This window comes from Coffea eugenioides, chromosome 7 (genome assembly GCF_003713205.1).
Source record: "Coffea eugenioides isolate CCC68of chromosome 7, Ceug_1.0, whole genome shotgun sequence".
NCBI classification, from domain to species: Eukaryota; Viridiplantae; Streptophyta; class Magnoliopsida; order Gentianales; family Rubiaceae; genus Coffea; species Coffea eugenioides.
In genome coordinates this window covers 5,147,041-5,219,129 of record NC_040041.1, presented here as the reverse complement: position 1 = coordinate 5,219,129, position 72,089 = coordinate 5,147,041, and the positions used below count along the sequence as shown (strand labels likewise).

The following is a 72,089-nucleotide window of genomic DNA, read 5'->3' as shown; positions in this document are numbered from 1 at the left end:
TTCAAAATAACAAGTCCCAATTCGAGCTAAGCCATTCGGCTAGCTAAAACTAGGGTTCTCTATCACTGGTGCAGTTGTACAATTTGGCCATAACTCAGTCAATTCAACTTGGAAATGGGTGTGGTTGGTAGCGTTGGAAACTACATTCATAAGGCTACATTTCATCAGAAGAAATTGTTTTGAAATTCAGTTCATAGCTAGCACAAATTCAAGCAACAAGTCCCAGCACATCATTGACTCTCTAGCACAGGAGTGAAACAGGATAGGTAAATTTGAAAAACTGGTATGGCTCACTGAAGTTGAAATAGGGGATGAATTTTATACCGTTAGAAAACTAGAAGTGTCTAGTTTCAAATGCCACAAACAGCACTCGATTTTGACGTCGGACTAAGGAGTTATGATTGTTCAAAGTTCGCTGCCAGAGTACCTCTGTACACGTTTTCCAGGTTTGAACATGTTTCGAAAATGCAACTTTTACCCAACCAAATCAAGTGATTTTTGGTGAAAACTTTCCACACAACCTATATCTCATATCTACATCAAAATCAAGACAATTTGATAACAAAAAATCGCACCAAGTGCTCTGTAAAAACAGGACAGAATTCGCCCCTTTCTCATGCAAGCTTTCCTTTGATTTTCTTTCCGCTTTTTCAACTTATATCCACTAGTTTAACACATAATCAACATAAATAACACCCAAAATCATCATATCAGTCCAACATGTCCATTGTGGGATTTCATAGAGGCCACTCAAGTGATTTTCAACCAACCAAAGTTACCCAAATGAAGCTACAAGCTTCCAAGTCCAATCTAACTCACTAACATCAAGTTTCAAAGGTTGGATGATTTACTACCTCTTGGGTGTTGAAACTCAAAATTTCAGTTACCTAGAAGCTCCAAGAAATCGTGGAAATGATGCTCTCTTCCTAGTCCAAGTGAATCTCCAAGTGATTTGCAAGTTGGATGCAAAATTTGAGGTGATTTGGAGTAGGATTTGAGGTAGAAATGAAATGAAAATGGGGAGAGCTCTTTTCTTCTTCTTTGAACTAAGTTTTGGCCAGCAAGAATGGTGAGGAAAGAGAGGGAGATCTGATAACTAAAGCTTCCCTTGGAAGCTTGGAAACTTGGGGCCAAAGTTTGGGAAAAGTCAACTCTCAATAGTGTGCGTACGCGCGCGTTTCGTGCCCGCTTCCTCTCTGGTTTGTTTCACTTGTGAACTAAACCTCTAATGTACTTCCTTTAACACTATTATTATCCACTCTTAGTAGTTTAACAATAATTTCTAAAATCCCTCAATTAATCGTGCGTGCGAAAACGCGAACTTCCGACTTGTGCGCGATAAAGTGAAATTTCTAAACAATTCTTGTAACGATGATATAACTAACTAATATTAGGGTAAATAATCATGAAAATAACTATTTTAGAAATAAAAACATAAGTCCTCATAGGAGTCTAGTATTAATTCCTCAAATCTCCAATTAATTTGTACCAGCGCGTCTTTCGGAAAACTTTCGACGCACGCACGGTATAAGCTTACTTTTAACTCACTCACATCTAATCTCTCAATTAACTTTTCTTAATCTACTATTGATCATTCTTAATTCTCCAAGACTAATGTACTCTCGGATCGAACATAGCCTTGAAAAACATGTAATCCTTATTTCTCGCTAAACGAGCTCTAGAAAAATTAATTTTACTAACGAGACGTTTGTTAAAAATATAATTGAGACATTATTCCATATAAATAAGTTTAAAATGATTGAAATAAATTATTTAGAGAAAACGGGTGAGTAAATAATTAATTAAGCCAGAAAAATAAAATATAAAATTTTGGGTCCTCACATACAATCCATCTACTGAGTCATGACCAACACACAGTGCCACAAGACTTGGCTTTCTAACTCACAAACGAAGGAGCAGATTTGGTTTTAGCAAAAGCCCAGCAAACAAGCAAAGCACCAGATTTCAGTTTAGCAGGTTTGGTTCCATTTGGGATTGAGATGAACAAACAAAAAGGGTTGAAGATTACCTGTTTCTCTGCCTTGGGGATTGAATCCTCAGCCAGAACCCGCAAGAAAGTACTCCATAGAAATCGAAAGAGACCCACTGCAGACTTTGATGAAGAAATGCGGCTTTGGATTTCCTGAGCTCTTGGTTTCCTCTCTATCTCTCTTGCCTTTTCTTGCTCTCCTTCTCTTGAATCTCACTCGATCTCCCTATTTCTCTCTGGTTTTCTTGTTTTTCCTCTAGTCCCCTTGTTACCATAGCTTTCCTTAGTCTCCCTTTCTCCCTTTCTTTTTTTTTTTAGTTTTTTTTGCCTTCACTCTTTTCTCCCTTAGTTTTTCTTTTTTTTTTTCCTTTCCTTTTCCCTCTTGCCCGTAACCTAGCTCCCGCAACCCCCCTTTTCCTTCTCCTCCTGGTTCCAGATTCTTCCCCAAAGCTCTCCCCCTTCTAGTTTCTCCTTTTCCTCTCTTCCGTTTTGCTCCCCGAAGAACTCCCTCAATTTTTCCCCCAACTTTTTCTCTTTTTCCCCTAGTCTTTTTCTTGCTTTTTTTGTTTCTTTCTTCTTCACCTCCTCCGAAGCCTCTCCTTGGTTTTTTTTTTTTTTTTTTGTTTTTCCTCCCAAAAATCCCCTCAATCAACAAGTGTCATCCTACTCATCAAATAATAGGGACATTTGTCTAAATTCTATCCATCACACCTAGCCATCTTGCATGGCCTCTACTTGGCTACTAACCCCCTAATACACTTGTCTAATTATCCCCTATTACACTTGTCTTCTTATTTTATTTATTTATTATACATTTTCCAAAAACAATTTAGGTAAACTAAAAACAAAATGTTAATTCCTAATTGCAAATGCATTGCACAATTTTCATTTATCTTAAAAAAAATTGAATCTAAAATGATTAAAGACAAATTTTGAATTTTTGTGACAATTTTTCCCTTTTTTAGAAATGTAATGCAAAAATACCTTAAACATGAAAATGATAAATCTAATTTACAAAAATAAACAAAATGAACATCAACTATCATTTAATCAATTAAAATAAAATAAAATAAAATAAAATAAGAATAAAGGTAAAATTGAATAAAATAAATGAAATTTTGGTATCTACAGGTTGTCTAGGGTATTCAAGTTTCCTTTAGTGGAGGTATATAAGCTGAAATTTGGCCAAAGCTCGTACACTTTAAAAAGCGAAAGTAGCGACCATTATAAATACGTTTTTCTCGTCTTTTAGACCAAGTTGCGAACTTAAAAGTTTTAATCACTTCCTTATCAAAACCAAAAGAGCAAGCAAGAGTTTTCTAGGGTTTGATAAGCAAAATGAATACTATTTAAATGAGTTTCATTTACTTGATTTTCTTTAAGAGAAAGTCCTATAGTTTGAACCCTAATTGATTTTAAACCGTTAAATGGCACTTTATCGCAGATTTGGACTCCAACTAGCAAGTTGCACCTGAACGTGGTTGTCGCGCCCCATTTTTGAAATGAAAAATAAAATTAACGAGTTTATAAAAAATGGATTTTTGATTAATTTTGAGTGAAAATAAGGTTTTGATCTTTAGAAAGTAAGAAAACGGGCCTAAATGGGACCAAAAAAGTGTGATGATTTTGACCCAAAAAATAATAGTTTAAAAAGGGTTTTTAATGCAAAATAGGAGTCGCCACTTGGTATTGAGTTAAGGTGTACCAAGTGACCTAAAATGAATTTTTTTAAAAGAAAAACATAGAGAAAACCCTTTTTAAACGACTCAAAGTCTGCGAAAATCAAGAGAAAAGGGGTCGGGAGTCACATTTGAAGAAAGGGAAGACAAGGATAAAATCCAAGGCACCCTTCCAACCTAGCCAAGGCTAATTGCGTGATTTAGTCATAAATTTTCTTATTTTAACCTAAGAATTTATCACATTTGGATGTCACTATATGGATGCAAAACCTAGACCTAATGTATCGTGGGTCAATATGTGAGGACACGAAAATTTTCTGATTTATCGAATATTACAAGTTTACTTAAATATTTATTTACTCATTTTCTCCAAATTATTTATTTTGACAATTTAAAATTCATTTATATGGAACGACACCTCTTTCATATTTTAAAGCGTTTTGTTGGAAAATTCACTTTTAAAAAATATTCGTTTAGTTCGGAACAACGAGTGCACGTCTTTCGAGACTATACTTGAATCGGGAGTGTATTAATATTGGAGAGATAAGAATGATCAATGGTAGATTAAGAAAGATTAATTGAGAAATTAATACTCGACTCATGTGAGGACTCGCAAAAATTTACCTATTTTAAACTCCTATTACTAGCTCATTTAGTTATTTATTTGGCCAATTGCCTTGAATAATATTTTCTAACCTTATTAGACCTAAATACATGGAATTTTAGTTTCATTATATTTTTAAAGTGACTTGTTTCAAAAATTAATTTTTGGAAGCTCGTTTAGTGAAAATAGTGAAAACGTGTTTTGAAATTTTAACCGATTGAGAGTACAATGAGTTTGGAAAATTGGAGACTTATACAATGGTCCTAAAATAGGTAATCTTATGTTTAAGTACTCAAGTGATAGTTATTAGTATTATCGTTATAAGAAATTCTTGAAGGTTTCGCTTTATCGCGCTTAATTTGAAAATAAACGTTTTCACACGCGCGATTTAACTGAGAGACTTTAGACCCTCATTTTGGGGCAATTAAGAGTGAATAATATTTATATGAATATAAGTGTATTGGAGGTTTAGTGCACTAGTGAAATAAACTCGAGAGAGGAATCGAGCACAAAACGTGCGCGTACACGTGCGAAGGAGAGTTGACTTTTGCACCAACTTGGGCCACACATTAAAGCTTCTCAAGGAAGCTTCATTTGATCAATACACTCTCTCTCCTAGTCTCTCTTGGCCGGCCATCAAGCTGCAAAAATAACCCAAGAGCTCTTCAATTTTTCCATCTCCAAATCTTGCACAAATCATCAACCAAATCAAACCAAAATTGAACTACACCTAGTTGAACACTTGGAGATTGTATCTAGCTAAAAAGAAAGGGGGAGCTTTTCATGGTTTTCTTGGAGCAAGGAGGGACCAAAAATTTCTATTTTGCACTCCAAGTGAAGTAGGTAACGATCAAACCTTGAAAACTTGGTTTATGGAAGTTCTAGTGCTCATATATACTTATGCATGTTAGTGGGTAGCATTATTTTGAGGAAAATTTGGTTGTGTGGGCTCTATGAACTCCCACCTTGGATATATGGACTGATTTGTGGAGTTTTGATGGTAATAATGTTTATTTAGTGCTTAAACTAGTGGATTAATGTTGGGTTGTTGATAGAAACTCAAGGATGGTGCAATGACCAAAAGTGACCATTTTGCCCCTGCTTTGTTCGAGCACTTTGGTACGAAATTTTGAGGTTCTAATGGCTTGTCTATGTTTTTTACATGTTATATTGAGTGTGTAAAAAGTTTCATTGAAAAATAACTTGATTTGGTCACCCAAATGTTGGAATTTCGGAAGCTTAGAAATCTGGAATTGGTTCCCGTCACTGCCCAGGCAGTCATCTTGTTTTGGCTATAACTCATCGCTCCGATGTTGGAATCGAGTGCCGTTTGCGGAACTGGAAACTAGACATTTCCATATTTCCTTTGGTATAAAATGCATGTCCTGGTTCCACTTGAGCAAGCCAAACCATTCGTTTGAAATTCGCTGTCCTGTTTCATTGCTTCCTGGAAGGCAGCACATGAGCTATAACTTGATGCTCACGAATGAGCTGGTTATGGACAGATTTTGAAAATGGTTTCTTCTGAGAAAATATATCCTTATGAGTCTATTTTCCAACACCACCAACCATGCTCAATTCTGAGTTGAATTGAGTGATTTATGATCAAAATTCGAATCTGGTCTTGTGAAGGAATACCATGCATTTGGACAGATTTGAAACTAACAATGATTTGGGACTTGTTATCCGAAGCTTCTTAGTGTAAATCACCTATCAAATGTACCTTGGACATATTTAAGACATTAAATACTGGAATGGACCATGTTTAAGATGTTTCTTGACCAAATGTTTGGAAACGGCAAAACGGAAGTTCAAAGGCAGCTTAGCTTAGAATTTCTTGTGATTTCAACGGTTTCGTTAACCAACTTTCCGTACATATTTCTCTATGAAAATTGGCAGAGGAATATTCCCTATATGGTAGTATTATACTGCTAAATTTGGTGCCATTCTGAGTCCGTTTCACTGCTCAACTAAACTTCCAAAATTCATGATTCGAGTTTGGAAAACCCTTGATTAACAAGGAAACTTTAGTAACTTTGGGCTGTCATATCTTGGTGCTCAAAACTTCAAATCTTGTTTTGTTTGTTTTATTTTAAACTTGGATTGCAACTCTAATAGATTTCCAAATTTCAGAGGTTAGTTCAAATCAAGTGAATTTTACCGAATTTTCAAAGTTGGCCAAAAACCAACCTAAACCTGTCTCAAGTGCCCCAAAACAGCAACTTTGAGCTAAATTTTGAATACTTTTCGTTTGGAATCATGGAAAAGTGTATTCTAGGAACTTTTAGTACTTTGGAAGGAGTTTCCAACGGTACCAAGTTTTTTAATTTTGGACTTGTAACGAGTAAGATACGATTTTTCAAAGATCTCATATCAAAATCAAAATTTCCAAAACTTAAGGGAAATAGAGTTGTTCGAATTCTCCTTTTTCCTCGATATCACTTGAACGTTTTACCCTTGATTTCGAAGGCGAAAACTCGATTTCTCTTGTACTTTTGAAACCCCACTTTTGGGCCTCAATTTATGAATAAATTAGGCTCACTTCCGAGAAATTTTCTCGAATTGTACAAGCGTACACTCATGCGTGATAATTGGGGTCTATAAATGATAATTCACTATTAATTTGCTCAGGCTCGCACGAGGACCTTCAAGAGGATCCTACGGTGGACACCTGAACTTCAAGTGACATTTTTTCTTTGTTGACTTGGTGAGTGTCAAGTGCATGATTACTTGGACTCCTATGAATTGATACATGCTTACTTGATATCCATGACTTGAGATTTTGAAAATGGAGTCGAGTGTGTACTTTATCGCACTCGTTCTCACTTGAAACAAATAACTTGCTTGACAAGAAATAAATGACCTGCTAGACATGACATGAATGCTTGAATGTATCAAATGCTTGCTTGACATGAAATAGTATGCTATGGCTGCATACGTCGCTGGAGTGAATCTCCTCGACACACACATGTACATGGGGGACGCCCAAATCTCACTGGCTAACCTTGGACTTGAGCCGGCATGGGCTTGGTCGGGCTCCTTGGCGAACCATGAGAAAACAAAAGCTTGATCTATTAAGAGATCTTGCTTGGCATACTCGAGCAGTATCGCTTCAAACAAATGACAGACGGGTCCGATACAGGGGTATGTAAGGTGAAAGGTGACATGATAAGTGAAATTATACGGACTAAACCTACCCGATTGACTGTGTGTCAACTCGTGGAGGTTCGTGATCGTGCAAGTGGAAAATAGCTCCTGAGAGCTCCTATATCCTTGAATTGTTTCTGTTTACTTTTCTCGCTCGAATTGTTATTTATTGCAATATTATTGCTCTACTTGTTAAATTGGGATTGTTACTTGAACAACGTGATTGCATGTGTGTTCTTGGCCTCACGAGCGTTTTGCTCACCCTGTAGATTTGTTTTCCTTAACAGGACTGACATGGAATGAACTTGGAGAAACCCCTTTTGATGCACTTTTGGCTAAGGGTTTCTAATGTATTTTGGGCTGGACCTCTTATTAGTTGTACTTTTGGGAACCTAATGTATGATTTAGATGTTTGATGTACCTGGATGTTGTATATTTTGGGTATTGATGTAACTTTTGGGAATTCGATGTAAGGGTTGGATAATCGTTATATATGTTGTTAAGTTTGAAAGTTTTCCGCACTTTCTTACTTATCTAGTGTTGTTGAATAGTATTGTGCTAAACTTGAACGGATATTGCTTTGAGTCCTGGCGAGAGTTGGGCAGACGTCCCGCGGATACCCTCTGGTTCGCCTTAGGGAGAAGTGGGGGCGTCACACAATATGTCTCTTCGAATTTTAGTTGGTGCAAATCACATTAATTGCGATGCCCAAAAGTGATTATTTGAAGAGGTCACGAATGTGCAAAATATGAGACTCAAAGGAAAGTAAAAGAAAATAATGATATACGAATATACATGACCTAAAGAAATGCATCATAATGGGTGCGGGGAACTATGATTCGTGAATAGATTTTCCTTTTTATAGAGGAGAAACGAGCGTGCTAAGGGTTTAAAGGCCATACTCGTCCATATCCCATATTTAAAGGGTTTTTTCTCCTATCTAATCAAGCAAATGATCTGGCCCAGTTCTAATTTTTTTAAATGAAATGCAAGTCTAATATCATGTCTCACACATAGGGGTAGGGAATATACATATAGGGGAAATATGGGATAAGGGATATATAAATAAGGGAAATGTCATGCAAAATGAAAAAACCCTAAAAAGTAGAAAAGATGCATGAAAATGTAGTGATTGCCACACAAACATGATCTAGCGTGTGGATGGTCCCTAAGGGTCTAGCGTTCGACTAGCCCATGTCTATAAGTTCTCACTAGCATTGGACTGGTAAGAAATCAGAAAAGAGGGTCACAACTAGCATTGGACTAGTGTAGAATCGAAAACAGTGCCACTACTAGCTTTGGACTAGTGTGATGATGTCATGCATTTATCATAATCAAATAAAACATATAAACCATAATAAAGCAAATAAACACCTAAATCACATAAAACACATAGCATATAAGTATGATATCTAGATGCAAGGCCCTAAAAAAGCAAGTAACACGTAAACACACAAGCATGCAAAACACAAAAGCAAATAAAGCAAATTCACAACTTTCATAGCTTCTATTGATATGAACCTGTCCTTAAAATCCATGGATGGATTGTGTACCCAGCAACCTGATTTGCTTGCTCTGTTTTCTTCAAATTCATGTATGAAATAAAAAAATTATTTCTTGTTTAAAAAAAATAATAAAGACCTAACTATTACATTTGGGGGTCCTAACTACAATCTAAGGGGGAAAAGAATGAAATGAAATGAAATAATAACCTAACTATTACAATTTGGCATTTAAATGCCTCTCAAATAACCAAAATTAAAATAAATATACAAAATTAAAATAAATAAAGTGAATAAAAAATAAATGAAATAATAAAAACATTCAAACAAGCATGCAATTTCACACATAAAATCACATAGGATCAAGTAAAATCAAAATAAAGGAGTAGAATGTACCTCCCTTGAATTGGTGACCTAAAGAAATGAAATTTTTCTTATTTACCCTCCAAAACAAAGAAAAGGGTCAAGGCATCACTTTAATTAACAAATGATCACAAGAAATGGAAATAAACAGGAAATTGAATCAATCAAAGCATAGACCCAATTGAAAGAATTGAAGAAGTTTTAGTGGTCAAATCACTAATATACAAATATTAGGGTTTAAATTAAAATAAAATAAAATTAAGGGCTTAAGGTGAAGTCTACTAGAATTAAATACTAAAATTCGCAAAATAAATGAAAACCCATTTGCTATAATTAAACAACAAAATTACCCAAAAATTTACTAAAATCCAAATCAAAACTATAAATCTATCAAAATTATTAAACCTTCAAATATCATCCTAAAATTTACACATAATCTGTCCAAAAATCATATTAAAGTATACCAAAGAAAAATGACATTTTGAAGGGATGACATTGATTAATTTTCCCAATTTTCTGGGCCATAGTGAAATGAGGGAAAACTTGAGGGGTTAAAATGAAATTTCTAGAAAGTTATGCATGCAAAGCATCGAAGCAAGCTTTCTCCTGCAACATTCCTTCACAATTTTCTGCAACTTTGCAAGCTTCTCTAACAAAAATCACCTGCAGACTCAAACGAAAAAAATCTTATACATTTATCAACCCAATTACCACAAGAACTTCATCCCATTTTGATTAGCATAATCTAAACAAAGTCTTGAGAGCCTCAAAAAGAAGAATCTTATAGCAACAGGAAAAAAAAAATGAAAACCCATTTCTTGCGGCTTAAAGATGAAGACCTCAATGGTCAACATTCATTTACCCAAACCACAGAATCATTCATTTACCCAACCATCCCAATCCTCTGCTAAAATTCAGGTCACAAAACAACTCGTTCACAGCCTCATAAACCATCAAAATCCAAGAAAAATAGTTCGTGCGAGGAAAAAATATCACATGATAATTCTAAACTTCATGACAGATTCTAAGCACTTGATGAGGACACTATTGTTATCTATAGACCATGAGAAACATGAATTAGCGTGGGAGGAATCTGAAAAATAATCACCTGAACTGCTGGGCTAACGCAAGACTTTCTGCGGAGTTTTTAAAACGCAGACAAGACCGATGCTGCGAAGGTGAGGCTGCTCTTTTGCGGCCAAATTTGATTGTCTTCCAGATGTTATTTCGCAAAAGTTTCTGAACGAAAGTTGATATTCTCCTTCTGTAGATATCCCAGATGCCTAAACCATCCAAAAAGAGGTCGATTCAGCTGAGAAATTCGTATCTAAATATCACGAAAAACCAGCCTGAACCCAGAAATTTCCCAGCAAGAAATTTCCTTCCCTCGCTGATTTCCTTCTGTTTTTTCTTCCTTTTTTCCTCTGATTTTCCCCAGAACCTTTCTCAGATTCCCCCTTCCTTCTTTTCCTTCCCCTTTTCCTCTTTTCTTCTTCCTTTTTCTTTCGTACGAAACCCTCATTTCCTGTTTCTTTTTCTTGTCTTTCTTTTGTTTCCTTGCCTGCAGCCTCTCCTCCCAATCTCCTCTCCCTCTCGGCTTTCTTTCTTTCCCAAGCTCTCCTCCCTCAGAAACCCTCTTTTCCCTTTTCTTGTTCCTCAGCCGCCAAACTCCCTTGTTTCTTCCTCAACCCCTAGCTTCTTTTCTTCTTTCTTTTTTTTGCTTCCTTTCTTTCTTCCTCAGCCCGTAGCTTCCCTTTTTCCTCAGCCCCCTCTCTTTTCCTTTCTGTTTTCCAGCCGCCCCCTCTCAATCTCTCATCCCTCTCTCAGTTTTTTTCTCTTCCTTGTTTCCTCTCTACTCCCGTAGCGTTCCCTTTGGTTTTCCTCCCTTGTTTTTTCTTTCTTTGCTGCCCGAACCGTCTTCTCCCAATCTCTCTTGCTCTCCCCTTTCTTTTCTCTCTTTTCTTCCCTTGTTTTTCTTTTCCCCCGCGAAGCTCCCTCGATTTTCTCTCTTTGCATTCTCTTTTTCCAGTTTTTCCTTCTCCAGCCCGTAGCCCTTTTTCTTTTTCTTGCTTGGTTCCTCCTCCTGGTTCCCGTAGCTTTTCTTGCTTAGTTTCATTCCTTTTCCACTGCCAGCTCTCTCCTTTTCCATTTTCTTTTGTTTGTTTTTTTTTCAAATTTTCCTAGGCTCAACACTTGTCTTACCACCTACCCCCTCCCTTTACATGTGTTGTACTAAAATTCAAGACACTTGTCTAATGCTCCCCTAACACACTTGTCTACCATGCATGCCCTCCACCTATCTTCTTATTTTTATTTATTTATTATATTTTTGTTTTTTCAAAATCAATTTAGGTAAACAAAAATGTTAATTCCTAATTGCAAATGCATTGCAAAATTTTCATTTATTTTAAAGAAATTGAATCTAATAGGATTAAACAAATTTTTTGTGAAAATTTTCCTTTTCAGAAATTTAATACCAAAATATCTTAAAAATAAAAATGATGAACCTAATTTATAAAAATAAGAAAAAATAAACACTAACTATCATTTAATCAATTAAAATAAAATAAAATAAAATAAAACAAGAATAATAAATAAAAAAATAGAGCTAAAATTGAATTAAATAAATGAAAATTTAGTGTCTACAGCTTGCCCCTCTTTATCTGAGTTTCGAAGAAATTTGAGACAAAGACGTAGACACCAAATAAAGGTCAGTGGGATAAAACCCCAACCTGCCGTAACATTTGTCAGTAGAATAAAACCTGATCCTGCCGTTCCATTGGTTAGTGGGATAATACCCGATCCTGTCATACCATTGGTCAGCGGGATAATACCCGATCTTGCCATATCATTGGTCAGTGGAATAATACCCGATCCTGCCACATCATTGGTCAGTGGGATAATACCCAACCCTGCCATACCATCTGTCAAGTAGCTAAGAAAGGAGGTAGAAGGGTGCGCGGCGAACGCTGAGACTCGCCAACAAGAAATTAAATTTGATTTGTCAAGAAATGGGGTAGAAGGGTGCGCGACGGACGCTGAGACTTCACCAATAAGAAATTTAATTTGATTTTTTGATCGGGAGAATCTTTTCAAAAATTTTTGCCCCAGTTTCAACCAATTATTGTGCAATCGATCGTTTGCTTTGCATTATGGTATTGTTGCTCCTCCTTAAGACTTTGATTCACACCTCTTCCTCGGTTTGAACCATGAATATTCAATTCTTAGACGACATTCCACAATTATATAAAAAAATTTGCCCTAGTTTTGTTATTTGAAATACGTACGGACCTGCAAGAGAAAGAACAAATGATGCCACCACCATTCGACCCGTCCAACTTTCAAGAAATATGTAAATATGAGTATTTTGATGTTTTCCCCTTGATGCTGCAAAATCCAACCTTGTACCGCAAACCCTATCCAGGCTGCCTTAGCTTCCAATACTAATTCAACATGGAAATTTATATATATGCACTTTCGATAAACTGAGGACATTGTTGTTTGATAAAATCCAATGAGACAAATGAACTCTTGCAACGCCTAAAAATTTTCTTTTATATAAAATGATGAAAGTCAATGTAATGCCAAAAATAACCATCAACCTATTTTGAAGGAAAAATGATCTTAGAGAGATGAATCACAAACTCAACAATCTATGTTTGATGACCAATATACTTTGGCCTCTAACAAATTGTCCCGTTTGACCCTTTGGATATCGTCCGTCGGGAATTCAATGCCGGTAGAAAAATCACAATGTGAAGAGGAATCCAAACGAACTGAGTCACCAGCCTTTCAAATCCAAACTCACTTTTCCTCATAAAACGCTACCTTAGCGCTCTTTCGGGTTTTCACTAAGGCTACCCCCACCTTTTTATTTCCTTTTTCTTTTATTTTTATTTTTATTTTTTTCCCTTTTCTTTCCTTCTTTTTTTCTTTTCCCATTTTTTCTTTTTCTTTTCAAAGGTGCCCTTTCGCGTTTTCACTAATGAACCAATTTTGCCGATAGCCTGTATCAACTCAGAAATGTGTTTTAAGAAATGGTGGCATCAGTGCGACAATCCTTCCCTTGCAAAATTAGTGAAGGTGTATTGACATAATTTGCCATTTGATTAGAAAATCTCCTGAAAGTGGTGATGCAAAGAACGGAAGTCAGGACTTTCATTTTTTTTGTAATGTGGTCAGGTAAGGTGCTGAGAAAAGGTTAAGGCTTGAAGGCAGATTCTATAAGTATTTAAATCACCTGAGGTCGCATCTTCATATTAACCCTACTTAGGATTAAACTAAAATTGCCCCCAGTTATTCTCAACCGAGGTTCTTTTCTTTAATTTTTTTTTCCTTTTGTTCCTCTATCACTTTTCACCTCTTGAGGCCTCTTCTTTTTTTCTTTTTCCTTTTTCAACTCAAACTTGCCCCAGTGTGGGGTTTGCGATTCTCAAGGGGATAGCTAGGGATAGAATGTTTGATTGGAAAGGAAGAATGCCTGACTTTCATTCCATTCTCCACATTAACCCTGAAAGGAAACCTTCATTTATCAGATGAAGAATTTCTTACACATATCTGAATTGATCGGCTGAGGAAAATTTGTCCATCCATTTCTGCGAGAACGAGTGCTCCACCAGGCAATACCTTTTGACAATAAAAGAACCTTGCTAATTTGGGACAAACTCTTCTTTTGGCCTCATCTTGCACCAACAAAAGCTATCTCAACGCTTTATCTTCTCGTTTGAATAGTTATGATTTGACCCTTTTATGGTAAGCACGGGCCATGATACGAAATATGGGCCGCTTATGGGCCATGTTTTGGGCTGCAAGAGATTGAATCTTTTAGTAATAGTTAGTAGTTTATTTTCTAGATTCCTATTTTATTTGCTAGGAATAAATTCGGTCCAAGACCTCATGTTGAGTTGGATCCGATTTATAGAGTCTAGGCTCACTATAACTTAAGTTGGTTAATTAGCTTTTATTGGGTTATGTTGGGCCAGCTTAAAGCCTTCATTGGATCAATTATAAGCTGACCATTAGATAGTGGATTTGAGTAGTGGAATCGGGCCAAAGGCCTAGCCTAGCCGAGTTAGGGTTTTGTCTTGTAAGGCTATATATAGCCTAGGTTTTCATTCATTAGGGGGACAATTCAGATTTTATAAGATATATGTGAGTTATTTCACTCTCTCTTGCCTCAAGAGAATTTCCTTTGAATACTTGAGAATTAATCTCAAGTTGTTCATCGAACTTATCAATCAAGTAGTCTCCTTGATTGTGGCGTTCTTCTATCCATACTTTTGGTTCACTAAATTTGCTAGTCGTGGGTTAAGGAATCTCCTTAGTTCGTGGCTCGTGATTCTAGAAGGGTCAAAGTTCCGCCAATCATCCCAACTTGGTGTTCGTCTAGATCCGTTTCACAACGGATCTAGACGAACACCAAGTTGGGATGATTGGCGGAACTTTGACCCTTCTAGAATCACGAGCCACGAACTAAGGAGATTCCTTAACCCACGACTAGCAAATTTAGTGAACCAAAAGTATGGATAGAAGAACGCCACAATCAAGGAGACTACTTGATTGATAAGTTCGATGAACAACTTGAGATTAATTCTCAAGTATTCAAAGGAAATTCTCTTGAGGCAAGAGAGAGTGAAATAACTCACATATATTTTATAAAATCTGAATTCCCCCCTAATGAATGAAAACCTAGGCTATATATAGCCTTACAAGACAAAACCCTAACTCGGCTAGGCTAGGCCTTTGGCCCGATTCCACTACTCAAATCCACTATCTAATGGTCAGCTTATAATTGATCCAATGAAAGCTTTAAGCTGGCCCAACATAACCCAATAAAAGCTAATTAACCAACTTAAGTTATAGTGAGCCTAGACTCTATAAATCGGATCCAACTCAACATGAGGTCTTGGACCGAATTTATTCCTAGCAAATAAAATAGGAATCTAGAAAATAAACTACTAACTATTACTAAAAGATTCAATCTCTTGCAGCCCAAAACATGGCCCATAAGCGGCCCATATTTCGTATCATTCCCCTCCTCTTGAAAAAGATTTGTCCTCAAATCGTGTTTGGAAATGAATGGTACTGCAAGAGTTGGCAGAATGAAACTTCAAATCTCCACATATTGGCTCTCTTAGAATGAATGATACTTGCATGCGTCATGATTATTGCAAGTCGGTGCACATGTCTCTTGGTAAGCTTGAAAATGCTCACAATCTGCCATGGGAAATTCAAGGCTTGACTCCAACCACTCCAAAGCTCTCTAATAATCCTTGTGTCATGAATGGTCGAATTTGGACCTACACAATAAATCACACGATTAGCATTTGTAGGTATAAAATCACTTGACAGCTTACCATTCACATTCACAAGATAAGGATCTTCATAGTGATGCTCAATCAGGTTAGAAAAGTCCCGGACATGATTTTGCAAAGTTACAAAATTCATTGCAAGTTGTTGTTGGTATGGCCTATCTTGTACAAAAGGAGCAAGATCGAGATAGGCAGCTTTTGAACCTTCAAATTGAAGAATAAAATCAGGTTGTAAGGAATTAGAATTTGGACCAATGAGGAAAGAATTATCACTAACAAAATAAGAAGGAAGTTTATAACAAGTTTCAAGTATAGAAACTCCCTTTGAAACTTTATTATTCCTCCCAACAAGCAAATCAGGCTCATGGTTGAAGTTGAACATCAATGGATGACAAAGAGATACAACACTTAAGATGCAAACTCCATGAAAAGTTTGATATTCACCAATGGATTTAGGCATAGAACATGCCAAGATCAACTCAATTTTTCCTTGCTTAACCTGCATAAAAGTAGAAACACTAAACAAAGTAGAGTTAAGATCGTTAGAAAAAACATATGATCTCACATCCTTTCTCACAATCAGCTTACTCTTAGAATTTTTAATCTCTTTCTCATGCTCAGTAGCTAACTTTTTCCCCTCATTATTCTCAACCTCTTTCTCCTTTTCAACTCCCTCGAATTTTACCTCTTCAGTCACAATTCTCTCATCCAGCTCTTTCTTCATACTATAACGCTCATGCTCACTCTTCATGTATGCTAGATCAATACAAAGTTGCTTAGAGTTAAGCGACACAAGCCTGGTACGACGGCCATTAAATGTGAAGGAATACTTATTAGTATATCCATCATATTTGACTTCTCGATTAAACATCCACCATTGTCCCAACAGCACATGCGTCACTTGAATGGGAACCACATCACACAACACCTCATCCACGTATTGACCAATACGAAAAGGAACAAGTGTGTGCTTAGTAATCCAAATATCACCACTATCACTTTGCAACTTGTAAGGTCGAAGATGATCAATGGTTGGAAGATTCAATTTCTCAACCAAGACAGTACTTGCGAGGTTAACTTCACAACCCTTATCAATGGCTAAGCTGCAAACCTTATCCTTGATGTGGCAACGTGTATAAAACCAATCATTTTTTTGAGCTTTGATGATTTCCAATTGCTCAGTTACCTCACGCAATGCCACAGTATTTACTCCTTTAGGCACAAGATGGTGAAGCTCCAGTTGAGCATTCGTTTGTCTCATACTTTTATTACCTGCAAAACTCAACAAAAATTAGTAGAACAGTCCTCACTCGCTCCCTTACGTGTTTTGCTCACTCTCGTGTTTTGCTCAAGTGTTTAAAAACACTCTAATGATCTCACCATTCACTTTCAAATCCCTTGATTGCCCCCTTGAAGAAATCAGAATTTTCCCTCAAGTAGTTCAACCAAACGTCAACCAAGTTTGTCCCCAAAAGTGGTGTATGAGAATCTGGAAAGGTCCTAAAAATGGATGAGAGAATTTTAGGAGAGTTTCCTAAAAAACGGATGAGAGAATTTAGGAAAGTTTCCAAAAAAATGGATGAGAGAGTTTAGGAAAATTTCCTAAAAATGTAGGAGAGAGAGTGTCCAAGTGAGTACGAAGAGTTATCCAAGTGCTTTACTTAGTTTCCTAATTGATTTTGGAAACAAGTTAGTTTTTGGAAACCCTTTGAAAAATCCTTTTTCCTCTTGAACAACTTTTGGTAACCTTCTTGAAACAACTTTTGGTAATCTTCTTGAAACAACTTTTGGTAACCTTCTTGAAACAACCTTTGGTAATTTTCTTGAAACAACTTTTGGTAACTTCCAAATTCTACTCCAAGAACGATTGCACAAATCAGATTTGGTTTCCTATTCAAAACAATTCGGTTGCCACTTTCTTTCCTTTCCTTTTTTTTTTCTTGCCAACCGATTCCTCTTTTCTTTCTTTTTCTTTTCGTTTTTGTTTTCTGTTTTTTTTTTCTTGACTACAACTATCGACCACGACACAAAACAAGGAAGTCCACAAATAATAACTACCAAGAACTCCAAGATCTTTCAAGAAATTTCAAGGAAGTTGTCAGGAACTTCAGAAATTTCAAGATTGTGATCAAGAATGCAAGAAGCTCAAGATTATTGTAAGTTCTCTTCAAGATTCACAAAATTCCAACAAGTTTTGCCAAAATTCAGATTTGAAAATCAAGTAAACAAGTTGGATAACACAAACAACAAGGCTGGACAGATTTGTATTCGGTGAACAGTAACGATGAACAGTGTCGGTGAACAGTGTTGGGGTGAACAGTACCGGGTGAACAGTACCGCTACTGTAGCGATGAACAGTACGATGCTACAGTACTTTTTTTTTTTTTTTGAATTGACACACAAACTGATTTGAAACAAGAGTATGTGACTCGAAACACAAAAGAAAAGAAGGATATAACCTGGTGGTTGTCGACTAGCTCTGATTACCAACTGATGTGAGACGGATCTAGACGAACACCAAGTTGGGATGATTGGCGGAACTTTGACCCTTCTATAATCACGAGCCACGAACTAAGGAGATTCCTTAACCCACGACTAGCAAATTTAGTGAACCAAAAGTATGGATAGAAGAACGCCACAATCAAGGAGACTACTTGATTGATAAGTTCGATGAACAACTTGAGATTAATTCTCAAGTATTCAAAGGAAATTCTCTTGAGGCAAGAGAGAGTGAAATAACTCACATATATCTTATAAAATCTGAATTGTCCCCCTAATGAATGAAAACCTAGGCTATATATAGCCTTACAAGACAAAACCCTAACTCGGCTAGGCTAGGCCTTTGGCCCGATTCCACTACTCAAATCCACTATCTAATGGTCAGCTTATAATTGATCCAATGAAAGCTTTAAGCTGGCCCAACATAACCCAATAAAAGCTAATTAACCAACTTAAGTTATAGTGAGCCTAGACTCTATAAATCGGATCCAACTCAACATGAGGTCTTGGACCGAATTTATTCCTAGCAAATAAAATAGGAATCTAGAAAATAAACTACTAACTATTACTAAAAGATTCAATCTCTTGCAGCCCAAAACATGGCCCATAAGCGGCCCATATTTCGTATCAGGCCAATCCTTTTGATAATATTGACCATGACAAACTGCATATAGCTGCTTCTTATCAAGTGACCACTGATTTCTATTTCCTTAATTTTGATCCCAATTCGGCTTGAGTTTCTCTTTATACCATTCGGGCCTCTTTGAAACATTTTCGGATGTATCCTCGCTACTCCTCTCATTTTGAAATCCAAATTCACATTCATGAGATATCGAGATTGCTGCCATCAAATTTCGGAACAGTGATATCCAAAGGGTCAGAGGATTTTATTCTTGGCTATCTGAAAAGAATGCGTAAGTAACACAGTATATATAAAACTGTACATTTTATTGAATTTCAAGATAAAGACCAAAGTTAATAACATGTTACTTGTTAAACAAGACGTGTCTTCAAAAGCTACTTGATTCAAAACTATTTACAAAAGCATAGTTAAACAAAAGACACACGTATGAATGATTTTCATGAATTTTAATCAAAGACAACCCCCCAAGTTTATCGAAACTCCCTTCAAGAGAGAGGGATCGCACTAGTTCAGGATTTTCAAGTTTCCTCATTGGGGGTAAACGCCTCAAAGGTGTCCTTGTGTTTGTGAAAGAGATTCGTACTTATGTTTGGTCTTTGTTCTCCCTTTTTCCTTAGCACTATATCTCCTGCTTCGATCATATCTTGGATTTTATGTTTCAATACCTGGCAATTATTGGTGTGATGCCCATGAGTTCCAGAATGATAAGCGTAGACGGCTCGAGGGTCATAGCCAGAAGGAACACCCTTATGAGGCATAACACCAATTTTTCCGGCAGCTTTGAGTTGTTCGTATAATTGATCAATGGGTTGGCCCAGGTTGGTGAAGGTTCGATATGGGTTGGGTTTCAAATTTTACGGTTTAGAGGATAAGTTCGGTTATTTGGTTGAACAAGTCTTGGATTATAAGGAGGGTGAGGTTGAGTTTGAAAATTGGGTTGAAAAATTGGGATGGATAGTATAGGTGGATTTGCATAGTTTGGCCGAGATCGATGGTGATTGATAATAGTATTATTCAGGGTGTGGGTTTGGGTAATATGGATAGGGTGATGAATATGTAGGGTATTGCTAAAATCTGGGTATAGAAGACGGGTCTTCGCCCCACACAAAAGCATTTTCTCTTTCATTCTTCTTGAATTTAGGCTCCTTTCCAATTTTATTATGACCTTGCAAAGCATCCAACTGTGATTTTAAGGCCAATATATTGATAATTTTTTGTGCCCTGGCATATTCATCATATTCCTCTAACTTATTGATAATTGCCGCAAATGAACATCCGGTCATGCGAAAAATCTCCTCAAAATATGGTGGATCATGCGCCTTAATAAATATACGGACAATTTCCTCTTCTGTCATCCGAGGTTCCACCTTGGCTGCCAATTTTTGCCATCGCTTGGCATATGTCTTATGATCTTCAGATGGTTTCCTTTCAGTGCCTTGAAGCGTGGTCCTCGTTGGAGCAAGTTCACAATTGTACTCGTATTGTCTCAGGAAGGCTATTGACAAATCCAACCATGTTCTTATTTCTTTAGGTTTTAAATTGGAATACCAATCCAGGGCATCGCCTTCCAAGCTCTCTAGGAATAAACGTATTGGCAAATTTTCACTATCTACTGGCTTTCCCAACTTATTTGGAAATAGTCTTAGATGCATTTTGGGGTTACCAGTTCCATCATACTTACTAAATTTGGGTGTTTTAAAACCCAAAGGCAATTGCATGTCTGGGAAAAGACACAACTCATCATAATCCAAGCCTCCAGGCTTGCTCAATCCTTGGCTTTTTCTCATAAATTCATCAAATTTATCCAATCTTTTCGACAGATTTTTGTCTATTGGGGCAGAGGATTCACCCGTTTCCACCTTTCCTTGCATAGCAGCATTCAACATGAATAGCTCAGTGGTGGTGTGATGAGGTACTTGAGAGTCTGGGTAATTCTGAGAAATTTGAATGCTGGCTGGGTTGACTTGGATGTTATTGGGGTAAGTATACGGAAAACTGGAGGCGGGGTAGAGGTAAGTATATGGAAAACTGGAGGCGGGGTAGGTGAAAGTCTCTTCGGGTATGTTTGCAAAGGATGGTGCAAAGATAACTTGGGTATGGGATAGAGGAGGTGGTTGGTGTTCTATTTCAAGCTGGCTAATAGGCATGGGATCATGTTGGATACCGCCACTGCTAACAACCAGTTGGTCAATCATACGCCTTTGGGTTGACATTTCTACGCTCAATTCATTGAATTTGTTTAACATCTCACTCAATTGAACTTCCAAATTTGCAGTGTCTGCTGGAGGCGTCGTTGCGGACCTATCAGACAATTCAGTATGTGTACTCATGTTTACACTATTTCTCAAAGCTCGGCTACGTGATCGTGTAATGATGGGGCTTCTTCGTGTAGTTATGTTTACAATTACCTGAAAATTTAGGAAAAACTCTATTTAGATTCCCCTTCTCGATTAACTACTGACAAAAAGAAAGAAAAAGAAAAAGACTCGAGTTAGTAAACATTAAAGTAATTCGGATGCATGTCCTATTGGGAAGCCCTTTTTGTGCCAAGGGTAGACCTAAAATGAGAATGCAATCCTCTAGGGTAGGCACTATACAATACCTGATGAATCCGATCAACTTATTGATATTCGAGTGAAAAGCAATTTGAAAATTTTGGCCAATTGGAGTGAGAGGGACATTTGTTCCAACAAAATGAGGACAAAGTCCGAATGGATTGATTACTTTGATTAACACATAAAGTGATGTGTGAAAGAGTCTACTCTTGAAAGAATCGCAATGTCTCGACTAGTTTATTCAGTTATCCTTAGATTGAAATCCTAAAAGAGAATAAACGGGTGAAATGGATCGGATGAAATTGATGATTTATTCAAAATTGACTGGATGGCATTAAAAATGGGTAAACGGGTCAAATAGATTGAATGAAATTGATGATTTATTCAAAATTGACTGGATCCCCTAAAAATGCGTAAATTGGTCAAGTGAATTGAATATAATTGCTGATTTATTCAAAATTGACAGGATTGTCATAAAAATGAATGAATGGATTGAGTTAATGATTTATTCAAAAATGACTAAATTGTTCTAAGAGTGAATAAATTGATCAAATAGATGAAATAGAGTTAACGATTTGTTCAAAAATGACTGGATTGTCTTAAAAATGAATGAATTGATAAATGGATTGGATGAAATTGATGAACAAATTGGTCAAATAGATTGAATGGAATTAATGGTTTATTCAAAAATCGATTGAATTGTCTACCCATTGGTAGTTTCAAAAAATTCATTGTGATGCATTAGTCTAAAATCAAGATTTGGCCTCAACATATTTACCATCTCAACAATGAGGAATTATTTGTGAATTTCTTCAACTTGATGTCCTTTACGCAAGGGATTTTTACCAATTCTGATAAAATGGCCAAAGATGACTGTTAGATGCTCATATTCTAATGTGCAAAAGTTGCTCTATTATCTTCGAGGCCAATGTCACCATCGTGAAAGGGATCGGATCCTACCTTACCTTGTGCACTACCCCTTTAGATGATACAAAAATATAAACGTGCAAGTCTCATTGGATTACATATCCGAGACACAAGGTGGTTTATTCCTATCAGGGATCCCTATGCGGCATTCCCTCTAATTTATGCATGATGCAATTTATCAAAGCAATTAAATATGCACTTTGAAATGAAAACATGACCTAAAGGGACCCTTTGTATGCCAGGGTGGGCTTAAAATGATGTGCAATTATTAACCTATAAATACAATACATCGGAATTTAAACGTGCAATAAACTATCTAAGAGGGTAGGTTCTAGAAGAGTATCATGCCAAAACTCTTTATTTTCTAATGTTTGTGAATGCAAATGATGAAAAAACAAGGAAATGTTAGTTCTACAAATAACACATATCATGTTGGGGCAATTAGATAATAATAATAAAAGAAAAAATAAGGAAAGAGGGGTGGAATCTCTCCCTTCGTGCCTAGTGTTCCTAGTTAGGTATGGTCGATTCTACCCTAAGTAATTTCTAATATGGATGCATGAGGTTAGGCTCACTAATGCATTCAGACTCGATAATGGTTTTAGGTTCCCAAACCTTCAGACCAAAGGCGAAGGGTCATCAATCCCAAGGCCTAAGGGTCGGTAGTTCGAGTGATCCCTCGGACATTACTACGCGCACGTCGTGCCACGGCCACATGTCCAAGTGGATCAATCCTAATCTCAAATAAGGAAGAGTGGTATGACAACCACTAAAAGTAAAAAAAAGAAATGAGGGGTATAAAGTAAAATGTATACACGTATGAAATAATCCTTTTGAAGGGAGGGATTAAATACCATCAAATGCAGTTGAAGGTTCTAGGGTGGCTACCCCCCTTCCCCAAGATGCAAGTGCAATATATAAATATAAGTGAATGAAATAAAACACATCATTTATCACTACATACATGGATATCGAGATGATTGCGCATGTAGAATAAAAGAAATCCCTAAAAAGGTAAAATGCAACCTAAAACCTCCAAACACTACAACAAAAATGGACTTTAACGGCATTTAAAGGTGTCAGTATAGATAATCTAACCTGACACTTTATCTATCCTCACACCTAGGGCGAGTGTTGTCCCTTCCAATGTGGGGATAGCCTCAAATCTTTAGCAGCATTCAAATGTGTCAGGAAAACCATGCTGCTATAGCATTCCCTCTGCCAACAAAAACTTTTTTTTGTGATAATCGAAAGTGTCAGTATAGCATTAGAACATCAGTAGCGGATCAGTAGGATATCCAATTTATGAAGGCATCTTGAGTTGTCTTAATATATGGCTTTTAGGACACGTAGCCATGTGAATTTACACTGCTTTGGACGACATGCCCATTTGTCATTAGTGTTTTTTGAAGCTAAGCTATACTGACACTTTTAATTGCCAGGAGTTTTTTCCCTATTTTTTTTTATATGGAAACAACCTGCAATTAGTCCTCGCTGCTGTACATTCCATCAACCAGAATCCCAAGGGAGTTGTAAAATTATCCCAAAGAGCAGAATGCATATAGCAATTTAAAAGAAGTCGATACTCAAATATAATTCATTGAATTAAAAGTCGGTAACAAGTACAAACATAGCAAGTACTAAAATCCCAAACAAGTACTAAAACATTCTCATGTACACAAACTTGAAATACTCTCTTGTGCACAAACTAAAAGATTCTCATCCCTAACAAGTTGAAAGAACTAACAGTAGCTTCCAAACTTTCCAATGAAATGAGAGCTTTCAGTCATAACCACGAAGTCCCCATCAATCTTCAGTTGGTTCCACCTGTGCACAAAGTTTGTGGGAGATCATTAGATCATCATACTAACAAGAGCTTTCCAGAAAAGCCACTATGTATTTGCTAAAGATCAAATTAAATTGTCGTGATTCCAGAGGCGAAGCCATTCATGATGAGACCTAAGAGCCCAGATGTAAAGACATGAACCCCTTTTCCACTACTCTGGGTTAGGCCACGAGCCATGTCATTTTGTTTGATTCAAAGTTAGGAACCATTCTAAGGATTTAAATTTGTTCAAATTTTCTGTATTCGACGAAATAATCACTTCCAGGGGGAAATTTTGCAACCCACTCACACTTAAGATCAATCTGCTATCAATGAAAAACTAAACCTTGTATCCACTCAGTAACATAAAGTCAACTGCTAACAAAACTAGTTACATGCATTTCATATCGGCAATTACAGGACAGATCAATGCATAAAGTTAAAAGCTTTCAGAATAAGTATTAGCAACTCAATGCCCATAAAGCCAATACATAAATGTGCAGCAGTAGCTGATCATGAAGCTTTAGTTGCATTTACTTCTTAAATATTAGCTAGAGAAAAGATCATAACGTTTCCCACCTGGAAGCTTTAATTTCATCTATTAGTTACCACCTCATACTTGCCAACAACCATAATCACACCACTCATCCTCTTATACCAACCACAAAGTCCAATAAACCCAATCTCCTGCCCCCTGACCCTCCTCTTCCCTACCCCAAAAAAAAAAGAAAACTTAAAAAAGAAAGAACAGAACAAGAAATGGTTCTTGGAACATTTACAATTTTCACAACCCTTTCACAACAAATACATGGAAAGCACTAATGAACATCATCTGTAGGCCCAATTGAATCAAACAAAACTGACTACTAGTGAAATAAGAGCCTTTAGTCATAACCATGAATATCCCATCAATCTTCAACTGGTTCCTCTTATCTCACTGGAAAGGTCAAACAACAGAGATATCTTGGACAAAATTTCACGAAGCACTAACATCACAAATGAACGAATCCAAGTGCTCAATGAAGAAGTTTGAATGATTACTTGTGATTACTTGTTCACTGGATTGTCACAATTAGCACATCTAGACGATATAGTAAGTAAACATATCAAATACTAATAAACAAGGATAAGGGAGTGATTTTCGAATTATAGAACTAATTAATAACATTAAGATATTTGCTTGAGTATTTGTTCTGTCCCCTTTAAGGCATCCTATGATTAAATCATAGCAGTTGAAAGAACATAGGTACAAACAAAACTCATTACGTCAGTCAACCCAGCTATTAAAAGAAATTAAAAACTCCCACAAGCCTGCAGCATTTTTGTCTAAGAAAAGCCCATGACGTGTCTGCTTGAGAGCACAAACAGTTAATTGGCATTAAAGACGAATTACCATGGAGTAAAACTACACAGGTATGCAGAAAACGAACTTAGAGCACAATGGAAAAGGAAATTGCAAAATGCGTACCAAAGAGAGATCAAATTAAAGAAAAAGGCTAACATTCAATAGTCAGTCATTAAATACGTATTGTATAAACAATATCTCACCCTTAGTTCCACACGGGAAAGATAAGGCCTCTTCTCTGTGTCATGAGAAAATTGAACTTTTCCCTTTTTCTCTCCTGACTTCATCCATTCCTTATTAACATTGGGACAAATCCACATATCTTCCATGTCTTCTTTCGAAGTTCTGGAGTTCCAAGTTGTATTCAATGGACCTGCTGCCTCGTGTATAAACACACAAAATTTCTTTTTCAGCACAAATTGGAGTGAATTAATAAAAGATAGAATGAGATTCACAGTAGTCATATCATAAAATTCAAAATGCTAATTTGGTAAAAGTCAAACTAGTCAGGTTTCAAGGATTGACCTAGAAAAATTGGATATAGGTTAGACTGATTAGGCACTATTTGCAAGGAATTCATACTAATAAAACACCAGAAAAAATAGTTCATTCTGGAGAAAGTGCACTTCTTCTGTCTCCTTAACTAAGGTATCCAAATAGAATTACAGCTTTCTGTTTTGGTGTAAAGACAAAATAGTTAAACCCAAAATGTTCAAGAAACTAAGATGAGATATTTCTAGGATAGAACAACTTAATCTGAGTCCTCCACTTGTTCTATCACTAAACCAACGACATAACCCGAATCATATTCCAACAGGGAAACTGCATTTTTTCATAGATTAATCAGAAGATAACAAAATTTGAAATACAGTAAAAAACAACGGAACATGTGTATCTACCAACTTATAAAGCAATGATCATAATACTTGCACATTAAAAAAAAATTACAAGTTTAGCTCAACTTATCACCTTCGAGTTAACAAGGAAACATACACTTATCAGCAACAGAGTCTTATGTGAGTATATATATTGACACAATTCGTTTATCCACCCTAGATTGATTAAATTGACGACTATATGAGTTATTTCAAGCTACAGTAGAGCATAGCAGTAAACATTCATTGTTGCACAAAATCAAAATGATCTCCATGCCAAAAATAGCATCTTCATCAAGTAGCCAATCAAATGAGACTACTAGCTTCTAAAAAGAGATTTACCTTCTTGTATTATTGTCAAAGCTACAAATTAGTGTAGTATCAATATTAGAAAATGAGTTTCTTTTCACTAAATTTCTATTAGTGTATATATTATTGAGTAAATTAATATCAGTACCAAAAGAAAGAAGGTTGACATTTTATCGAACAGGTTATGGACAACAAATCCTTAAAGCTGAACAGGGAGATTTAGCAAAAAACATTATATCAGATTCAACAAAAACATTGTATTAGATTCAAGTAGACAACCAGTAGGAATCAATTTAGGGCAGGAAGAAGTAAACGAGGTATATCATGGGGGTTAAAGAGAGTCCCGCACCCCTTTCACCTGGTCTTTTTGTCCTTGGAGCGGAGGTTCCTACTATAAGACTAGAAACTGGAAATCAAATTGCAAAAGCTGCAAGAACTGCATTAACTCAAGGACTCAGCTATCCAACACTCTTGTGGCTAGGCTGGTGGGAGATTGGGATCTTTGTAGAAAGGCAGGCTGTCCCTAATGCCCTCTATCGAATAAGGAGTAGTAGTACCCCAACCAAACAAGGGTTAGTTGTGTGGTAGCTGGAATCTGGCTTGCTGCCAAAGGGGTTGGATATCGATTGTTCCGCTGTCACCAACCTGATTGCTCGCTGCTAGATATTAATAGCCCACAAGTCTTCATCCCCATTTCAGTTAGGGCAGATAGCTCTTGTGTGGGCTGTTGCTTTCGCATGGCCTGCTTGAAACTACCCAAGTTTGCCAAGGCACGATTGTGTGCACTTGAATTTAGGGCCTTAGCCTCCTGGCACTCCAACTTGCAACGACGAGGGAATTAAGATCTTCGGCAAAAGCCTCTTCCTTGGGGTCCCAAAAAGAGAGAGCCAAGAGACGGTGGCACTTGAATCGCAGGTTCTGAAAATAGTGAAGGGTCTCTCGAGGAGAGGCCCAAGCATTATTACCGGTCTTAGCTCATTCCTCCTCAGATGGACAGAGCCTCCTCTTTCCTTGGGAATTTCTTTTCTCTCTTTTTACTTTTTTCAAAGCTTTCATGTGGTGGGTTTTGTCCCAGATCCTCTTTCTGCAGTCCATACCTTCAATAGGAAAGCAAGGGTAGTTTGATTGCGGACAGATTCAACAGAAAAAACTTTGTGGGCAAAGGAAAATTTTGGCCGAGAGTTTTGAGAGATAGTTTGCCAAGAGAGAGTTTGTGGGAGAGATGAGAAGAATCAAAATTTCACTTGCCGGCAAAATGAAAGATTTGAGATTTCACTAAGTGTTTTGGCAGGCAAAGCCGCAAAGGAATCCTCTACCAAAATCAAACGACATGGTTTTGTATTTTAACTTTTTTGATGTGTCTCACATTTTCTCAAGTGTCATGATAGGGAGTCTAAAGATACATTATTATTTTTATATCAGATAAAATAAAAAAAATTAAAGTATATATTATTGAATTAATAACAAGTGTCATGATAAAAGTGTTATAATGACACAAACCAACAAGTGTCCTTATAGACGTGTCAGGAAAGACCATTTTTGTTGTAGTGGCTGTATAAACGGCTTCAGCCCACAATTCCTTTGGCAACCCTTTGTCATGTAACATGGATTTTTCCATCTCCATCACAGTTTCGTTCTTTCTTTTCGAGACTCCATTTTGTTGTGGTGTGTAGCCAACGATCAGCTACATCTCCAAACCTTCATCTTCATAAAATTTTTGAAATACATTTGAGGTGTATTCCTTACCACGATCACTCCTCAACTTCTTGATGTAACAGCCACTTTGTTTCTCAACAAGACTTTTGAACTTCTTAAAAATTGAAAACACCTAGGATTTTTCTTTCATGAAATAGACCCAAGTCATTCTTGAAAAATCATCAATGAAAAGGATGAAATACTTGTTACCTCCATGAGAAGTTGTCTTCATGGACCCACAAATATCCGTATGAATCAGCTTCAAGATCTTCTTGGCTCGCCATACAGCTCCTTCAGGAAATGGTTGCCGGTGTTGTTTGCCAAGTGCACAATCTTCACAACCTTCATGTTTCTCTTCAATTCTTGGTAAGCCATATGTCATCCCTCTTTGTTGAAGCACTTTGAGACTATGAAAATTCAAATGGCCATACCTCTTGTGCCACAACCATGAATTTTCATTGACATTTACTTTTAAGGCTTGATTTCCACTATAATTGAATTTGATTGGAAAGTTTCGATTGGCTTGCATTTGAATTTTCATCACAAGTTGTCTACCATCTTTTTTATCATAGATGCAACACTCATAATCATCAAAGTTAAGTGCATATTTATGCTCAAGAAACTGTCCAAGACTCAATAAATTTTGGTCTAAATCAAAAACAAATAAAACATCACGAATGAACTTCATACCTTGCCTGATTTGGACACCAATTGTTCCCAATTCTTGTGCTTGAACTATGACTCCATTGTCCATCTTCACTTCAGTCTTTATAGATTCATCCAAGTCAATAAAAATGGATCTATCTCTTGTCATATGATTGCTACAACCTTTGTCAAGGTACCACATATTGTTCTTGACTTCAGTGGCTATGTGGCAAGCATAGAATAAGTTTCCTTCTCCTTGCTTGTCTTCTGAAAATTGTGCTTGGTGATTGGTCTTGAAGCTGCAATCCTTCTCAATATGGCCAAATCTTTTGCAATAGTAGCACATCTATCTCTTGTCATATGATTGCTACAACCACTGTCAAGGTACCACATATTGTTCTTGACTTCAGTGGCTATGTGGCAAGCATAGAATAAGTTTCCTTCTCCTTGCTTGTCTTCTGAAAATTGTGCTTGGTGATTGGTCTTGAAGCTGCAATCCTTCTCAATATGGCCAAATCTTTTGCAATAGTAGCACTTTGGCTTGTCTTTGTGCCAACAGTCTTTCTCAAGGTGATTGGTCTTGCCACAATAACTGCAAGGTGGTGAATTTTCAGCATTAAGGCCTCTTTGAAGGTTGTTTCTTCCTCTTCCTCTTGAATTTTTGCCTCTGCCCCTTCCACGGCCATATCTACCGCCTCTTTGTGAGTCTCCACCTCTTTGGTAGCTACAAGATAGCTCTCGTTCATTGGTATTGGGGGTGAAATTCAGCTTCGATTGGAAGTGCTTTCAAAAGATTTTTCAGCATGTCTAGCCAATCTTCTCTCATGAGCTTTCAACGATCCCATCAACTCTTGAACACTCATTGAAGAAATATCTTTTGTCTCCTCAATTATGGATACCATTGGATCAAATTTTGGAGGCAAACTAACAAGAATTTTTTCAACAATTCTGCTATCACTAATTTCTTCACCAAAGGTTTTCATTTCATTTACAATTGTGGTGATTTTTGTGTAGTATACTTTCATAATCACTCATTTTCAAATTTTCAAGATCTCTTCTAAGAGTTTGAAAAGTAACATTCTTTACATTAAGATTTCCTTGAAACTCTTTTTGTAGAATCTCCCATGCTTCCTTGGCATGATCAGCTCCTATAATTCTTGAAAAAAATATCTGAACTCACACCTTGCTGGATGTGTGAAAGAACCTTTGCATCATTCTTCCTATGCTCTTTAAGTGCTTTTAATTCTTGATTGGTAAGACCTTCTTCACTTTCTAGTTCTCTATAGCCATTCTCTACATATTCCCACAAATCTTGTGATCTGAAAATTGTTCTCATTTTTATGAACCAATGATCATAGTGCTCACCGGAGAATATGAGAATTGGAAGACCATCAGTAGTATGATTGGCCATCTTGTAGTTGGAAATCTCTCAAATTTTTCTGGTTTTAGGGTATGGACTAAGGCAATGAAACCGTAGCTCTGATGCCAATATGTTGGATATTAGGTCAAGAATTGAGAGGAATATTTGGAGACAAGGGTAGCTTCAATTGTTTTCTTGTTTTATTTCTTTCACACTCTCTTATATTGGTTTGGAGCTTACAAGGTCTATTTATACTTGTAAATGATCATTCTAGATACATAGAGAAGTGTTCCAACCGCCCCAACAACTCTCTTAATTTCCATCATTCTAGAGAACATTGCAATTATCTAGAGAGCATTCCAACTACCTCATTAATCAAGCTAATTGATTCAGCACATTATTCAACAAGCTTTGCAAAAGGGAAATTAAGATTACTAATTGTAACTTTCTCCCTTTTTTACCATCGGTTATCATATGGTTACTCCACTAGTCTCTCTCAATCCCATAAAAATTATTCTAAACCTTTTTCATCAGTCTAGTATCGGTGTATGTTGTCTTGTAATTCTTGATGTTACTAAATCCCAAGTGTTTTAGTCTGTAATATGCACATCGATTAGCACAAACTATTCTTTGTTGTGTCTTTTTGCCTTTGGCCTCAAAAAAGATTAGTAAAACGACATATAACATCCTGTGAGAGCTAATAAAACTCAATTCAATTGGATACTGTTAGTCGTATTTGACTTGGAACCCTTATTAAGATTGATTGTACTGATCTGTTGATTGTATTATTTCCCCCTTGTTTGCTGTTATGAATCAACGAAAGTGAGTATTGAATTTAGTAAAAACAAAAAATGAATTCTCACTAGAAAGAATAAACAGTAATCGGTCGCAGAGAGAAATTCTGCAAATATAAAACAGTAGCTGTATGCTATAAAGCTCCTGACTGAAAGCAGGCAAGCAAATTACTATGAAAAAATCAGTGTAAGCTAGGATGCTCAATTTCTTATTTACCTTTTGAATTAAAGACCTTTGCTACTGCTTGAACCCAATTTTAAGAATATACCTGATGTGACTAGTACTACACTTCCAGCACCTGAAACTCCGGTACATGGAATTTGAAGAGAACATGCAGCTTTGCCCATGTTGTTTTAGAAACTTGTTAATAAACAGGGTTGATTATGATGAAAATCTACTAATGACCTTGTTTTTGCTTTTGTACATCTAGATTATTGCTCCTGATTATCTTTATCTCATCTATAGATTTGCTTTACTTTGACAACAATTCCATCATAAGTTAGAGATATTAGATTTACTATTATAGTTCAAAGGATATTTGGGACATTTAGATGATTATTACCTGTTCCCTTTTTTGTTCGTAATTTCATGTATATCCTCTTCACCTGATCTGTGAATGAAATAGATATCCACTTATCATACATATATCCACCTGACCTTTCTTCATTCCAGGCTTTTTTGCTCTGAAAATCAATGCATAAATTCTCTTGAACCTAAAGCAAAAAGTTTGGTGGATCTCTTTTCACGCTAAAAGTAACTCATTTAATCAATTTTAAGATGGCGGTGAATAAATAATATTAATTTGCTCAAGGGCACCCTCTAGGGCCTTCGTATAAATGCTTCACAAGGAATCTTTTGCAAAATTTCTGTTGTAGCCCTTTTGCATTGTTGTCTGACATCATAGTAGAAGGAAAATGGAAATGGCCTACGGGAAGGAAGGCAACAGCAGGGATGAGGAGATTAAAGGAGGCCACACCTGAAAGTCTGGTTCCCTTGACAGATTTTGAGGATCAGGTTGTTTGGGAAGGATGCCGCTCCGGAGTGTTCAATACCAAGTCCGTCATGAAAGCTCTATATACAACGAGAGGAGAAGTATCGTGGAGTAAGTTGGTTTGGGGGAAAGGCTATGTTCCAAGATATGCTTTTATCGTTTGGCTTTTATGTAAAAAGAAGTTGCCTACAATGGATAGACTTCGAAAATGTGGTGTATCTCTGATATCTAACATGTGTGTTTTTTGTAAAAGAGCAGAGGAAAGCATGGAGCACCTATATTTCAACTGTTGCATGACAAGACCTGTGTGGGCTAAGGTTCAGCATATGTGCCTGACCTTTAGGGGCTCATGCTCCTGGGATCAGAATCTAGCTTGGCTTGCGGCACATTTGAGGTCAAACTCCTTTGCAGACCAATTGAGAAGATTGTGCTTTGCTGCAACAGTGTAACAGATATGGAGATTCAGGAATGCTGTCATTTTTCAGTCAAAATCGGTTGATTGTTCTAGAATTCTAGAAGATATTGTGGAAGCAGTTAGACATGCAACTAGTTTTTGGACAAGTTTTCCAAAAACTCAGGAAAACTGGTCTCTTGTGCTTGAGTAGGGGTCGGACTGGAAATGCCTCGTGTAATAGTATAGCAGACAAGTAGTGCCTTGCATGATGGAGCAAGATGTGGTAGTGGTTTTTCCTATTTCCTCCTACCATTGTGTACAAGCCTTGTTGCTTTGATCAATAAAAGCTCCTATTATTTGCCCACAAAAAAAAAAATCGTGCTCAAGTACTTCAGATGTCAACAATTTTTAAGAACAAAATCGAGTCCACGTAGCTGCAGAACGATAATCTGTCTGTGACATTTCAAACTAAAGCCCTAAACTGGATGTATGGACCCAAACAATAAAAAGAAAGCCCAAGTAGGGGCAGGCTTACTTAACAAAGATCAAAACCTTACGGTTTGATCTGCTCCTATATTGACAGGGATGTAAGTGAGTTTGATCGGGTTGAAAATCTTACTGTTTAAATTTATTTGATTATTTTAATGAATTAAAATTTTATTCAAATTTAATTTGTTTATTTGCTCAACTGAGACTGAATATTATCAAATGTAAACAAATCAAGCTCAATTCGAATATTGAGTTCATTTTTCAACCCTATATATTGCCAAATCAAAACCAATCCAGCTCTTCCTTATAAACGATTATAATTCCATCAATTCAATTTTTCTTTTTTTTCCACTAATTCTTTTTTTTTAAAAAAAAATAAAACTCTTTAAAAAGAAAAAGGTCTTCCCCTTTCCTATCCATTTTCTACGAATTCTTCGGACCTAAACAGAAACGAAAAAGGTTTGCAACAATATTGGTACAAAAGCCACTAGAAAATGTACCTCTTTGCCATTTATAATAAATTTCCTTTTCAGAAAACTGGGAGAGGAACTTTATAGTATGATTTTTGTTGCAGTAGATACGTAGTTACTCCGATTGCAACAAAAAAAAAAACAAGAAACCTTATTGTCCTTTTTGAGTGTGACATTAACAAATGAGATGCATTGCAGATATTCATGTTTTTGTAGTATATGTTTCCAAACGATATAAATAACAGGAAAACTGAAAAGAAAGAAAATTGAAAGAGGACCGCCGCCCAATTGGTCTTTTCCGGTGGCCGTGGACGCCTGCCAGGCGCCAATTCCTAGCTGACTGGTAATGGAGAACGAACTTTGACTCTAACGCAGCAGCCAACGAGACTAACACAGACGGTGGGCCCCTGGTCAATTTAGGCAGGACAGTCAAGTATTCTCCCACGACCAAACAAACAATAAATGTTTCATATAAATACTAATTTTTCAGACAGAAAAGAAACCGCACCAATCATTTTTCTATTCAGCAACAACAACTTTTTTTTTTTTTTGTCGAAAATTCAACAACAACTACTTGCCTATACATGTCTTTATTAAACAATTACGGAACTGTAGGACCCTTTTTTTTTTCTTTTTTGGTCCTGATGTATTTTATCATCATTATTAGTATTATATGCTTCGTTTGGATTGATCATTTTTTCAAAAACAAGTTTTTCAAATACAATACTACAATAATACATAATAACTCAAAAAAACATCTCATCCATACAATATTTCAAAATTTTCAAAAAATTTTTATAATAAAAATTTTTCATGTACACTGCTACAATAAAATTTTTCAAAAACACTCTCAAGAATAGCTAATCCAAACAATTTTCTTTTGAATAGGGAGGAGTGAGATTTAAAAATGGGAGAATTGATTTCAGGATCTCTAATACCTGAGATTTCAACCTCAATCACTAGTTTAATCCCTCTTTGCCTTGATGTGATTCCTACTAATAGTAGATTCTTTTAAAATAAGGTTACAAACAATGCCCAATGGTTTAAAATAATACAATCAACATATTAACTCATAAATGGTGGAAATTACAACTCATAATATTAAAAATAAATCTACCAATAGTGAGAGAATAAACTCACATGACGATGTCTATCTTAACCTTCACGTAATTATTGTAAGAAAGAAGAATACATCATGATGCAGGTGCCAACACTAGTTAGTCGTTTCTTGTTGCAAATGAATGTTACGAAAAGACTTGTTCTGGTTTAACTCAAATTATGCCATAATGAAATTCTGCACCTACCAAAAAAAAATGTATCTTTTGAGCATTAATATTTTATTTTAGTGATCATTCAATTTAGTCAATCTTGTCCTTCTATATTTTCAAGGTTTATGAATTAGTAAAATTCTCCTTGTAAGTGACCTTTAAAGGATGGTCAAGTAAATGCAACCTGCTGACAAATAAGCAATTATTTTGAATTTAATAAATATTATGTCATTATTAGAAGAATGAATCCATCCACTCGGGTGGAATTTACTGATTCATAGTAGGACATGCTTGTAATTACAAACAAATAGTGTTTAGGATTATTCAAATTTGCAATGACATGAACATTCTAAACCATCTACTTTTGTTCTCTCTTTCCTGATCCTCATTAAACCAGTCTTCTTTTTGACATTCCAGTCATTCCGGTACCCTACAAGAGGACTATATTTCCATAATAATGTTCCCAACACATAAACCATTTACCATTACAAGTAGGCAATCACTTGATTATAGGTGTGAAAGGGGGAAAATCTTGCAAAAGCTGCTCCATGTGAATTTTTTTATTTTTTTATTTTTGGTTTGTTGCTCTAGTTTTACGCAACTGCAAACATCCAAAGATATTATTTCCTTCAAAAACTTCTACTCACGGCATTCCTGCTAATTGGAGCAAATCATCTAGAATTTGCATTAATTGATATCTAGCTGCTTCCATGAACATTGCAAACTATGTGGTTATTCATGACGAAAATGAAGCAGGATTTTATTTATTGGATGTCTGATAGGCACTCGTTATTGCACTTACATTACACCTAACTTAACATGTGAATACGCACAATGATAATTATTTACTCTGACACTTTTCTAAATTAATTACACTTTTTCAATAAAACTAACACTTAAAACCCCTCCTAACAAGTATTTATCCACTAGGCATTGTTATCCAAATCAAGTATGTATAGCGAAAACTTATATAATTTCAATGCTAACGGAACGTGCTTGGAAAATTTCCAATCAAGAAGCCTGGCATTACACGGCAGCTTCGTTATCTTTAGGTAGATAAAGACTCGAAGAGTCGATCTGATCTTTTGATGCCACGAATCAGGCTATTATTTAGGCAGCATCAGCATATTAGTCAAAGCTCGTGCTAAAGATTTGGGACTCGATTTTTTGCCATCAGCATTTGGGTCCAGACTTCAGACATATGTACTCCAATAACTGCAGTTTACGTAAGATAAGGTCTCCAAAATCTCTTGTTTCTGCATTTCTTGTTCTGTTTGCTTGTGGGCTTCAATCTAGAATTTTATAGTAACCTTGGCGATGTATCCGACCGCGACCCCGTAACTGACACCTGCTTACATTCAGCACAAGTTTCTGGAAATATCAATCATATGATATATTCTTCTTGATAACTTTCCACCACGGACTCTTGCCTTAATCCAATTCGAACTATCAGATTCCTCCGTCTTTTTTCTTCTCGAAAAGAAATACTGCACCGATTAAAAAAAAAAGTCAAATACCCCACGTGTCAGGGCATTTTAAAGCCCAGCCTTTATGCAAGAGAATTAACCACAAACACTTCAGTTTTAGCTAGAGATGGATTCTTCATCCTATGAGAATCCAAGTCCTGATCAGAACTTCCTCTTCTCTGAGTTTTCATTCTGGTTTCTTGACAACAATAATGTTCCTAAACAAAAACTTGAGACTACTGAAGCTATACAATCGTTGAATTTGACAAGGGATTCCAAGAGGCGAGAAAAGAAATATATAGGAGTAAGAAAGCGTCCATGGGGAAAATATGCAGCAGAAATCAGGGATTCAACAAGGAATGGAATAAGAGTTTGGCTAGGAACATTTGACAGGCCAGAACAAGCAGCTTTGGCTTATGACCAAGCAGCTTTCTCGATGAGGGGTACCCTAGCTAGCCTCAACTTTCCAATGGATCGAGTCCAGAAATCACTTGAAGGTATTAAGCATAACTGGGAGAATGGCTGCTCGCCAGCTGTGGTTCTTAAGGCAACCCACAAAATTAGGAGAAGTGCGTCAAAAAGAACAAGGAGAAATCTGAAGCAACAACTCGTAAAGGAAAGAGTTGTGCTGGAGCTTGAAGACCTGGGAGCTGACCTTCTGGAGGAGCTTCTCAGTTCCTCATCTGAAAGTGCCGCTAGTAGTCATAATTAGAAACTTAAAATCCTCAACTTCATTTCCCCTCTTGGTAATTTTGTATTCCATAATTAATCCCATGTATGTCTCTGTAGAATAAACAAAATGAAATTAGCCTCACTCTTATGTATAGTTAGCTACTTCACTTTCTCCTACTTCCGGTTATCTGCGATGCAATACATATATTTCCGGTTTACATCTCAAAATCTACATGTATATAAATTGTAATTCCCAGCAATTTGACCTTTAATATTTCAGCCAAGAGCTCAAGTGTCTTTAGTCATATATAGTTGCAATATGAAGTATACAGCAATTATGTTTAAGCTTTTGAAACACAGTAAAAATGATCAAGAGGAAACCTATATTTCCCTATATTTAGAGTATTAAGGCCGTACTCCATTAGGGATCCAATAAAGGTCAAAAGAAATACACAGAGCCTGCAGGAAGCCAGAAGATATTCTTTTTGTTCAAGTACAAGAAAGGAAATGTTGTTCAGGCATTATTCCTGCAATCCTTCAGAAAAGGAAACATAACATGTTTTAGGGGGTCCGCTTATAATGAAAAAGCTAATCGAGGAAGGAAAACAAACGAATTCACGTAAAGTCGATTTGTTGATGTGCCGTTGTTTCAATTAGTTATGAAGCAGTCAGCCACTTGTACCAGTTGTTTTAGCTTGGCCTTTATATGTCCAGCAAGTCTGTCAATAAAAATATCTTGCTCAAGAGACATTGGGTATGAAGGCCGCACAGTCTACAACAACGTTATTTGCTAAGGCGATTATTATTTTTCAACTTATGTTGAAATGGGAATTTTCTCATAGGTATCACGGGACACTAATTAATATATTTGTATTATATGTAATTTATCATGTGAATATATGCATTCATAATTATCATATATCATGCATTTTGATGCTAATTTCTAATTTACTTTTATAAACAAATTAATACGTTTGACCTCTCACAGCCAAACCCTTTGATAACATTTTCTACCAAGTTGTACACAAAATGAATGAGACATTGTAAATGAATTTACCAGTGACTGTTACATTAATGAAACTACATAAATAAGATGATTGCGAGCCATAGTTATTAAATTCGGATCGATTCAATGGTTCAACCGGTTAACCCGATAAATCAATCAATTAGTCGAGTTGGGTCTCTAATCTAATCAAATAAAGATAAAACTCATTGGCTTGGCAACGAACTGATGGTTCAACCGAATTGAATCTAAAACTTGATCGATTTTGAAAAGAATTGAGTAGCATAGATTTTGTGAGTAAATTCATCTCGATCCAGTAAACTCGATGAATCGAGCAATCAGTTGAGTTGGATCTCTAATCTAATTGGATAAGGATAAGACCTGTTAACTTGTCGGCGAACTGGTGGATCAACCGAATTGAATTGAAAACTCGACCGATTTTGTAAAGAACTAAGTAGCATAGTTTTTGTGGTAAAAATTTTAGTAACGTACCGGTATGGTTCAAACTTCGGTCCTTATGTAAGTAAATAGAATACACTTACCATTGGACCACTAGGCCATATATTAGTTCATGATCCTTTTTTTATTTTATGAACTTTTTCAGTCAATTCTTTCTGTATTTATTTCTGTAAAATAAATTTATTTGAAATCTTTTAATAAAATTTATTAATCTCCAGACTCTATAGTTTACGAAATGAATTTTAAAAATAACATATTACACAATTCATTTTAAAGATAAATATTGTTTCTAATCACCTTTTGCACTTAAAATTCGTAAATGAATTAGATAATTACACCAAACATAGATAAAATTGTACACTTGAAGGTTGTTGGATTAATAATTAAATTTAGGTTTTACTGGTTCTTATAAGTATTAGTTATTCTATAATGAATTAACTTAAATGAGTATTTGCTATGGTGTAGTTTATTAATGTTTATACCATATATCCTATATCGAAACTTTTGAAATATAATATTTAAATATATTTAATAATCCACTGGTTCAACCAGACCATTCACCCACTAGTTGAACCAGTAATTCGTTGATCCACTTCCTTCGTTGGTTCCTCTGTAGACCGTTTTTAATAACTATGCTGCAAGCAACATGGGATGCCAAGTTCAAAAAAGTGAAGTAATGGATAAACTTGAAAATGTCAAAATGATTATTTAGTTTAATGGGTTAAAAAAACCTTATTAGCCAGAAATCACTCTCAAAAAAATAAACAGACAAGGAGCATGAAGAGAAAGGACGGATCCTTCTTAATCAACAAATGGAATATCATAAGTAGGAAAAAAATTTCAGCCGTCTTAAATTGCATTTACGGGTCCGTGCCTATCTTCTTCCAAAAAAATATTCTTTAAAAAAAACTTCTTCATTGTCATTTTATTCTTTTTTATCCTAGTCAAATTGTTCTACATTAGATCAGATTCTGCCTACCTGTCAAAGAGTCGAGATAAAATTGCAATTCTCGATTACCGCTATGGGTAGACCAAGATGTAATAGATATACTAGGGAAGTTGAAATTTAATGTTTTGTACGTAATGTACTTATTGTGCTTCAATATCAGCACAATTATTTCCTTTCTTTGGACAATAAAAGATATACATTTTTTTTTTTGGAGGAAGGACCATACAAGCTTAGGATAGTTCGATATTTTTGCCGAGCTAGAGAAATTTGGTCTTGAATGTTCACCCAAATAGCACCAATAAACACACCTTCAAGAATTGCCTTTATAAGGAATATATGTCAAATGTGAAACCAGATTAGCCCAATGAAGAAGTTCAAATTGTATAAAGGACTAAAATATACACTACAAAGTAAAATGAAACTTATTCAAAGTCTAAATCATGCCATGCATTATAATGTCTAATTTACTTCATCTTGCTCTATGTGCTTTGGATTTTTTTTTTTTTTTTACACTTCCAATCCTTCTTGCACAGAATTCGAATCTTAAATTTGGAATGAGGAATTCTAAGAACCTCTTCTAACCATTGGACAAGTATTTTGGCTTTCAAAGACCCTAAAGTTGCTACTCTTTTAGTCAATTTTCATCTGCACATGTAGCTTATCATTTCTCATACGATTTTTAAATTCACAATTGACTTGGTTCAGCGAGAAAACTAATACATACCAATAAACAAGGTGTGATATTCATATCTTATGCAATATTGTTTTAAAATTGAACGGGTGATCCAAGACTAGACGTTGGTATGAGCAAATCTAAATGGAGGAATGAGTTCTGATGCATTGAACCTTGGCAGCGCATGTACTAACCATACCTAGCTAGAAGATGAATGCTGGAATTTTCTTATCTGTTGAATAATATTAATTACTCGTATCAGGTACCTCAGCCTCAATTTTTAGGTGTTGTTTGTTGTTTTGTGTTGTTGGGGGGGGGGGGGAAGCCAAGATTAATGCACAAGCTTAACATATTCAAATATGGTTTTTTTTTTGGTGAACAGAGTATTAGAATATGGGTTGCCAACTAAATTCTACGTGCACCTATTTTTCATTTTTGAATGATGAAATGAATGATGAATTATCATACATGCACTACCATCTGATCTTTGTTGAAAAAAGATAAAAAAAAAAAAAAACTAGTTGGAGGCCGAGATGCATTTAATTACAGCCTTTTTTTAACCTTTTTAGGTCGTGTGTCATTTTTCTTTTCACAAGCTCAAAAAAAAAGTTTCACAAATATTATAGTTTTGGTGCTAATGTATGATGAGTTGATGACAATAGCTGAAGTCACTGAAGATGGAGAATTAATTGTCTAACTTTTCACAATATTGTCATTCTAAGCTTATCACCAAATACAGATAGATTCATCACTAATATCCTAATCTTTTACTCACACGATAATTAATTACAGGAGCTTTCAAAATCCATGCGCCTGTAACGGTACGACCAAGTTCATATATTTTGTTTAAACATACCCCAACTTTAGCTAAAATTGTATGTTATTGCATTATATACACATCATGCTGTCCTTGGATTGGACCTTAAAACGGGGCAGTATAGGGTGAGAATTGATATCGAAAGACCATTTCAGTTCGCAAAAGTTACCTTTCTGAAGAGATCGGAAAGCTTAGTTTTGCTCCAGTATTTGACAACATAAATACTTGGAATGAAGAGAATTGGGTATTCCCATATTTGTTTCACGTCCTACAATTAATGAGGGTGTAATTCCCACCAGGCCACTTTCATTTTTTTTCTTTCCTGTTTCTTCCACTCAATCAATCTAAATCTGTAAGCCGAGGCCCATTCGGGTCTGGAAAATCAATCTAAACCTGGAGGAAAATCAATATAAGCCTGCACGATCTCGTGGTTGTCCAATGTCATATTTACAATCTGATCATGAACACAAATTATCTGCAGCACACAGTTGGCTGCTCATATCCCGACAAAATTGTAGAAACCCTTATATGAAATGAATGTCCCTTTGAAATGATTTTCGTTTCTCAGATTAAGAGTGGTACTCCTTTGAGAAAAACCACTGCCAACGTTACCTTGTGGACTGATATTGATTTCGTGATGGATGGCGAATTGTTACAAGTAGACTTGAGACAAACTCAATATTCAGTGGCTTGATGGAAATTTGTCCATTAAATTTGTTTGAATGGGCAATGTGGATTTCTGAGTTCTGATTGAGAAGCCGGCCAATGGTCGGTCACCTGTAGTTCTCTTCGGTTGTACCATTTTTTGTTTTACCTTTTATTTATTTTTTATTTTTTTGGTAAAATTGGGTAGTATTGAAGTAGTGAGTCATCTGCAAATTATTTTTCAGTAATATTAAATTAAATTAGAGAGGTGTTTGGATTCGGGAGAAAGGCGAAGTTACCTAGAAGCGAAGAGATAGACCATCCGTGGTGATGTCCGTGAAGGATGCGAGAGATAATCTAGAAAGTGGCATTGTGGGAAGAGCGAAGAGGGTTCGTTTATATAAATTAAAAAAATTGGAGGGTGGTTTATGAAATATACCACAGGGCTTACAAGTTACAAGCATTGGTTACAGTAGGTGTCTGAAATTCTAAAGGCGACAGTCTCTATCTTAGGTTTCCACAAAACGCTTGCGATAGATTTGTGTCCAAGGAATAAGGAAATTACCGGAAAAATTGAGTTGCTATAGCCAGAAGCCAATTCCTGCTAAGTAGTTTCCTACACTTAATTTTCAATTCCTACTCCTTCCCGCACAAAGAACGCAATATTAGGAAGTCTAACATAATCCAAATTCAGATTGTACGAGGATATCTAACCATAGTGACTTCTATATAAACATCAATAAAAGTTCAGGCTTGGATATCACCCTTCTTGAATAAGATTTGTTTGAACTACTAGATCTTGCTCTTCTCTAATTGTAATACTCGATCGGGTGCATACTTTTCTTGATATTGTGAGCTTTTCTTCTTTGGATTTTTCCCTAACCAATTCCATGGCTCATCCAAGAAATTCTTCTGGTGATGGAAAACAGGTGTTGAACTTACCCTTTGGATATAGATTTTACCCTACCAATGATCAAGTCATACATTATTTGAAGCAGAAGATTCTTGGAGGAGAACTTCCTGCAGATATTATTCCAACAATTGATGTATATTCACACAACCCTGATCAACTTCCCTTAGGCATGTTCTATGTTCTTATGCTTTTATTCAATTGTATATGCTCCTCTACCTTTGTGGTTTGTCAATTTTCTAGAAAATACTTTTGGTCGAAACAAACACACCCTTAGAGAATTAGTGAGTCGTATTACTTTTTCTGGTAAAAATAGAACTATTGCGCGTGTGAAATGGTTGAAAAAAAAAAATTTTTTTTATGGTATTGATTTTGTTTGTGAATTGCGAGCTGTCATGCAGATAAATTCAAATATGGAGTGGCCGGTGAATGGTTTTTCTTCACCAATCGTTTAGCCGGTGACCTTCCCACCACAGATGGTTATTGGAGTCCCGCAGGCTTGCCGGCTGAAATTGGTCTTGATAATAGAATTATTGGCTTCAAACAGGCCGTGGATTTTTATTGGGGACACTCGCCCAATGGAACCAAAAGTAATTGGACCATCTACGAATATCGATTGAATCCTGACCAATTAGATGGAAAGGTTGATGAGACTACCCAAGTCAAGGTAATTATTGCCATTAATTCAGAATTAAGTTTATTTTTTGGTTTCTTAAGTGAGAATAATATGCTCAAAGCTCTGAGTGAGGAGTAAATCATATATACACTGACAGTGTATATACTATTATCATTGGATTCATGACATATGTGTAGAAGTTGAATTTCAAATTCAAATTTTGCATAGTTATCATTTATCCGGTGTTGACAGTGTATATATTATCACTACAGGAAAGATTAATTCTTGAGTTAATTAATTTGTCTTGCTTCTAGGTACAAAATTTTGCGGCATGCCGGGTCCGCAATAATGACAAGTTCCAACCAACAGCAACGGGTGGAGCAATTCAAGAAAGAATTGGCAGCTTGCCAACTAATGAGCTCGAATTTTTATCATCTGCGGTGATGGATGGTGCCAATGAGTTGGCAATCATGCCAGACGGAAAAGAAACAGCACCTCTAATTTCTGCACATAGGAAATTATAGATATCTCTTCTTTTCAACGTTCATCTTGAAGTTTATAGATAGCATTTTTTTTCTTTGTTTATTATAAGAAGAAACAGCACCTTTAATTTCTGCACATAGGTAATTATAGATGATCTTTTCTTTTCAACGTTCATGTTGAAGTATACACAAATTATAGATATCTTTTCTTTTCAACGTTCATGTTGAAGGATATAGATAGCATTTTTTTTTCTTTGTTTATTATAAGAAGAAACAGCACCTTCAATTTCTGCACATAGATAATTATAGATGATCTTTTCTTTTCAACGTTCATGTTGAAGTATATAGATAGCATTTTTTTTTAATCTTTTGTTTATTAGAAGAAGGAGAGAATGACTGGCAATTTTTTTTAAGCCAACAATGGCATTTTTTTTTTATAATGCAGTCAATAAAAATAGATAACTTGACTTTTGTCCACCTCATAAATAACCTTTTTCTTTTTTTTGGTAATTACAAGCTTTACAGTCTCATGGTCTACAAGGGTCAAAGATCTAGCATTCTCTCAACAACCTAGATGCTTCAGGTAAATTTACCAATCGAGAAGCAAATTAATTAGTTGTCGTACCTCAACTTAAATTATTGTTCTTTGTTATATTTGCAAAACAACTGTTCATAATGGGTATGCTAACATGAAATCAACAAGTCCTCAACAACTGGACACCATCCCATAAAACAGATAATCAATCCTCTAAGGATTCAATTCTCGGAAGAACATTTTATAGGAGCAGCGTGACATACCTTTACATCTACATTGCGAAACTGGGTATCGACACCATACGCGTGAAACCTGTAATGAAGATTACCATCAATGTACATGTAGTAGCGAAAATTGTACTTGCATGACAAAAATCCATGATTTCAAATAGCCATACTCACACTAAATACTGCACTATCTCAAACTGGTAGGCAATACTGTAACTTTTTAATCCACTTGTGACTCAGGAGAGTTCAAAAGAACTTCAGTACGACCAAACTCTTGAAGCGAACTATCTTTCCTTTCGGCGTAAATAACTGCCATAGGATCAATCTGGAAAAAAACAAGGTCTGTAAGTGCTAACCAAAGACAAACAGTGGTAATCCTGAATCTAGTAACTGTGATTGTGTATAAAGGATTTATTTCAGTGCTATAGGGTGAATAGCAGATCAGAGAGAGGATGTTGACAGCAGAAGACTGTGGGGTTTGAGATTGTCCCTAAAATTGTTATAAAACGTAATTTGACGCTATTGTTGAGTGTAAATCATAAGAATTATTGAGAAGTACTATTCGTCATATTAGATAGCTTGAACAATTTAAGTTAGTATGCAACTTAAGCGACTTTTCACAAACGAGAGTTGGCCAGGCTTGTCAATCATCCAAACTGGCCAAGTAAAACAAGACCAAACCAAGTGGACAAGCATCAGTTATTTCCTTATCATATCCATTATAAATACAAACATACCATAGATAAATGCAGATTAAACTTCTCATCGAGAATCGAGATCAAATTAGTAGATGGGTGGAGAAGGGTGCAAGGTGCAATTGCAAGGGGTTTAAGTGCAGTCTTGCATCCTTCAGTTTCCAATTCTGCTACTGACAACTTAAACAAGGACAGAAAGCTAGCAAATGCATCTACCCCAGTAACTACAGGGAAGGTAAACATTACATGCGGTACATTTAATTTGAATAAAGTGTACAGGAATATCATGCTAGTTTGGTGTCAACAATCCTAAATGGCAGATTGCCTGATCTAGCGATTTATATGGTTTCCTGATATAAACTGCATGGCAGAACAAGAATACCAAAACACAAGAATACAGGAAGCTTCAGATATTTGACAATCTTCTCGACAACAGTGCTTGTCAAAAATCTAATCGTGAGAGAGAGAGAGTTGAGCTTCTCCAACGTTTAGATGTCAATACAGACCACACTATATCCACTTCCCTTATGCTTATTGATATGCCTCAGTTTTCTGTTTAGACAAACTCAATCGCAATTTCAATTACCAACTCATTATTAGACAGACAATTGTTCCTTTATCCTGAGACACCACAAAGAAAATACAGCATCCAAATGGAAGCTGGAAAGTTCCTGTCTGATTTGATTAAATAGTTGAACATCCTCAAGTACCTTAAAGTGTCATATAACAGATTATATCTCCAAAACTTTTTAGGCCAGGAAGCATGAATGTTCCATATTAAATTTACATACGTCTGCTTCTGTCTGCAGATACTGCACTAGAGGCTACAAAGAGCTCATTATGAAAGTGATCAATTAAAAGGAGTATTCTACGTAAGATAGCATGGCCAACCTCCCCTTACTCATCCTATAATCACATCCTAAGATCTACAAGAGAGTACAAGCTCCACTGCATTGGATATCATAGATAATTTTTAAATAATTTTTAGTGCTATACGCTTTCATTTTTGCTCTTCACCTTGAAGAAACGTTTACAAATGATTTCAAAAATTGTGAAGCTATAAAATGGAGCTCCTAAACCTCTGAGACATTGAGAAATATTAAGCAAATGCATATCACCATTTTTTGTTTAGAAGACTTAACATAAATTCGTTGATAATCATGAATCATCAGGAAATGATGAACAAACCATGGATAGCACACGCGTCCTGATCACACAAGTTTGTAGCAGAGAGAGACAACTACACAAATTTGCAAACAAGAACTTAGTGTGAGATACCTTTATCATATTAAAGATGAAAGTATGACTAGAATAGAATACTGATTGTTGGTGTTTACAAAGACTGCTGAGCTCTAATTTAATAAGTAAGTTTGTTAAATGAAAAGACTAATAATATGCAGAATTAGCAAGAAAGATAAAGAATTCAAGAAATCCTTCCCAAGTTTGCTTCCATGCAAAAAGTTTAATTGGGATTCAACTAGTGGAACTACTACTCGATGATATAGCAGCAACATGGCTCACATTGAACAAAAAGTTAGTCTTTTTTAGCAGCAAGAGGTTTTTGCCATCAACCACATTGACTGAAATGAATTCAAACACACAAGTTCGTACAAGTTTGCTGCTCTCCGAAAAATGGGGAAACTTGCTTTATACAATAGATAGAGCATGAAGCCAACACTCTACCTGACCTAATTTGACCAACTTGCAAAGTACCACAGAAAACTGAACCACAAGAGAATTAGGGGAGAGCTAGATACCCATCCATTCTGTTTGGTGTGATGTCTATGTACAACAGACCTTAGGAACTACCTTGTTAATGACTGAAGACTCAATCATCTCACATGATGGACTCGAGAAAGGGAAGGATTATAGCATAAAAACCATGCTTCAGGTGATAATAGTTATCATCTGTTGAGGCCTATGGTTTTGGATCAAGAAGTGAAGTTCAATAAGATTGCAACTAACAAGGCTTTTCATTTACTGCATTGTATTCTAATCTGTGGCATTTTGCATTTAGTTTTCGAAGCATGAATCATAATATTGTTCTACAATACAGTGAAGCATTCCCATCCAGACTACCATTAATTTGTTTCTATCACTATTAGATATTCCAAATACAGTAGAATATACATAGCAAAAATCAATTCAAAACTGAAACTTTTTGAAAGATGCTTCATTTTTGCCTATGATCCAAATATAGTAATCTTTCACCTCAATTTGATGACATTTCATGTCAAGCAACATCTTTTCGCTTCCCTGAATTTATCTCTCAATGCCTAAGCAAGTAAGCAACGCCTAAACTCCAGAAATTTACTAAAATATCACATATTCTCATCTTAACTCTTCAACCGAAAAAATATGTATTAAAATAAATTACACTAATCACGACTATCAATTGAATTGTACTTTGAAGCATCTCCATTGCTCATTCCTCTTATCAGCTCATTTCACATGCAGATACATAAAAGAACGCGAGGGAAAAAAAAACGCATGCATTTATTGATTTTACTCTGTATTAAGTTAAAAGGAAACCTCGATCTGAGAGTAAAGGCATTTGCAGCCGCGAGAGTTGAGAAAAGCATCTATCGCATCGTTCGGAGCGTTGGAAGAATTAGCTTACAATGAAGCAATGCCGCCGACCGCCGACAGTCCGACGCCACGTCGGAGCAGCAATTCCCCACCTCAGTCGCCGCAGCAGCCGCCTCTTTTCTTTTTTCTTTTTTTTTTAGTCTAATATATTCAACTGTTGTTCGCTCCCTCAGCTCTACTCAGTGATAATCCAGGAAGAGTACTAGGAAAGTGGTCATTGAAACTTTGGTTTACGTCAGCTGAATCTCAGACCACTACAAAAGTGTCTTGTAGAGCGGTCAGCATGTTTTCTACTTTTCTTTGAGTCCAAATTGACAAAATTGTTTAGTTTTCTAGTGCAACAGATCCTATTAGAAATGAAATGCACCTCTTTGAAGCAAAATTTTGCACTCCTTTATGTACCTCAACCAATGTACTTCATCGAGACCAAAACCAATGTACTTCATGAGAAAAAACAAGCCATGCTAATAACTTTTCAAACTTGGAAAAATTTAGAAAATGGGAATTGAGAAATTAAAAATTCATAAGATGAGTGTAACTTCGGGTGAATTTTTTAACAGGGTATGGGTCATTATTTACCAATTAACATAGGTAATAAATTTATTGTTAAATGACTGAATTCTTTTCATCATAACGTGTTTTTCATTGAATTGAAATGTCCTAATAAATAAAGATAGACAATTTCTTAAATATATATACACGTCCAAATATCCACATTTATATCGACATATGTGCACATATGTATACTCACATGTGCACATATGGTGCAAGTGCACGTACACGTACAAGTCTTGGTCATTTCACATATTTTACAAAATAAATTTGTTATTTATGAACTATAACCTTTATTCTACCTAACAATTTTTTTTCAAAATTTACACCCAGCTTTTGAATACTAATATTTCCTATTGTCTTTTTCCAAATTTTCCCTTCAAAAATTTGACCAAAAGTTTGTTTTACTAACCAATTGTCTATGTCCAAAGGAAACAAAGAAGAATATATGTCTAGTGTACACAAATATAGAGAATCTAAGATCGGATGCAAACAAACAGTCAAACTTATATTAATCCATGGACTGATTTTAATGTAACTGTAACTATAGTTTAAGTTCATTCTTTCCAAATTTTATCCAAATAGAGTTTAAGATTTTAACGATAACTGATAAATAATACTCGGTTATATGCAGATAAAATTTAAAAGATTTGGGTAAAGTCTGGTCATAATCAAATCCAAAGCGACAACAAGAAAGGTTTTTCCCCTGAACTCTGAAGAATTTTTAAAATTGACTAAAAAAATTTTAATTTTTCAATCCTATCCTATAATTGCACCCCCTCTCTAAAATTTTTAAAATTTCCTACATTCTTTTATTTTGCCCTTTTGAGTTCTTGAAGTCTATTGCAATCACTTAGTTTATAAATAATCGCATGTTTCAAATGAAGTCAAATACTAGTTGGCAATTTAGGATTCAAAACTTTAGTACATAAAAATAAATGTAAAAATTTTTGTTATCTACCGTACAAAAAAAATTGTCATCTAGTTGTTATTATTGTAAAATATTATATAATTTTAACAAAATTCACACAACTATCGTGCTGGTTATTAAAATTTTTTAACAAAAAATTTGTCTTAATCGTAGGAATTGCCCCCACTCTTGGGTCCTAATTCTGCTACTGAGTCAGAATATCCTTATACTATATAAGAATGAGTTTGGGTCAAAGAATTGCTTTGAATTTCAACCGCAAGAGTAGGGGTATTTTGGGATTGTAAGGTTGTTTTGAATGTAGTTATAGTATTGGGTATTACTTTAGATAGCATGTGCATTATTGTGTTTACTGAAATGTCCTTGTATTCTAAAAGATACAATGATGATTTGTTCAAAGGTTTGGATAGTTTGGAAATGTGAGATTATTTGGTCATCTTTTCTACAATGGCTACAACCCATAATAGCTTCTTTATTGGTGTAATTACTTAAATGTCCTTGCAGAGACATTCATTTTTGTTTGTATCAATTATTACTGTTACTTTGCTATTATAACTTGAAGAACTTCAAACGTCATTTTCATCTCAATTAAAGCAAGGGCAATGTGGTTTATTGAGGAATTTATGATTGAGCATTAGTTTCAACTTCAATTCTTCAAATGTCTGCCCCTTCACATTCTTCTGTTATGTTCCTTTCGTCTTCCGGTAAATACTTATTTGTATTGTCATTGTACTCTGAATTTCAATATGGTTCTCTGGTGAAGCTATTCTTGATGGTTCAACTTGAGGTGAGGTTTCATTCTTTTTTTTAATGGTATGATTTGCTTTGTAAAATCGTAATTTCTATTGTTAGCTAAATGATTTCATTCCAAAATTGGATACTCTATTAGCGCAATTTAATGTTGATATTATTGTTTCCCCATAAAGTTGGTTGTTCTATACAGTTTAAATGGTGTGATTTTGTTGGAATAGGTTTGGAGATACAAAACTTCCTCTTTTGGTCTACTTACATGGTGGAGGTGTTTGATCAAATCTGCCTTCTCTCCTACATACCACGCGCACCTTAATGTAGTAGGTGCAGAAGCTGGTGGTGTAGCAGTTTCAATTAACTATCGGCTCGCCGCTGAGCATCATTTGCCTATTGCTTATGAAGATTCTCAGATTGCAGTCAAATGGGTTGCCCCTCATTCAAATGGCGAGGGTTCTGAGGTATGGCTTAGGGATTATGCTGGCTTTGATAGGGTGTTTTTTGGTGGGGATGCTGGTGGCAATTTAGCACATAATATGGCATCAAGGGTTTGGCGAGAGATACTAGACGACTTCAATCTTGATGTGATTTTTCTCAATTATCCTTATTTTTGCGGGAAAGATCTAATCAGTAGTGAGTTAACGAAATTACAGGCGAAGGCCTATGTTAAGGGCATTTGGCATTATGTTCACCCAAAATCTAAGGGGGTTGATGATCCATTGTTGAATCTTCTTATGGAACCAAACCTTTCGAGGCTAGGCTTTGTCGTTGCTAAAAAAGTTGGCTGCTTTCATCAACAAGAATGTTGTGTAGATGCATCTTTAAGTGGATAATCACTTTATTTATTGCCATTCTCTGAATCGTTTCGGTATCTGTTTAAAGTTCATTTAGTCTTGTTAATGAAAAACTCATATACAAGTGTTTGTTTCAAAATATATGAACCAAGTAAGATAGCATGCATAATTTCCTTCTCCATCTCCCAGTATACATTAGATATTTTGTTACTTCATATTGTTACTCAATGTGCGTGAATTTTTTGATATTCACTTGAACTACCATAAAATTTTCTTTAACCACAGACATCAAACACCCGCGTGATGCGCGGGCATTCCCCTCCTAGTTATAAATATACACAAATGAGACATAAGAATAAATAGAATATACGTCCACAACTAATCTTTGCTGGACTATTCAAAAGAAAACAATAATAATATGTTTGTTGCACAAAGATAAATAACTTTTCACCACTTTGGATACTCGCAAAAGCAAGTGTTTTTCTTGGGTCAGCCTTTATTGTTGCCCTGATTTTAGGAAACACAAAATTAGAGGCCTCCGTCTCTTTTTCTAGTGTCATTGCTTGGGCTGTTTTGGCTCCGCCTCCCGCAAAATCAACCCAACCCAACGTAGACAGTGGCTGAGTGCAGAACATTGTAATTTTCATAGGTTGTTCGTTCAATGGGAAATATTAATTTTTTTTGTTTCAATATAAAGTAACTTTCATATTTTTTTTCTTATTTTTCAAATTAATAAGATTTAGTATTTCTTCTACAATTTTTTATTCATACATCATATGACAATTTGTTTAAAAACTTAAAACCATATGCAAAGAAAAACCTATTTTGAAAAAGAATATAGATATAAAAATAAGAAACAAGAGATTAAACTATTACCAATTTGTACATTTAATGTATAAAAAATAAAAAAAAAATAAAAAAAAAACTAAGCGATCACATATCGGTGAATCACAAAAAAAAAATGACATACGAATACGATCCGCATAACCTTTTGATCCGAATGTAATCCAATCCTCATATGATTTGATGGATCGAACATCCGCTAATTCGGACCGAATCATAGGATCATCTTTCAGATCAGGGTTAAGATGCATACCCCTGTCACATCTGCATTCATTTTGACCTTGACAGCTATCAATAGAGGAGTGGTAACTATCTGGTTGCAAATAGCTGATCATTATTTGCAGGACATAAGATTTCTCAACTTTCTTTTGTGTTGAATAGATATAATTAACTGAGCCAGTTGTGGCAACGAATCATGATTGATGAAGAGCTGCTTCGTACAAGCCGAATCAATTAATTCTTTATGTTCCTTATGTAATTATAAAAGCATACAAGCATCAATTCTACCTGTTTTATCATCAACACGTCCACTGCACGGAAACCAATTTCTGCATGTCATCACATAAAGCATATAAACAGGCAATACAAGAAATTAGAAAGTCATTCTTCTGGTTCAGGAGATACCCTGTAAGATCTGTCCTCCATTACTTTGACATCTGTGTTATCGTTGGTTGGGGTAATTGCCTTCTGCTGTGAACCATAACTGCTGCTTGCAACTTTTGATCCAGATTCTTTTGTCTTCACTGCAGGTTGAGAAACTCTGAAGACTGCTTGCAGGAACAACTAGGAATTACAAGCTTCGGTTTAGACTGAGGCTTGCAGGAACACTAGACGTCTTAACAGCTTCCTGATCTAATTGTGGGATAGATTTTGCAAAGAACCTTGAATTAACAAAATATGAGGCCGCAAGCAGCTTTAAGACATAAGTCAACTTCTACAACAACTGTTAGCAAGAATGCTATCCTTCAACTTGAATCAGCAAACAAGTAACACATCGTGCAAAGAAACAACATCATCCGTGCAAAATTTCATAAAAAATCACAGGATAAAGTTAAACATTACTGCCTATCATGAGTCTTCGATTTCCTATCCCTGTCTGCATCACCTAAAAATACAAGTAAACTCATCTCAAAACTTAATCACTCCATTAATCAATGCCACCAAAACACTTCCTTCATTGATGCTCATTGCCACCTCAAACACCTAATAGAAAACATTTTTTCAAAAAAAAAAAAAAAGTCTAACTTTCATTGTCACACTCCACTCACATAAATATGGATCTTTTATCATACTTACAGCTTCGCTTTCACTTAAACAAAAACCACATTCAACACATTTATAACCTAAATTAATAAGAGCTAAACGATAATTTGCATACAAACAACTGATAATAAACCAAAAAAAAGAAGAAAAAGGTTAAACCTAAACAAGCTTCCTACTCCACCATTTCTGAAGCTTCCAACCCCTGCCATTTTCCTTCTTTTTGAGTGATACAGCACAAAACAATCCAAATTTCGAGAGAAAAGAAACGCATACTTAGAAATTCATACAATTCCAAAGGCTGAGAAAAACTGACCCAAAAAAGGGAAGAAATTGCGAGAAAAAAGTGGAAACCTGAGTTGCGTAATAGGTGATGCGGTGGCGGAGGCGTTCTACTTCTTTAGTACTATGTTCGATGAGAGCAACGAGAGCTTCCTCTTGCTCTTTCCTCGTTGTTTCCTCATCGTCTTCTTCTTCGTGATTACCGCCATTGTTGCATCTCTTTTCTTCTCCTGCTCCGCTTGTTTTTTCGATTTTAGGCTTTCTGAGAACCGGACGGGGAAGGCCATTCATGTTCATTTAGTCTTGTTTCTTTCTTCTGTCGTTGGCTCCGGTTTTTCTTCCTGGTTTTTATAGTGTTTGACGAGCTTTTGCACCTTAATCCCACTTAATGCTATTGGTGATCGTAGATGTGATTCTTTTTCAACTTTTTAAGGCTGATGATAAATTTAAAGCGAGTCGGGACTAAGGAGTATTACGTAATCAACCTTCAACATGATCTTCTTTTTAATTATGATTAGTTACTTAAAACTCTTTTCTTTTCTTTTTTTTTCTTTAGATAGACAAATCCTTAATCCCTATGGTGCTTCCAAAATTTATTGCATTTATTACTTGTACGATTAACTTTTAAGGCATACAAAAGGAAGAATTGTGCAATCATTCGATACATTAGTTGTAATTGTGTGCACATTTGTGACTTTGACACAAGTGTTGCACATGCAATTTTACAAACCTTTATAGTTTTGGATATACCACGCGGTTTTTCTTAGAGATCATTTGAGCTACATTTTCTACATGGCTCAATTCCTATTTTAAACTCCATTAGCAACCAGACATACATAAATTGAACCAAATTTTTTAATTTAATCCAACTATATTTAAATTCCAACATAACTATAAATTTTCATTTTTCAGAAAAGAACTAGTTTTCCCTTTTCTTTTCTTTTTTTTTTTTTTTTAAAAAAACTCTAATTTATAGTGCACCCCCAGAAATGCAAGCCTAATGATAGGTAAATTGTGCAAAATGGCAACAGAGACGCAATTTCAATTTTGCAGGTGATAGCTAGAGTAGGAATTAGAGTAGTTTTATAGGTGTGCACTGTTAGTTAATTGATCTTTTTGCACTTAATTTGAATGAAAACTGCCTAATTTGAGTATTTATTGAGTTTTTCTTTTTCTTTTTCTGTTTTTGGCCGGGTCTTTCCCCTTGGGCAAAGCTCAACTTTTATGGATCATCAACAAAGCTCGTGCAAGGGATCATCCAGAAACTCAGAAAATAAACCAGAAAACTACACTATGACAAATACAAAATAGAGTATATCAGCCAAAACAATGATGAGGTAGTCCAAAAACCCTACCCCATAACTATATAAGCCAATTCACTTTAGTTTAGTTACGGCTGTCTCTCTAAAAAATCGAAGCATAAAATCTGAGCTTTCTGCCACACTATACAAGAAAACTTCACAATCAAAAAATTGATAGGGATTCAGCATCACCTCTCCACGCACGCCGCACATCTATCAGCCTTTATCCCCACTCCCCAGCCCTTTAATCTATCCTTTGAGGCTTTGTTGTTGGGTTAGTTTAAACAAATTGGGTCATACATGCAAAACATAAAAAGGATCAAATACTTTCTTTTTTAAACCTTAATCGAAGGTCTGGTGGATCTCTTTCACACAAGAGTCCCCTTTAGTCAAATTTTAAGATGGTGGAGAATCAGTTGCTCAACTTCAGAAGATGTCAATATTTCAAGAAAATCGTAATCAAGGACAAATAGCTGTATTAGACATGACGAGAGAATTCGAAAAAATTTAGTTATCCAAATACATGCAGTGTTTTAATTAGCCGTCATTAATAGAGACTTAAGTCAAATAACCTTAACATTTTACAGGAAAGTCCAAAAATTATGTTCGGACCAAATTAAAGACTAAAGGGCCCAAATTGAAGGCCTTAAGGTCCGATCACCTATAATTTTGCCAAATCAGAGCCAATCGGGTTCTTCATTAAACAATCATAGTCAAAGAAAAGAAATGTTTTTGCTATCATTCTATCATTTCATTTTGTTCTCCACTAAGGGTTCGTTTGTTTCGGGTGAAAATGTTTTCCAGGAAAATATTTTCCTAATTTCCCGTGTTTGGTTGCACAAAAGTTACTGAAAACATTTTCCTATGTAAAATATTTTCACTCATCTTGTGGAAAACAACTTCCCTTCCAAACTTATTGAAGTTATTTTCCGAAATGCATGCATCCCGCCTGTAGTATGTTCCAAACTTACTGAAAACATCTTGTAGTATGTTTTTTTTTTTTTAGTGTAAACAGGAGGACTCGAACCCAAGACCTCTTCCTTACACTCCCTCCCCCGTACCACCCAACCCAACCCAACCCTCCCCCTAGTATATTCAAAATAAAAAAAAATATCATCCTGCTCATCCTATGCTAGTAATTAATTATGTATAATAGGGACATTCTTTTCTAGAGAAATTTTCAGCAGTGAGAGTGCAAGATATATGTCACAATAACATTGCATGTGATTGATATTTGACACTAAATGGCCAGCAATTTGTTTATTGCTTAAGGAGATATTTTTTATTCATATATACATTTCTCCAAGATTTTTTAAAGTTAAACAATGAGATAAATTTTCTTATTTTGCATGGGAAGAAGTATGTAGTTATAATGTGTAGAAAGTAAAGATAGAGATAAAAGTGAAAATATTTCAAAAGTTAAACAAACACCAGAAAAATGAAGTAAGAAAATATTTTTAATAAGCTAACCAAACACCTGAAAATGATGAAAGGGAAATGATTTTCATGGAAAATTACTTCAACGGAAAATATTTTCCCAAGGAAAACATTTTACTTCCAACCAAACAGACCCTAAGTTCTATTATTGTTATCGTTATCGTTATCGTTATTATTATTTTGCTTAAAACTCTCAAAGAAAAGAAAAGGTCTTCCCCTTTCTTGTCCATTTTCTACCAATTCCTCTCACACTAAAGAGAAAAAGAAAATTGTTTGCTACTTAAGTGGTATAAAAGAAACTAGAAAATGTAACCTATTTGCTACTTAAGTGGTATTAAAGAAACTAGAAAATGCACCTCTTTGACATTTGTAATTAAATTTCTTTTTCAGAAAGCTGCGAGAGAAACTTTATGGTATGATTATTGCTGCAATGGATACGTAGTTATTCGATCCGATTGCAATGAAAAACGAGAGTCCTTGTTTTCCTTTTTGAGTGTGACATTTACAAAAAAAGATGCATTGCATAATGCTGATACAATATTGAATATTCAATGTTTTTGGAGTAGACGTTTCCAAACCATATACTACATAACAGGAAAAACTGAAAAGAAAGAAAACGGAAAGAGGACCGCCGCCCAATTGGTCCTTTCCGGTGGCCGTGGACGTTTGCCAGGCGACAACACTGCGAAGATGACTAATAATGAAGAAACGATTTTTTGATTCTAAGTAACGCAGCGGCCAACGAATCAAGCACGGACGGTAGGCCCCTGGTCAAATTAGGCAAGACCGTTGAGTATTCTCACCATCCAACAAATAATGAATGATTCATATAAATACTACATTTTTCAGACAGAAAAGAAACCGCATCAATCGTTATTCTATTAAACAACCACTTGCCTATACATGTCTTTATCAAGCAAAGGGTAAAATATAAAAAAACCTCCTGTGTTAAATTTAATATACAGAAAAGTCCCTCGTGATTTCAAAATATACAATACGACATCCCGTACTTTGAACTAAATTGTAAAGGTAACGGAATCCGTTAAACTTAACGAAAATGATTTATTGAAACCTAAAAAAAAAAAATTTATACCTAATTTTTAATAGATATACATGTTCTACCCCTTTATCCTCAATTCTCTCTATCTAGAGAATAAAACAAATGATTTTTTTGAGCTGTCTTTTGCTTAATTATATTAGGGCATTTTGGTAATTTCGTCCATTTCCGTTAAGTTTAACAGATTCCGTCACCTTTACAATTTAGTTCAAAGTACGGGGTGTCGTGTTGTATATCTTGAAATCACGAGGGACTTTTCTGTGTATTAGGTTTATCAAAGGGGGTTTTTTTGTTTTTTACCCATTAAGCAATAATGGAACCGCAGGAATTCTTTTTTTTTTTTTTGTCCTGGCTATTTTATTATAATTATAGTTATTATTATTTTTTTAATGGAAGAGAAGTGGGATTTAAAAATGGAAAGGGGCAATTCAAGACCTCTAATTATTGGGTTTTGAACCGTAACCACTAATCTAATGCCTCATCAACTTGATTTTTTCCTACTAATCATAGATTTATTTTTAATAAGATTACAAAGAACGCGCAATGATTCAAATATATAATACAATCAACAAATTAATTCATAAATAATGAAAATTACAACTCAATAATATTAAAAATAAGTCCACAAATAGTGAGAGAAGAAGCTCACATACTGATGCTTATTTTAATCTTGACTACTAGATCAAGATTTCACTGGCTCCTACTAAATGGCATTGCATTTTTATTTAGGCTAGCCAAAATACTACGCAATTCTAAAATTGCTTCATTTTATATTTTCGCTTCACATTATAGTTTTACTAAAACAAAAAATAAATAAAGAATAAGGTGGCGTCCGCAGGACTTACCGCGGAGGGAAGAAGCCAAAGGGAGGATGTAGAACCATAGGCCTAGGGTTTGTACAGAATGAAACACTACGCCTACCCAAAAAAAAAAATGTACATTTTGAACATTCTAGAGTTAATTCTAATGTTTTATTTTAGTGACCATTGAATTTAATCAATCTTGTCCTTTTATATTTTCAAGGTTTATGAATTAGTGAAATTCTCCTTCTAATTGACCCTTAAAGGATGGCCATGTAAATGCAAGCCTTAACAAAGAAGCAAGTATTTTGGATTAAACAAATATTAGTATTCCTTATTAGATGAGTGAATTTATCCACTCGATCGGGTGGAATTTAATGAATCATGGTAGGACATATTGAAAAGAGAGAACAAAAATAAATAGTTCAGAGAATGTTCGTGAAATTACTAGCAAATAGACAAGTGTTTAGAATTATACAAATTTGCAATGACATGAACATTCTAAACTATCTACTTCTGTTCTCTCTTTCCTGATCCTCATTAAACCAGTCTTCTTTTTGGCAATTCCAATCATTCCGGTACCCTACAAGAAGACTGTATTTCCATAATAATGTTCCCAGCACATCAACCATTTACCATTACAACTAGGCAAACACTTGATCATAGGCGTGACAGTGACATGGGGTCTAATCTTGCAAAAGTTGCTGCATGTAAATTTTTCCTTCTTTTTTTTTTTTGGTTTGTTGCTCTACTTTTATGCAACCGCAAATATCCAAAGATTATTTTCTTGAAAAATTTCTACTCATGGTATTCCTGGTAATTGGAGCTGACACTGGATAAGGAAAAATCATCTAGAATTTGCATCACTTGTTATCTCCCTGCTTCCATATACACTGCAAACTAAGTGATTATTTATGACGAAAATAAAGTAGGATTTTTTTTCTAATAGGCATCTAAGTACGCAGTCGTTAACACACGTGTATTGCACATAACTTAACATGTGAATACACGCGATTATAATTATTTATTTAGACACTTTTTCAAACTAATTATACTTAAAAAAAAAAACTAACACCTAAAACCCTCCTAACTAGGGATCATTAGCCAAATCAAATAAAGTATAGCGAAATTTTCTTTAATTTCAATGCTAATGGAACTTGTGCACTTGGAAAATTTCCAATCACAAAGCCTTTAGGCGGCTGGGGGAACCAAACAACTTAATTACCTTCATGCTTTGGTCATCCATAGCTGGATAAAAAGTGGAATAGTCGATAATTTTTTTTTTATAGTGCAAGTGAAAGAGTAGAAATCTGAAAAATCTCTCGCTTACACACACACTCTCTCTCTCTCTCTGAATCACTCAAGCCAACGCTCCCTCGAGTCTATAATCATTGATCTTTTGATGACACCAATTAGGCTACTCTTTAGGCAATATCAGCATATTGGTCAAAGCTCGTGCTACACATTTGGGACTCGATCTTTGGCAACCCATCACCCAGCTCGTGCTACAGATATACTCCAATGACTTGCAGCCTATGGGCTACGTAAGATTTCCAAAATCTCTTGTTTCTACATTTCTTAGTTCTGTTTGCTCGTGGGCTTAATTTAGAATCTTACATTAACATTGAGGAACTATCCGACGGCGACCCCCTAACTTCACCTCCTTAAATATAACATAAGTTTCTGCAAATATAAATCATATGACATTTTCTCCTTGGAAACTTTCCACCACGGACTCTTGACTTGATCCATCCAATTCGAACCTCAGATTCCTCAACCCTTTTCTTGTCATAAAGAAATACTGCACCGATTTTTATTTTTTTTAAAAGGTCAAATACAACCCCCCCCCCAAAAAAAAAAAAGGCCAGGGCTTTTTAAAGCCCAACTTTTATGCAAGAGAACTGACCACAAACCCTTCAGTTTTAGCTAGAGATGGATTCTTCATCCTATGAGAATCCAACTCCTGATCAGAACTTCTCCTCTGAATTCTCATTCTGGTTTCTTGACAACAATAGGGTTCCTAAACAAGAACTTGAGACCACTGAAGCTATTCAATCATTAAATTTGAAAAGAGATTCCAAGAGGCAAGAAAAGCAGTACATAGGAGTAAGAAAGCGTCCATGGGGAAAATACGCAGCGGAAATCAGGGATTCAACAAGGAATGGAATGAGAGTTTGGCTAGGAACATTTGAGAGCCCAGAAGAGGCAGCTTTGGCTTATGATCAAGCAGCTTTCTCGATGAGGGGTCCCCTGGCTAGCCTCAACTTTCCAATGGATCGAGTCCAGAAATCACTTGAAGGTATTAAGCATAACTGGGAGAATGGCTGCTCACCAGCTGCGGTTCTGAAGGCAACCCACAAAATCAGGAGTAGCATGTCAAAAAGAGCAAGAAGAAATCAAGAAAAACAAGGAGAAAAAGTTGTTGTGGAGCTTCAGGACTTGGGAGCTGACCTTTTGGAGGAGCTTCTCAGTTCCTCATCTGAAAGTGCCGCTAGTAGTCATTAATGAGAAACTCAAAATCCTTGCCTTCATTTCCCCTTTTCGTAATTTTTTATTCCATAGTTAATCCCATGTATGCCTATTTAGAATAAACAAAACGTAATTAGCCTCCCTCTTATGTATAATTAGCTACTTCACTTTCTCCTACTTCCAATCTCAGCATTTTTATTTTTTTTTAAATTTCACTTAGTTATAGCAAGATTAAAATGCCTACTTTACTTTTTGCAAATTGATAAAAATGTAGGAGCTAACAAGTAAAATTGTGATCTGATAGTATTAAAATTTTTAATATTATATTAGGTTTTGGTAAATTGGAGACCGACATGTGATCCATCTTTCACTTTCAGATAACTACCTGCTTTCTTTATCTGCTTTCTGTGCCCTCTCTGTTGTCATTCTCTTCCTTGTAGTTTGTTTAGTGCAATTAATTATGTGCGATGCAATACAAATATTTCAGGCTTAAATCTCAAAATCTGCACGTATATATATAGTAATGCCCAGTAATTTGACCTTTATTTAAGCCAATAGCTCAAGTGTCTTTAGTCATATATAGTTGCACTATGAAGTATATATTATGTTTATGCTTTCGAAAAAACAGTCAAATTGATCAAGAAGAAATCTATATTTCCCTATGTTAAGAGTATTAAGACCATACTCCATTAGGGATCCAATAAAGGTTAAAAGAAATACACAGAGCCAGGGAGCCAGAAGGGATTCTTATATTATTTATTTATTTTGTTCAAGTACCAGAAGAGGGAAATATTGTTCAGGCATTATTCCTGAAAACCTTTCAGTTCCGAACATTTTTGAAAAGAAAAAATTATTTTATCGTGCATCATGCAAGTCCATAAAACCTAGCTACGGATGACTTGCCCGTAATGGTTTGGTTTCTTGTCTATGTAAAAGTCAAAATTCAAGTCGTGTGGCTATAATCTTGACCAGTTTCTTAGTTATTTTTTTTTTCCCTGTAAACAAAGACAAAGTCTTTAGTAGTTTAAGGATAACATCAACACTTTGAAACAAATTGAAGGGATTTTGACGGTAATTAACCCTTTCCCTTGCATATACAGAGACAGGAGAACAGACCCTTGTTGTCCCTGTCTGTTACAGCTTATAAGCCAATGATCAAATTTCCAAAACTTACAATACTTCACGAAAAGAAACATTAACATGGTTTAGGGGGTCCGCTTATAATTAAAAAGCTAATCAAGGAAGGAAAACAAACGAATTTACATAAAGTCGATTTGTTGATGTGAAGTTTTTTCAATTAGTTATGAAACAGTCGTACAATTGCATCAGTTATTTTAACTTGGCCTTTGCATGTCTAGGAGATGAAGGAAGTAGTCAATCAATAAAAAAACCTTGCTGGCACGAAGGCTGCACAGTTGACAACGACATTATTTGGTAAAGAGATTACTTCTTTTTCAACTTAGGCTGAAATAGGATTTTTTTTAACGGATATCAAGGAAACTTGTTAATACAACTATATTATATTTAATTTACTATGTGAATGTATGCATTCACAATTATTATACATCATGCATTTAGATTCTAATTCCCAAATTTACTTTTACAAAAAATTAACACATTAGACCTCTCACAGCCAAACCCTTTGAAACATTTGATAAAATTTTCTACAAAGTTGTTCACAAAAGTAGGGGTAGCAACGGAATGCCCGTCCCGCAGGGGGAGTAATGGGGTGGGGATGGGGCGGGACTGGGGGGAATTTTTCTTCCTCTGTTTTAAATGGGGCAGGGGAATCGTCCCCTGCCCCGTCTCCTGCTTCAATTTATTAATATAAATAAATGTAATATATTATATAATCTAATAATAATAAACTTAAAATATTTGCTAAATAAACATAACTTTTATCTCATTTCTATCCAAATTCCTAGATGATATTTGGTACAAGCATATTACGCGTTCTATGAGTATTCCCAAATATTATTTATACAATCCAATTGAGTTTCTTAATTTTCTTAGCGTTTTATTTCAACACTTTTCTTGTTTCATTTTTCACTTTTTTTAGTTCCGTATATTAGTTTATTCTTTGAATTTAGATTTGATCCATTGAATAAAGGCTCTTAGAAAAAAAAAAACCAAATTATCAACCGCGAGCACTTGCAGGGAAAACGGGACGGGGCAGGGAGAACGACAAGGGCAGGGGCAAGGGAAGTTTTTTGGTGGGGGGATGGGCGAGGGATCCCGCCCCAGACCCGCCCCATTGCTATCCCTACACAAAAGGAGTGAGACATTCTACATAAATAGGACGGCTGCAAGCAACGTAGGATGCCTAAAAGTTCAAAAAAGTGAAGTAACGGATAAACTTGAAAATGGCAAAATGATTATTTAGTTTAATAGGTAAAAAAAACCCCTTAGACAGAAATCACTGTTAAAACAATAAGAGACAAGAAGCATGAAGAGAAAGGACGGATGCTTCTTAATCAACAAATGGGTCATGATAACTTCGAAGAAATTTCAACCGTCTTAAATTACATTTACAGGTACCTATCTTCTTCCAAAATAAAACATTCTTAAAAAAAAAACTTCTTCATTTTTATTTTATTCTTTTTTTAATCCTAGTCACATTGTTCTACAGAACATCGGATTCTGCCTTGCTGTCACAGAGTCGAGACAAAATAGAAATTCCAGGTTACCGCTATGGGTAGAGCGAGATGTAGATATACTAGGGACAGTTGAAATTTATCATTGCACCATACAAGATTTTCTTCTTCTTTTTTTTTTTTTTTTCTTGGGAGGAAGGACCATATATACAAGTTTAGGATAGTCCAATATTTTTGCCTAGCAAGAGAAATTTGGCCTTAAAGGTTCACCCAACAAGCACCATTAAGACACCTTTTAGAATTGCCTTTATAAAAGCACTACATGTTGAATGTGAAACAAGATGAGCCAAATCAAGAAGTTTAAATTGTAAAGTTCTAAACCATATGCTACAAAGCAAAATGAAACTTATCCAAAGTCTAACTCATGCCATGTAGATGTAGTATAATGTCTAATTTACTTCATCATACTCTACGTATCTTGGCTTTTTAAGACCCGAAAGTTGCTACTCTTTTAAGTCCATTTTCATCTGCACATGTAGCTCTATCATTTCTCATATGATTGTTAAATTAACAATTGACTGATTGAGTTGGTTCGACGAGAAAACTAATACATACCAATAAACAAGGTTTGATACTCATATGTTGTGCAATAACATCAATTACTTGCATCAGGTATATCTGAGCCCCAACCCTCAGCCCCAAGGAAGAGAGAGGGGGAGGGGAGGAGTAGGTAATTCAATTTTTAAGTTCCTATTACTAAGGGCACTGTCCTCGTCCAGAATCCGCCGACGAAAGAAGACAAAGTCCAGGGCCTCCGGGGGTCAAAATCAAGACTAATGAACAAGCTTGGCATATTAAAATATGGGTTTTTTTTTTTATGTACAGGAGTATTAAAATATGGGCTGCCAACCAAATACTAGGTGCACCTATTCTGCATTTTTGAATGATGAATTTTAATGATGAAATGAATGATGTATTTTCATGCATGCATTACCATCCGATCTCGGTTGAAAAAAAAAAAAAAAAGTAGGTGGAGGCCGAGATGCATTTAATTACAATCTATTTTTTAGGTAATCTGTCATTTTTTAATAAAAGGAAGGATAACAAATGTTTCACAAATATTATACTTGTGGTGCTAATGTGTGATGAGTTGATGACAATAGCTGAAGTCACTGAAGATAGTGAATCAATTGTACAACTTTTTTACAATATTGTCATCCTGACTTATCGCCAAATACAGAAAGATTCATCACTAAAATCCTAATCTTTTAGATAATTAATTAAAGTAGCTTTCAAAATCCTTGTGCTTGTAACGATACGATCCAGTTCATCTATTTTGTTTAAACGTACTCGAACTTTAGTGAAAATTGTATTTTATGGCATGATGTCACATCATGCTCTGCTTGGATTGAACCCTTAAATGGAGTAATATAGGGTGAATTGACATCGGAAGGTCATTCCTGTTCGCAAAAGTTTTCTTTTTGAAAAGATTGAACAACTTATTTTTCTTCCAGTACTTGACAACACAAATCCTTGGAATGAAGAGAATTGGGTATCCTCATATTTGTTTCCCGTCCTATAATGAGGGTGCACTTCCCACCAGGCCACTTCATTTTTTTTTTTTTTTAAATATAGTTACCAAGCCGCTTCATTTTCCTTTCCAGTTTCTTAATTTCTTCGACTTCTTTAAACAAAAGAAAGAAAAGGTATTTAGAATGAAAATTTTTTCCTTATCTAGTGTCTAAAAAAATTTGGAGTTAACGTATTAAAATTGAAGCTGATTTGACTTTAAACCATTCGCTTTTAATTCGATCTTCCTACTAAAAAAGTACACAAAATTTTGCACTAATATGAATATTCATGGGCAACCTAAAAATAGTTTTATGAGAGTGGGGTCCATCAATACTTGTAGATGTGTATTTTCTACTGCTATTACAGATAACTATACATTTTATTGGAGCCAGATAGCACATGAATAAAATTTCTTAGCTATTGATATAACATCGAAAATATTAAATATAATTTTATTGTTTCAGTGGGAAGTTTTTTTTTTCAAAATTTTTGGGTTTTTTCTTTTTTTTTTCTAGTGCACTTTCAGTATATTCAGATTATATTATGTCAGCATCAAAGTATCTCATCACAGTTGCATTCAGAGAATTTTCCGGTGAAATTCATACTTGGTATTCTATTTTTCTTAAGAAAACCACCAGTGGTGGTAAACTATTTGGTGCACACCAACTAATTGAATTTTTTTCTTTCACTTAGGGTATCTCAACCTTTCGACCAAACTAATATCCTAAAGTTGTGTAGAGTCTTGTCCCAAGAATATACAGTGAAATAGTACACAGGGTCGATCACGGGACCTACTGGTAATTACCAGACTACGAAACCAGTCGCACTATCCGCGGGGACAACTAATTGAATTATTGAAGTATGCAAATTTCGTACAAGAGAGAGGGAGGTAAGCCGAGGGCTAAAGCCACCTCCCTGATATCAAGGACCAAAATAAGCGAGGGGACTTGAGTATAAGAAATTCTAACAGGAGCAAACATTAATCAAATTTAGTCCCGAAAAAATATGTCTAATCTAACAAGGTGTGGAAGGCGATATAAGACCAAGGAGAAAGAGGCAACGAATGGTACTACAATAATGTAATATTATTTGAACAAATTAGTATTCATGGTTAGTTTTTAGATAATTCTAAAAACTTATCCTAAAGTTTTTAATAATTATAACAACCTCTCCTGAGGTTTGAAGAATTATAGAAACCTTCTCTAAAAAGTATATCTTAATAACAATTGGTGATCCAAGTACAAAAAGTCCAATATATCCTGTATTACCCCTATTTGATTACTAACCAAATTAAATGTCAAAAAAAAAAAAGCCAAACATAATTGTTATGTGCTTGTTAAAAATTTCATGGTAACCCTTTGCAAGAAAATTTAAACCATGTATTGAAGGCATCCTTTTCTAGTGTTTGGACTTTTTTTAAAAAATTGTTTTGCTAAACAATTTCTAAAGAGACTCCTTTTGACAAATGCGTTCGCACTACCTAGTCGGCTCTTTGTATAATTGAGAAAAAGTTTATTTAGATTAATTGAGAATAGAATATGAAGTTTCGAAATGAGGTTAGAACCTTTGGATAGGATGGTATTAATGAGAAAGGGTTTCTTTTTTCTTTTTTTTTTCTCTTTTAAACTCCTTTTTTACTTAGAATTTATAGATCTTGTGTAGGTTAATATAGTGTTTTGAGAATACCAAAGCAGGTTAGTGTACCTCGGGAAAGGTGGCTGCAATTGTCAAACAAGAAGGTATAGGAAGTTTCTAAAATTATTCCTTAATTTTTTTGTGCAAATTCATAATAGAGGTGCGATATTCGCCCCCGGGGCTTGGTTAGGTGGCATGGGGTTGCTGAAGATGGGGCTTAGTCTCTGGTTCGAGCCTCGCTGCCAGCAAGTTACGGGGGCAGGGGATTTAGTCTGCGGGGTCTACTCCCTGCGGAACACCCCTTAAAAAAAAAAAAGAGGTGTGATATTCAATTTGTATTTATGTAGACCTTGTACATGTGTTTTGAAAACTGAACTAGATTGGCCCCGTTTGATCGGTCAAACCATGAATTGGATATGCTTTCGGTCCGGTTCAATGAATAACTTAAAGAATCAATTGAACCAATCAAACCCGCTCAAGAACCGATTGAACGGATAAAAATCAGGAGGTTCAACCAATTTTTATTTTCTAAAAAATATTTATTTTATTCAAAATTTTAATATTAAAATAAATAAAAATTATTATACCTTTGAACCGAAGTTGAACCGATTGAATCGATCAAACCATGAACCAGAAGGTCTTTCAATTCACTTTCCAATTCGAGTTTAAAAACATTGCCTCAGACATGTTAGTTGCATCTCTGCTACAAAGTTGTAGAAGCAACTTAGTCATAAATCACAATTTGTTCATATAGTTTTACACAATTTAGACACATCAAATTTTTTTTAAAACGTCAATGATACACGAACACCTACACCTATCCATGCTCCTATACTATGGGGAAGAGGACAGACCCAACTGGGTTATAGGGAACCAAAGAAAACTAAACTACCTTTGGATCAGACAGGTGCCCTCTGACACCTTGCTGAATTTGGAAAAACCACATAATATGACAATTAATGAGAGACAACAGTCAAGCCCTTGACCTCTCACCTCACAAAAACTTTAAGAGCCCTTGTGATGGTTAACAGTCCAAGGAGCCATTGGTTTAGTAACGTCTGCAGTGACAATCATTTTTGTCCCTTTTCCAAGATACAGTACGAAGATTAGACATACCTTTTTCCCATGCTAAATAGCCCAAAAATAATCTGCTCTAGTTAGTGGGTTTGTTTTGCCAAATAATATGATATAACCTAAATTGTCCAAAAAAATATGAAAAGACCTAAACACTAACACGATTTCCCAAGCTGGGGGCAAAACTACATTTTCTATGAAAAAGCATGGAAACGCAGTCAATCATGATGCAAATAGAAGGGAAAAACTGCAAATTACTAGGAGTAAGAGGTTGAAAAGAAAATTTTAAAAAAAACTGCACATTCGTCTTTCAATTCATTAAAATAGTTAAAACGATTAAATAATTAATCAAAAAAATTAAAATTAAAAAATCAAGTCAAGGCTTTTTTATTTTATTTATTTGCTTTTATGATGGGCAGGCTCATAGGCTAGATTGTCGCAGCCAGATAATCAAATTAAAATAATGGCAGTCACACTAGTATTTATTTCCAGTAGCTTTCATATTGGCAAAATATCCGAGAGTCAAGGTTTCTTCTATCAAATATTTCTCTCATCCATATTCTACTTACCTGGGATGAATAACTAACAAATGAATTTTAGGATGGAATCTTCATGGATGGAAGACGAAGATCAAGATTTCTGCAATACTATTGATGGGGTATTCAAATCCTCATGGGAAACTAGTTGTTCATCCAGCAAAAATAACAGTGGTGAATGCTCCATTTTTTTTACTACTAGCATTCAACAAGAGCCTGCTGAAAAGGAGAAGCACTACATAGGTGTTCGAAAGCGGCCATGGGGAAAATATGCGGCTGAAATAAGGGATTCCACAAGAAACGGAATGAGGGTTTGGCTTGGAACTTTTGCTACTGCAGAGGAAGCTGCTTTAGCATATGACCAAGCTGCCCTTTCGGTGCGAGGCCCAACCACCGCCCTCAATTTCCCCATCGAGAAAGTTCAGGAATCATTAAGGAATATGGTCATCTGCAGTTACCAAGATGGCTCATCGCCAGTTGAAGCCCTGAAAGAGGCGCACAGGATGAAAAGTACTGCATCAAAACGTAGAGGAAAAGGGAAACAAGTTAAGCAAGAAGATGTTTTGGTGTTTGAGGACTTGGGATCTGATCTGTTAGATGAGCTATTATCTGAAACTAATAATTCCAGAAGTAAGTGAAATGGAGTTTGCATATCCCCACCTTCGCTTTTCTAGTTTGAACATCTTTTTTTTTCTGTTCCTCTTCGATTATTAGTGCCTTGCCAGCCTATATATCCAATAATATCTTTTGCCTTCTACTAGCAGCAATTTCTGGAACCCTAAACTCATTCACAGCGAAGAGTGAAAAGGGGGAAAATTGTGTATGTGGCAACCAATGACACTGATGTATAATGTATCCCGTTGTTTATATTGAAGACAAGATATATTTATGTTCTCGTGAAGTGAATTATATTTAGAAACTGATCAAGGATTTCCTTCAGAAAGAAAAGACCATTGAACCTTTATCTTTGGCATTCTTAACCTTCATAATAAGTTTACCCTCAAAAAGAGTTAAACTTGGCGATTCTATAAAGATAGTTTCGTAGTCATTTGTACCCTAATTGTTTGTTTTCACCATTGCCTTTTGATGCTGGATTTTTTGTGCTGATAATCATGGTTTATGTTCCAAATAGCTGGTACTTGATCAATTTGTGAATATTACATGTCCATGCTCTACCATTGAACATTTATATCCGTAATCTGTTTTATTGAGCTAATAAAAGACACCCAATTGGACATACATAATTGATTGTTCCTTTTTAGATACTTTTCTTTCATTTTCTGTAAGATTATAACGAACTTCAACTAATAAGCTTGGACATCTAGAGATGATAGCATGTATCAATGTGTTAGTCTAGTATCTTCCTCCATAACATCATCGATATGTCCTGGATCTAGAATCACTACCCTTTGGAGAAAGTGTTGTCTAGTATCGCTATTGATATTCGATTTAGGCCTTGGGTAGGTTGTCATAACGATTTAGAGGGAAAAAGGAAACTCATTGAATGGTGTCAAAGAAGAGGATACTATTGACCAAGCCATGCTTGTGATTTCCTAGTTTCTTTGCGATGACTTCAGCAGGAAATTCCAAAATCAAGAATGAAAAAAAAAGATTTAAACCATAAAAAGTAATTTTGTGCATTTGGTATGAAAGTCACCAATGGTCTCAAATGTACAAGCACTTAAAATAAAGACACACAATTCAACTGTAAAACTGGGGAGGAAACTCTGCTAATGATTGACATTGAGAGTTAAATCTTCAATGACCTACTCTATTACCACTTGCCTGCATCTTGCACTGGAAAGCAGGCTGGTTACATTTATATCTTTCAGTACTTCATCCTCTTTGGAGTCCATAGTGTTTGGAACCTGATACTTAGCTTAGCTTGTGTTTGTCATGTTCCCTACTGATATCAGAAAATCTGTTCCCCATTTACCTTGTTATCTTGAAAAAAAAATCCTTCACTAGTTATTCTTAGTATCCATATTATAGTATTCCTTTGGGGGATCGAAGATCCTACCAGTGGCAGTCGTATATTTTCTCTCAACCATTAAAAGTTATCTTATTATTTCTTTTTTGAACTTGTTATTATTTGATCAAGCATTTCTATTTCGAAGATCATCTTCTATGACATATCCATTCTCCCTCAGTCCATTAATATTATTCGAAGCAACTTTTTAACGCCAATCTGATATCCTAATTTCTTGTCTTTTACTTTGTAATGTTACTTATTTTCAAGAATAACGATTTCATTTGTGATTCAGCTAGTACTTTAGTTGGTAATATACTGTATCTCTTGATTGCGAGTGTCTAGCCTTTTATTTTCTAATGTTACTCAGTCTGAAGGTTAACAACTTCACTTGTGTTTCAGCTAGTTCTTTAGTTGGTAATATAGTGTAATCTCTTGATTGCAAGTGTCTAATCCTTATACATCACACAAAACTATTCTTTGTCGCGACCCTTTTGCTGTTTAACATAACTACTTACAGGAGTGACAGTGTGAAAGAAAATGAAGAAAACCAAATGAAAATTTCGTATAACAAGTTTTAGTTAGAGAGAACTCAATTCGCCAGGAATAGCCCAATTAAATGCTCAAGATAATCCTTGTATGTGCACAGTACCCTTCTGTTTACCTGCTTATGTACAAGCTAGGAGAATTGGAATACTTGAACTCCATCTTGAAGAGACTGGCGAAAGCTTATGTGGAACATGTTTCCTTCCATCTCAGATTACCCTTTTGTTCTTTCGATCGTAGTACATAATAAAAACTACCACTGACAGAAAATAAGTTTAAATAACTGAGATAGACTATATGCAAATCATGGTGTAACTTCTGAGATTACCTGATTTTGCTGCAGAAAAACTGAAAAGAGTGTCAAGTTTTCACCTGAGATGTGCCTAGTACATTGCCTTCATTTAAAGCTTTAGCACATAGAATTTTGCAGAGGATTGGCATTTTCTCTTCTACCCTGGATCTTTTTGAGTAAGAAGGAGACGGTCAATAATTGCATGTTTCATGCATAACTTTAGGATTTGATCTTTATTAGCCTTTATAGTAATGTTACCCCTTTCAATTACATTGCCTAACTTTCATCTCAATTTGTAGTATTGGGTCAAAAACTCCGTTGAATGTGGTAGTCGAGGTGGAATAGATACAAAAATGGGGCGGCTAACATTCATGAAGAATGCTTCATGAATGTTAGTACTTAGGTGCATTCATCTTCTCAGTTTTTATGCTCATGGGCTGCTAACATCCATGAAGGATGCTTCCCTAAAATTCAAATTGAAGAAAAGTTTTGCACTTTTGGAAAAGGTTATTTAGTGGAACTTGCATCCATAATGGACAAAATTTCGTTAGCCGTAGTTTTTTTTTTTTTTTTTTTGGTTAGCCGTAGGTATTTTCTTGTTTTCACTTTCAATCTGTTATATTACTTGGTAGAGAAGTATAGTTAATTAGATTGTTAGGCAGTTCCACGTGATTGTAATCTAATAAAATTTTATCATATTATTGATCAATAATTTAAACTCCTAAATTCGTCTAAGGATTGATGTCTCTTTTTACACATGTAAAGGTGAATTAATATTTACTAGTGTAGTACCCAAAACGTACTACAGAACTCCCCAGATTTTATCAGCTTGAACGGTTTTGTGTACTGAATTAATATGTATACATAGTAACCTTCCTTAAAATTGTGGAGGAGATAAGTCAGTTTTGTGTCTTAGATTTGAGATTTTTCACTGGACACCCGTAGTACATCTAATTTATATTAAATTTATCATATAAATGCACGTACTCATATTTATTTCACAAATTAACAACACTTTTATCGAAAAAACTAATACTTGATGGTCCTCTTAACAAATGTTCATTGAACACCCATTAGCGAAATCGTAAAATTTGTGTTTATGTATGCAAGTTACCTTACAATTAATTGTTGAGAAGACAAATCAATGATTTTAAGCAAATAGGACCATGGAAAATCTGAACGGTGCAAGATTGGTCTAAGATCTCAATGAAGGCATAAAAAGAAGATTTTAATATAGAGTTAATCTTTCACACTATGATAGATAGCGTGTACATTAATTAGCAAGTCCAAATGTATGAAATTCAAATTGAAGATGAGATTGCTTGTTATGCATTCAAATGGACTAGTGCATAAAGTGTTGTTGTAAGAAAAATTAATCCTTTATTATGTTAGGAAAGTCGAAAGATTTATGATTGGTAATTCATACATGGTGAAGAAATGTGATTACTGGTAAGTGAGAATAATTAAAGTGTAGATTTGGAATTAGTTTATGCTTTGGACTGCGGCTAGGCTTGAACTAATTGAGAAACATCCATTTGCATTATCTCAGTTTAGAACTTTGACCGCCCGAGTTTGAAAACAAGAAGACTGGTTTCTTTTTCTTTTTCTTTTTCTTTGTGGTGGGACGGAAACTTCCGCCGCCGTCGGGCCCGGCCATTTGGTCTTTCAGGGTGGCTGTGGAGTTGCCACCTAACCACCAAGACTGGTAATGATGAACAATATTTGACTTTCAAGTTTCAAACTTTCCGGTCGCCCTGCTAAGTGCCAAACAACACGTAATAAATTTCGTTGGCATTAGTCAATTTATGCAGGACATTCAACTTCAATTTTCAGCACCACTCGATTAAAAACAAAGAATAACTAATTTCTATTTGCAATAAAAAAAAAGAAAGAAAACCACAAACTATTATGTTATGGAGATCACACAAAATTGTTAGAAAACTCTGGTTTCTTTTAGTATCATTCTCGTAATATGCATTTCT

At 35.4% G+C, this 72,089-nt stretch overlaps 7 protein-coding genes and 1 long non-coding RNA gene across 8 annotated transcripts; 6 read left to right on the top strand and 2 right to left on the bottom strand.

Moving 5' to 3' along the window:
* Positions 1–19,805: 19,805 nt before the first annotated feature.
* Positions 19,806–21,068, bottom strand: LOC113776718. The gene has a single exon (XM_027321782.1). It carries the CDS (start codon positions 21,066–21,068, stop codon positions 19,806–19,808), a length of 1,263 nt encoding a protein of 420 aa, XP_027177583.1.
* Positions 21,069–32,020: 10,952 nt separating this feature from the next.
* On the top strand, positions 32,021–32,509 carry LOC113776717. Its single transcript, XM_027321781.1, has one exon. The coding sequence runs from the start codon at positions 32,021–32,023 to the stop codon at positions 32,507–32,509; it is 489 nt and encodes a 162-aa protein (XP_027177582.1).
* A 3,765-nt stretch (positions 32,510–36,274) lies between these two features.
* Positions 36,275–36,911, top strand: LOC113776716 (ethylene-responsive transcription factor 1B-like). Its single transcript, XM_027321780.1, has one exon. It carries the CDS (start codon positions 36,275–36,277, stop codon positions 36,857–36,859), a length of 585 nt encoding a protein of 194 aa, XP_027177581.1. The 3' UTR covers positions 36,860–36,911.
* A 5,344-nt stretch (positions 36,912–42,255) lies between these two features.
* Positions 42,256–43,415, top strand: LOC113776714 (NAC domain-containing protein 41-like). Its single transcript, XM_027321779.1, has 3 exons — positions 42,256–42,478; positions 42,677–42,942; positions 43,206–43,415. The coding sequence occupies exons 1-3, from the start codon at positions 42,256–42,258 to the stop codon at positions 43,413–43,415; spliced, it is 699 nt and encodes a 232-aa protein (XP_027177580.1).
* A 584-nt stretch (positions 43,416–43,999) lies between these two features.
* Positions 44,000–47,629, bottom strand: LOC113778866. Its single transcript, XR_003469341.1, has 3 exons — positions 47,363–47,629; positions 44,310–44,460; positions 44,000–44,220 (listed from the first exon to the last, which is right to left on the bottom strand). It is a non-coding gene; the product is annotated as an uncharacterized LOC113778866 (long non-coding RNA).
* A 1,928-nt stretch (positions 47,630–49,557) lies between these two features.
* LOC113776713 (probable carboxylesterase 13) lies at positions 49,558–50,479 on the top strand. The gene is made up of 2 exons (XM_027321778.1): positions 49,558–49,686; positions 49,871–50,479. The coding sequence occupies exons 1-2, from the start codon at positions 49,558–49,560 to the stop codon at positions 50,477–50,479; spliced, it is 738 nt and encodes a 245-aa protein (XP_027177579.1).
* Positions 50,480–59,352: 8,873 nt separating this feature from the next.
* On the top strand, positions 59,353–59,925 carry LOC113776712 (ethylene-responsive transcription factor 1B-like). Its single transcript, XM_027321777.1, has one exon. It carries the CDS (start codon positions 59,353–59,355, stop codon positions 59,923–59,925), a length of 573 nt encoding a protein of 190 aa, XP_027177578.1.
* Positions 59,926–67,365: 7,440 nt separating this feature from the next.
* LOC113776711 (ethylene-responsive transcription factor 1B-like) lies at positions 67,366–67,938 on the top strand. Its single transcript, XM_027321776.1, has one exon. The coding sequence runs from the start codon at positions 67,366–67,368 to the stop codon at positions 67,936–67,938; it is 573 nt and encodes a 190-aa protein (XP_027177577.1).
* Positions 67,939–72,089: the final 4,151 nt, after the last annotated feature.

Bases quoted from the DNA above. Each gene is read 5' to 3' on its own strand.
- LOC113776718 (XM_027321782.1), bottom strand. From the start codon at position 21,068: ATGAGTACACATACTGAATTGTCTGATAGGTCCGCAACGACGCCTCCA.
- LOC113776717 (XM_027321781.1), top strand. From the start codon at position 32,021: ATGAGGAGATTAAAGGAGGCCACACCTGAAAGTCTGGTTCCCTTGACA.
- LOC113776716 (XM_027321780.1), top strand. From the start codon at position 36,275: ATGGATTCTTCATCCTATGAGAATCCAAGTCCTGATCAGAACTTCCTC.
- LOC113776714 (XM_027321779.1), top strand. From the start codon at position 42,256: ATGGCTCATCCAAGAAATTCTTCTGGTGATGGAAAACAGGTGTTGAAC. The intron at 42,479-42,676 runs GTATATGCTCCT...GCTGTCATGCAG, and splicing joins TCTTATGCTTTTATTCAATT to ATAAATTCAAATATGGAGTG. The intron at 42,943-43,205 runs GTAATTATTGCC...TCTTGCTTCTAG, and splicing joins ATGAGACTACCCAAGTCAAG to GTACAAAATTTTGCGGCATG.
- LOC113776713 (XM_027321778.1), top strand. From the start codon at position 49,558: ATGTCTGCCCCTTCACATTCTTCTGTTATGTTCCTTTCGTCTTCCGGT. The intron at 49,687-49,870 runs GTGAGGTTTCAT...TTGTTGGAATAG, and splicing joins TCTTGATGGTTCAACTTGAG to GTTTGGAGATACAAAACTTC.
- LOC113776712 (XM_027321777.1), top strand. From the start codon at position 59,353: ATGGATTCTTCATCCTATGAGAATCCAACTCCTGATCAGAACTTCTCC.
- LOC113776711 (XM_027321776.1), top strand. From the start codon at position 67,366: ATGGAATCTTCATGGATGGAAGACGAAGATCAAGATTTCTGCAATACT.